This window comes from Fundulus heteroclitus, unplaced genomic scaffold (genome assembly GCF_011125445.2).
Source record: "Fundulus heteroclitus isolate FHET01 unplaced genomic scaffold, MU-UCD_Fhet_4.1 scaffold_759, whole genome shotgun sequence".
In the NCBI taxonomy this organism is placed as follows: Eukaryota; Metazoa; Chordata; class Actinopteri; order Cyprinodontiformes; family Fundulidae; genus Fundulus; species Fundulus heteroclitus.
Genome location: NW_023397207.1, coordinates 1 through 54,993, shown reverse-complemented (window position 1 = coordinate 54,993; position 54,993 = coordinate 1). Strand labels below are relative to the sequence as shown.

Below are 54,993 nucleotides of genomic sequence, written 5' to 3'. Positions count from 1 at the left end.
GGTCCAACTGCACATGTCCTGTCGGGCACAGTGGTTCTTCTTCACCCAGTTTTCTCGTTGAGAAAATTTGATCAATTGCGTTGAGAGTCCAGCTGACCAGATCCATAAGATATGGAAGATATGTAAAAAGAGGCTCCCCAAAAAGACTGATAGAAGCAAGCAGGGACACGAGAGGAAGAGAGAGAGAAAAAAAATTACTAAATTGTCAATTAGATTTAGGGTGGGGTTAAGTGTTAAGATCAGGGTTGGGCCTTAGAAAGGTTAGGGTTAGGGGGGTTGAAACTTAATGTAAGTCAAGATGGGGTCCTCAGTATATGCCTAAAACAAATGTGTGTGGGTGTGTGTGTGTGTGTGTGTTCATTCAGTTCATTCAGGCTGAGAGAGAGAGAGAGAGAGCGAGAGAGAATTTGGCAGAGCAGGGCCTGTTTTTGGCCATTTGGGAGCTATTTTAATTAACAAGAGAGGAACTCAGACACATTTTTTTTCTGCAGTGCTCACCAATAATACAGTTGCCAAAAAAATTCTGATTTTTAATTCTGTTAGATTCAAACTTTCATTTCCAGTCTCCTTCTCAAAAGAAACGGTGATGTTATGGATGGGGAGCGGTTAAATAATAAAGTAAACAAATAAAAATCCTCATGGATCACCAGGGAAAACAAAAAAGGATATTTTTGTTTATATTCTGAACAATATTATTTTATTTAATAAGCCAACATGAGAAGAACACTGCTGGAAAGGGTGAAAATACTTAACAGAGAAGAAATAATAATTAACAGCTATTTCAAAAGTAACAGAGGAATGTGAAGAAATAGGGGCAAATAAGTGATACATCCTCTCACACAGGACTGCTACCTCTTGCTTTCAGCAGGTTGTTAGGCCAGCAGAGTGTGTGTCTGCTGAATAATAAATGTTGTGGCAGACATGTCCTCTTACAGATACATCTTTACAGGCACATAGAAAGTGGCCTGCAGAAGGGTTTTAAAAAATCATGGCAGATTGCAATATGTTTTCAATTTAAAAGAGAACCTGATTAGATAAGTTGCAATAAAATATATTTGTGTCATAAAGATTATAATTTAAGTGCAACCAACATGTTAAACATTGCCTCTACTCAAATTGTCATTCATATGCTACATCCACTCTGAAAGACAAATCTTGCAGAAAATAAGGGGAAAATAAATTTAGAGCTAAATAAAACCAAACACACAACAGTAAATAGGTTTTTTTTATCCTCTGTTCTGGCTAAGGATCTGCTAGTCCACAAAAGCATTGTGGCTATTATTTATACAAAAAATAAAGTGTTTGCCCTGGAAAATAGGCTTTAAACTGGCTTGGGGTAAGGCGCTATATCTTCCTCCCCTTTCAAAAAATTAAAATATATAAATGTCTTAATCTATCCCCGCCCATTGTGAGCAGGCAGGTATCAACGGAAAATTGTTGTATTTCTCAATATTTAATCTAATACATAAGGTCAAACAACGGTAATTTGATTCATATAGCTATATTCATATACAGTGATAAAATTATGAGTTACATACCCCATTTTGAACGGGATCTCTAAGTGCCAGATGGTGTATTAACAGAGCCAACATATTTATAAATAGAATTGTAAGTAGAGATGATCTCAGTTTTCTGAGGATTTTAGCTGATAGTGATTTATATTTAAGAACTATGATATAAGTACTGTAGATATAAAAAAGCATTGAAAATATTTTTTCTAAACTTCCTGCAGTGAGCAGTCATTAATTATTTACATCAGGAGCAGAGGCAATGCACAAGGGTGTGTAAGGGATCAGTTCCTATAAAACAGGATTTTACTATATTAAAACAAGTTAAAAAAAACTTTGTGGAATTGACATTTTTTACCTTCAGCATCATTGAATGCTAAAGCTAAAAAAGTAGTTTATATATGTGTATATCATAGAGATTTTAGATTCTTACCTTAATTTGGAGATTTCCAAAAGGAGTCAAAATCAAGATCAACTTTAATTGCCAACTTTGTTGGTACAAACATGGAGTTTGATTCCAACTCTCAGATTGTGGGGGGAAAAAACAGACAAGCAAAACAGCAAGCTGCCAGGATTTCTAAATCCAAAATATTCCCTTATAGACAGAAGTCATATACTTGAAAACTTAAACTGGAACATCTTTGCTGTACTCCATTCAATCTTTTTGTTAAGTGGTGAAAATCTTGCGCTGTTTCTCTTGCTTTCTCACAGCCTGAAATACAGCTTGTCTGGGTAAAGTCTGGATACAGTTCCCTTTTAAATCTGTGTTTTGTCTGAATTTGCTTTTAAACATCTGTCTGGTTAAGAAAGTAGCTAATGTTGTCTTCTTTAATCAACAGTGTTGAATGAAGAAGACTCTGTTGCAACAGAGTGTTGTCAGCGTAACCTGGTTCCACTTGATTGGATTTTTGAGTTTTTGAACAGATGATTATGGGTCAGAGCCGATCAAAATGAAAATAATCTTATTCTAGCCACCAGCAGATCATTTTCTTTCTATCCATCTTTAGCTGCAACTTGATGTTTAGAAATTCACTTTCACACCGGGCTTGAGAGAGCAACTCTAGTTGGTCTAAATTACAGAAAGTGAACAAAAATTAAATCTTACTTCAAAACTGTAAACATAGTGATCGCATCTGTGATCATAGAAAGGCCCTCATCTGATGGCAAAAAAAAGTTCACTTCTCTGCTCCAGAAATTAAGCTCTTTCCACCAGACTGGTGCCAGTTCTTTAATGGTTCTAAAAAAACACTGTAGGCTCCATAACCAGACCCAGCTAAGTCATTATTGCACTAACAACATCTTTTTCAGCAAATATTCAATCCTCTGTTGTATTCAAATTCGTTTTTGTAAATGATAGTAGTTTAGACAGACAAATCATAATATTTAACAACACAAATCATATTAATCGCATTACTCCTACATGCAAAATACCTAATATCACCAGCCTAATTTATTAATGCTTTTTTAAACTCCATGTGGTGTTTTTAAATGCTTCAAAATCCAACTATTTTCATTTATGACACAAATAAAACTACAAATAAAATGTCCTTTTATGCGGATGATGTTTTATTATATATCACCCAGCCAGAAATAACACTTCTTGCTATATTAGACAAAATTACAATTTTGGGTCCTTCCCGGATATATGACATTGGTGAACACCCTATGTGGGTGCAATTACATCAGGATGCATGTCATCTTTACTGTATAGGAGCTACAGTGTTATCTCTCCTGCCCATCGATAAATCTTTATATATTTGCAATGTAGTGATACATAGTACCATATGTATTTTCAAGCAGATCAAATCACATTTCAAATTGAAGTCTTTTTCTTTAGGCCTTTAAACCATCTACTTTAGACACTACATATGAAATTTCGAGACAGCAGGAACTCTGTACAGTTGGTGTTCTATATGAAAATGGAGTATTTGCTTTTTTTAACCAGATACAAGAGACAAATAAATTACCAGGGAGTTATTTCTGATGTCAATAAATTTAGTGGACTCATCCTATATCAAATACAAAAGGGGAGAGGAAATTGCTACCACAATCACGGATGCTCAATGGAACAAAGGTCTGGACAATATCCACAAATGTTCTAATAATGCATGACACCCTTTGATTCAATTCCAAATTCTACATCATTTACATTTTATAGGAAAAGACTGCATAAAATCTACCCTGAAATAGCTCCCTTCTGTGTGAAATCCTCCCCAGCTGAAGACACTTTAAGCCATCATTTGTTTTTTTGTGCCAAAGTTCAAAAATACTGGTGTGAGACCTTTGATTTGATATCTCAAATTCATGTAAAGCTGAATCCTGATCCCTTAACAATTATTTTATGCACCTCTAATGAAACTGTGGTGTTGAACAGTGTAAATCGATGTTTTATATCCTATTGCATTATTATTGCAAATAAACTTCTTATTCATTGTAAAAAAGAGATACTCCCCCCATAAAACTCTGGCTTAATAAACTTGTAAATATATTACATATGGAAAGGGTAAGTTACACTGTCCTCTTTTACAAAAATGTGGGCTCCTATTGTCTGACTCTTACAGTCAAAATGGAGACGTGTGTGTGTGTGTGTTTTAATCAAGATCATTAACCTGGGGAGTGGTGTCGTAGTGGTTAGAGGATTGCGCTTGTGTCCTGAAGGTTCTCGGTTCAACTTCCACAGACTGCCACTCTGGGTCCCTTAGTGAGACCCTTGTTGCAATGACGATAGGGATGATTGTTATTATTATTATTATTATTATTATAAAACAGATCTTGATTAAAAAAGAACGGTAATAAAAGACCTGCAATGTTAAAGAATTGGGTCAGAAATAGCATTTATGATTAGAAAAAGGCAGCTTTATTGGCCTACCAATATATAAAAATTGCTAAAAGGTCATTCCTGAGCTTATCTGACTTCTTACTAATGTTAATAGTAAATGTTTTTTATTACTTTTCACCCTAAATTATGCATATTAAAAGTGAGGCTAACCTAGGAGTTTTAAACTTGACACTCGCAATAATTTGATTGGTTGTTGAGGCCTACTATTACTAGCCTGCCTCAGAACCTAGTGAAGGCAATTCTTCCTCTGGTCAAGCTAAAAGTTTGTGCGGACAGAGTAGCAGATTATAGGTGCAAAAGCCAGAAATAGAAGCAGCTGGTGATAAACCAGTATAAAGGGTTATTTAGCGGGTTTCACTTAAAATCCACTGCCTATAATGACTTTCAGGAGTCTCCCAATTAGTAAATAGAGTCCACATGTGTGAAATTTACACTCACTCAAAACACCGCATTTCATTGCAGGTATGAGAGGTTTGTTAGAGAACATTACAGCACAAACAGTATCAAGATCAAGGAACATGTACATTAGGGAAAAATCTGAGAACTTTAAAGTAGGGTTAAATTATAAACTAATAAAGTAATCTTTAATGCTCTTATATTGCACTGTTCTGTCTGTCTTTTGAAAAAGGTAGAGTGCATCTCACAATTGGAAACCTACCAAGATATGGCCGTCTAACAAAACTGAAAGGAGAGCATTAATTAAAGAAGCAGCCAATATAGGCCTATGCTAACTCTGGAGAAGCTGCAGAGATCTACTGCTCCAGTGGGATAATCTATTAGTTGTGTCCTCTACAAACCTGGCCTTTTTAAAAGAGTGGCAAAAAGGAAAAACAGGTTTAAAGAAAGCCATAAGAAATACTTAAAATGACTGACCGATAAAGCTTTTATGCCTAGGTGGTGGTGAGGAGAGCTTGTGCCATTTGAACCAATAGGAAAATACAACTGCAATAGCCGTCACTGAACCTTAAGAGGGCAGCGCTAAGACGGTTTTAAGACAAATATCAAAGAACTAAACAAGTTCACATAGGAATGTAAAAAAGTAAAGTAAAGTAGCACCCTTGGGCTCAGTTTATAAAGTTTATCAGAAAGAAAGTTGATTTTGGGGTGAGTTACAATAACTATTTTTGAAAGCAAACACTCCAGTGGTGTAAGCTAAGTAATAATTTGACAGAACTACTTTTAGTAATTTTTTACGAGTAGAATCTATACTTTGTCTCAATTACTGAAACTGAGTACTTTGTACAACCAATTCTAAGATAGAGGTTCACCTTCCAGCAGGACAAACGCATAGGCAGACGATTAGTGTCTGGTTTTGTTTAAAGTTTGTTCATGTGTACATATCAGTCATAGTCCAGCTATAAATCATATTGAGAATGTAAAGTCAAACTGTATGTTTGATATTCATATGCATTTCATCTGTGTTTATGATTATGTGCTGGTCTATCAAAGAAGTTACACCAAAGTCTATGGCTGTAATGTGACAAAATAAGCACGTTTCAGATTTTGGCCTGCCCCAAGGCACAGGGATATGTACTGATAGTCCATACATCAGTCCGTGATGAAATGCTTTTGCACAGTGCATGTTGCGATGATAAAGAGGAATATATTGTCATAATTTTTAAAGCAATACAATGTACTACTGTAACACTTATTATATGTCTGTAATCCGCTCCCTTTATAATACGTTACCCTGAACACTGTGCCAACAAAACACAATTACCCTGAATAAAGTGTTGTTTTGGCCACATTGACATGAGTGAAGTGATATGACGGCGTATGGCGCTGCTAATTTAGACACAGAGCATTCATCTACTATATTTATCATCTTTTCTCTGTTATTCCTGGGCGAATAATTTTTTTTAAAGTGACAATGAGCAACATAAAATTTCTGCCTCTCTACTTTCTTCCTCTGTCGGCTATTGCCTACAGGGCAGCAGCACTCAGTCTGACAGCCTCCTTGGTTTTGTGTGCAAAAAACATTTTACAATTTTACTCCATCGTCTTGATCATTCTTTTCTGTTGGAACATTCTGAAGAGTGAACGGAGGCTTACAACTGCATTTTTTCTTTCCGTCTTTGGGTCAACTCGGTGGAGCCTTGCAATCATGTTTTTTTTTTTTGTTTTTTTTCCCTCCACCGTTCAAGCCTATAAAGTCCATATCAGAGCAATTGAACATGGCACAAAGTGCACCGGTCACTGTACGACACATTTATTAAGGCTTAAAACCAAAGCCTGTGAGCCTTATGTTCACGTCCGCTACCTGCACTCCACACAAATTACAGTGACGGCTGGGTTTGTTTGGCAGCCAGAATTTTTCAACAGGTATGACCCCCGCATGTGAAAATGCAGTGCGCAATTTGCTTATTGTTAGAAAAGTTCAATTGGCATGAATGCTTTAGCAAGTTACTGCAGATACCCCAAGCATTCAAACAAACCCAAAGCCTGGAGTAATTTGCGATGGTTTTACTCTGTGTGTGTGTGTGTGTGTGTGTGTGTGTGTGTGTGTGTGTGTGTGTGTATGAGCATATTTTAGCTCTCGCCGCTGTGCTTCCTACATGCACAGGTGTGTACATTGCTTTTGCCAGCCACCATGTGCCATGCACTTCAGCCTTGTCTTGTTAGTGTGCACTCCCCTGACCAACCTGTCTCATCCTCTCACGTCAACCAGCCTCTTATTCCTTCGCTCGCTCCCACACATATACACAAACTCCCGCTCAGGCCGTCCTCTGGCCATAGTGTCTGTGTCAACGTTGCATCTGGTAAACACGACAATAGACACGTACTCCTGCCGCAAATAGGCAGACAAACATGCAAGGAGACAGACACACGCATCCAGACTAACAGGATAATGACTGGACAATTAGGCACATGCTTGATCTGTCTGGATGTATCCAGTCATCTTAGGCCCTCCAGCAGCCATTATTCAGGCATGGACACACACATTCATAACACACACACACACACACATATACAACACAATACACTGATGCACACTTGACTGAATGGAACACTGTGGAAAGCTATTTGTTTCATCAGTCTGACCTCTCTGAATCGATGTATTTGTGTGTTTAAGGATTCTGATTCTTGTTTACAGGTGTCATAAACCAGTTGACCATTTTCAGTAGATTTTCCTTTTATTTATAAAAACTGCTGTAGCAAAATGTAGATTGGCTTTAAAAGACTTTCTGTTTCATGGTCATCCCACTGATATACACTCGTTTTTGAAAAAATAGTTTAACAATGAGATGCCAAAATCTGTTTAGCGTTTCAATAAATTATTAGGTACATCCAAGGCGTGAAGGCTTTTCAGTTTGGTCAGATTTTTTGTAGTGACTGCTTTTTTAAGATGACTTATTTGCGTTCAATGACATCTGACAGATAATGGAGTGGTTTGATCAGTTTTGATTAGAACGGGTAGATCAAAGTTGAAGCCTTGGTCCTCAGATGAAATCAAGTCGATTACAAACTCAGGTTTGGGATGACACGTCCTACAAGAATAAGGCCACAAGTCAGATTCAGGACTCAGCCGATGCACTCTTGATGAGGCCTTAGTGCCAAAAATGTAGATCTTCAATGAGATAGACTGGGGTAGATAGATGGATGGATAACCATAAAGCACTGATAATCATAGAACGACAATAGCAAAAAAAAGCAATAAAAAAATCATACAAGATTACAAAATATATATTTAAACAACCAGGTCTTCTGCACATACCATCATAGGGAAAACTGTATATAAACTGTTTAGTGATTATGAAACTTAGACAATACACAATGTCTATGTACCGTATATGATTGATAATAAAAAGCCTAATTTCTATCTCAGATTTTAGAAAGTTTTCACCTGCTGATGTTGATTTTAGTTAATTCTGGTGTCTTTTATTAAATTCAGTATCTATGGTTCTAATAATTATTTTTATCATCTTCCCATTGTGAGCAGTTAAAGATGATGTTATTCTGAGAACTCACTTTCATCATAGAGATTCAAATTTAAACTGTCTTTGCATCTTACATTTGCGTTTTACCTTATCTTAACTGAGGTTGCCATCAGACTGCCGATGTTTCAATATTCAGAATAAACAATGACTGAGAGAGCATGAAAGCTTCAAAAGATAAAGTAGATCAACATCGCTGGACCGATTTCAGCCCTTCTTTGGGCTCCTTTAAGGGTTGTTCTCTCACAGCTGGAATTAACTGCCGATATCTATGTCTTCCCTCTAACTCCATATTTAAACATTTTCCTGATATTTGAAAAAGCTGTTTTTGTGTCTTTTTTACTATAGTAACAATTTCCACACCAAAGTGTTGCGTTTAGTGCTTACATATGGTGTGTTCACCGACCAAGAAAATTTGGATTTTAGAGTGTTGGGTAAGGCCTCTAATTTCACATGTTGAACAATGAGCGTATGTTTTTTATTTTTCTCGTTTGTTTTTTATTTTGTTTGCAGAGTGAAAGATGTAGGGTGCAATCATATGTAGGCAGGGTGTCTTTGCATGTCCCTTTGTTGCTGGTAATGTGATCCTTAACTCCAGCTGTACTCCATTTGAATGGATGATCCTCACCACCATCATAGCAAACTGCATTGTCCTGGCTCTGGAACAGCACCTTCCTGATGGAGACAAGACGCCTTTGTCCGAAAGACTGGTAAAACAACCTCGACACACGCATGCGAAATCCATACACTCCCCTTGTGCATTGTGAGCAGTTATGGGATTGTTTATTCTCTGTCATATTAACTTTTATTGATTTTGTTTTATTGTTTTATCTTCAGTTGTAAAGTGACCTTGAGTGTTTTGAAAGGCGCTTCTAAATAAAATGTATTATCATTATTATTATTATTATTATTATTAAAGGCCTGCAAACACAGAGCTATGTAATGAAGAATGGACACAGATACAATAAAAAAATTCACTAAAGCAGAAATTAATACAAAAGAGAACAATGACAACATATACATATGATAGTTAGGATTGCAACTGCAAACATTTTTTACAAGTCGATACATCAAATCATTGTTTGCAACACTGATTTCTTTGTAAAACTTTGTTTTGTTTTTTTTACTTATATTGTTAAAATATTATGTTATTATGAAGTTATGGATTATTCTCAAAGTTAAAGCCCTTTTCTGTAAAATGCAGCAATTTTACATTCCATATTGATAATTTCTTCCTAAATGTCCTGATCAAAACCGATGTGCATGCAAAAACATGACCCAAAGTCTGCTTGCCACTAACCCTGGTTTTCATCTAATCTTACTTTCTCTCAACCTTCATATACCCCATACATTCTTTTATCCTCCTTTTTTATTCTCTTACATCCTCCTTTTTCTGCCCCTCTGTTCTCTGTCTTCTCACCTTTCTGTCCTGTAGGAAGAGACCGAGCCCTACTTCATAGCCATCTTCTGTTTTGAGTCTGGAATCAAGATCCTGGCTTTGGGATTTGCGTTACATAAGGGCTCTTATCTAAGGAACGGCTGGAACGTCATGGACTTTGTGGTCGTCCTCACTGGGTAAGTGCACAGTGACAATTCACGCTACCTTGGACTTTTTGGTTTGCTGTCATCTCTTGGTTGTTCAAATAGTGCATAATGTTTCTAAAAATGAAACATGGCTACTTGTTTTGCTTATTGCAGTTTTGTTGTAACAATCTGATGCAAAAAGGCTTTACATTAATATCTCCTAAATTTCTTATTTGATTTTTTTGACCAATAAATAGTTTTATTTGTTGATGTTAGATATAATTTTTGGGTATCCGTTTGTATTTGTAAATAACACACAGAAGTAATTGCTGAATGTTGACTCAAGTGGAAAATAGGCACAACACAGACAGGTTTATTTGATTGACCAATGTGTCTTATTGTAGAAATTATTCTATCATTGTTGAATGTAAATAATGAAATATGATCAGTTTGTACATTTAATCTCAACTTTCAAATTTGTGTTTTTTGTGCGTGTGCCTCCTGTACTATGACTTCCTCCTTTCTCTGGCATCAAACGACTAATGCAGCCGCAGCAGAGGTCTTGTTTGACAAGGTGTGCATGTGTGATCAGGGCCACTCCCCCCTAAGTCGCTATCCTCTTTTAATGAGGACACAAACACACATACACACATACATGGAGAGGCTGGATCAGAGCCTCCCTGCAGGGAGCAGCAACCAGGGCAAAGTGAAATGTCACTTTTCCGAGAAAATGGGGGGCGCGTTTGTTGTTATGGCAATGACAGGCAGAGAGGAAGAAAAATGTTTCTCCATCCCCACTTTTTTCCACCTTCTTTGAGTGTTCACTTTAAATCCTGACCATCAAGATGATAATAAAATACAATAGTGTCAGTTCTGACGCTATTTGAACTGATGTAATCACTTAAATTTTTACTACTTATTCTAACTCCCAGTTTCAGTCTCAAGATCTGCAGAGCTGGTAGGGGCACCAGACTTGTAGTTGTAATTGGAACAAAAGTTTGTTCTCTGTATTGACTCTGGGGTTGAATAATAATAATTATCCAATGTTGAAGATTGTATATATATATATAAATGTACTAATGACTTTTTGAAATGCATTGCAGTACCACCCCTTGACAAAATGCATTCTTATGGTCATGAATCAGCGCTGCCCTGCCCATTCCCAACTTGGATAGCATGCATCAGATGTGGGGACTCTTATGCAGACTTGGAACCCGCTAGTCTTTTTATGTCATTGCAACATACCTTCCAATGAAATTTGTCCTCTGCGTTTAACCCATCTCGTAGAGAGCAGTGTTCTGCCACTGTGTGGCATCTGGGGAGCATTCTGGGGCTATGGGTCTTACTCAGGGACCCAGAGTGGCAGTCTGAGGGATTCAAACCCAGAACCATGCAGCCACTCCAGGACACAATCGCGCTGCTCTCTGACCACTAGGCCACCGCTTCCCCCTACAGATACAGATGCACCTCATACTTTGCAGTGTGAAATAAATCACATTATTTTCCTTCTACCTGACAACTGTTTTGTCGGCCTATCGCTTGTATCCCTATAATCTGATTTTGTGTTTGTCACATGAAAACAGATTGAAAAGTTCAAGAGGTAAGAGTAGTTTTGCAAGACACAGCAACCTTTCATCGAGAATTAGGTGCAGCCCCTTTTTTACAAGCGACCCGCGTCACTAAACGGCAGCTACACTAAACTCAGCTCTTTTTCCAGCGCCATGGGTGAATGGATGGATGGATGAATTGCTAGATACAGTAGATGTTAGATGATATGGTGGGAGAGAGAGAGGCAGAGGAAGCCCTCTGAGACCAAATGAAGCCCCTTGCCAGAGTAGCAGTAGAGTACTACTGCAGCTAAATAACAGAGGAAGGGAGAAAACCGAGGAGGAGGTAGAGGAAGGAACCACGTGACAATGTCTCTCCGTTCCCCTGGGCTCTGCATAACAGGACAGAAAGAAATAGAAAGAGAAGGGAAATACAAGATTTTCCTTATTTGCCTTCCCCCCCCCCCCCCTTATAGACAGTGTAAGGAGGACAGAGCGGTTCAAAGCTAGAGACTGCAGAAAAGGACGAGAGTGATGGCTGTGGGGACAGGGAGAGTGAGAGTGATGTATGGAGGAAGAGAAAGAGGGAGAGGTTTGGAAGAGGGATGGGTGGAGGAGGAGCAGGGAAGGCGAAGATGGAGATGGAACAAAGGAGGAGGGGAGAGAGAGGAATGAAAAATGCAGAGAGGGAATGAATGTGTGTGTAAGCGCTGCAGTAACCTGCTTTCCTCAGCCCTCTATGATCAATCACTCAGCGCAGCCTATATAACACACAGTGCTGGTTCCTCATGGTGGATATGAACACACAGAAGCACACACACACACCATCTCTTTCTTTAGTCATTTAAGTGTACATACAGGATTACTGTCCAGCGTCTAGACTGCAAGCTACATTGACATTAGAAAGCACCGCTTTCAATCATGTAGAATAACTCGCGTAAAAAAAAAAGGTGTGAATGCAGTCTAAAGAAGCTCTCGCGTTTGTAGAGCCAAAACCAAGCCATAATTCTCCCTTTGCGTGTGGGTTAGGTCAACCCTGAGTTGTGCATGTGATGCACCAGCCATTTACGATGAAATGGCTGGTGTGGTTGCTACATTTAATTTATCCAATAGCCTTTAGTCAGCTTTTGGGATTTTACCCCCACCACCATGCAGTAATGCACAGATGATTCATGTCTAGGTCATTCAGCAAAAGCTCCTTTCTCTGAATTAGATGTTTAAAAAAGATCACATGAAAGAAGGATCACGAACTGTGGTCAGTCTATGAGGATACTGTGAAAAAACAGAAAAAAATAGATTTGAACATGTAGGGTCATGTGTAAAACGTCATTAAATTGGTAATCCTTTGGGTACGCTGCCCTTCTTCATACCAAGACTTAAGACTTTTAATCTAGTTACAGATTTTAGTGTTAATAGTGTCAGTCTCTCTTTTTCTCACTTTTATATCTTCTCTCTTGGTTTCTAGAAGAATGCATGCTTGTGCAGTGTGAGTCGTGACTGTGCAGGCTTCTGACAGTGTTGTGAAGTGTCTGCACTTGTCTGTACGCACGCACGTGCGCTGACTTCATTCTTGGCAAAGGTGCTGGTGAGAGAGACACTTGATGGGAACAAGAATTAATGAGAGGATGGAATAAGAGCAGAGGGGACGCACCAGGAGAGACACAAAGGCAGACGAGGCTGAAGTATTTAGTATTCAGGAACGTCAGCGCATTGATTTTTATTTGCCATGCAGTGACATCACAATGAAATTTAATCATTTACAGTAGAGTCTGGCCAAGTCGATCAATACAAGGACACAAAAGATGTCCCTACTACTCCTCAACTGGTGTTCACCAAGAAATAGTCCAAAAATAGGCACCTGTCATCTCTCAGCCATAAAGTGTATTTTAAGTGAATTTTAAGCTATTTACACAGGAAAAAAATTATGCCTGCTATCCAAACAATACTTTGGAACATAAATATCTTTGTCTCTTTTAATTTATATTTGCAGAAATTATTAAAAATGACTAGCAAAGTCAGAGAAGTGTCATAGTTTAATTCTCTGTTCTCCAAATCAATTTATGTATTTTAAGATTTTCGGACTACAAGGCGCACCCGATATCCTTAAATTTTCTCAAACATTTACAATGTGCCTTATAATCTGGGGCATTTTAAGTATCATTCCCATACTTGTTGTGCCTACTAACCAATTTTATGAGGTACAATGCGCTAAAAAAGTTTGTTAAAATGTTTAAGTACGACTTTAGTTAGCAACGAAGCTGCTCCGTTCAATAGGTATTTGGAGCATTACGTACGCTGAGTCACTACCTGATTGGCCCCGTAACAGGACCCCTGAGCAGTCTGCAAGACTGCCTGACTATAATGTATAAACTAGTTCATCCATGCAAGGCATCCGCGCCCAGAGTACGTGCTAGCAACAATAAACCAAGTAAGGTAATTCAATATACCAGTGAAGTTTATTTTGGCCTTATGCTAGAAACAGGATAGTGTAGTCCAACTACTCGGTCTTCGAGGCAGAGACGGAAAGTTTGTTCGTCTCCCTCTCCCTCAGGTATGTGTATGCGGAGGGGCGGAATGATAACCGTGATATTACACACAGGAGAAGACTATTTAATGCACCTTATAATCCAGTGCGGTGTGCCTTATGTATGAGCATAGACACGTTAATTCACAGTACGTCCAAAAAATACGGTAATACCGAGTCTCCAATACCTTAATGTTTTAATGCACAATCTCAATAAAGTCATTAAAATCAGTGCCATGTACTGTATCTTTGACTGACAGCTCAATATTATAATCCCTGTTGTGATCTATAACTTTTTCATATTTCTTGCATCATTGCTTGGTTGGCATCACAACAAATCCTGCTTGTTTCTCCAACTTGCAAATAGAACATGCTCAACTTAGATGGTATTTCCAAAGCAAATTGAAAGCAGTATAATAAGACCCTCTATTAATAGCATCTTCAAACTCATTGATTTTAGTGGCCACAATTTTTATCTGGTGTTGAAATGTGTTGTACCTGGTTCAGACGTAAGTAGACAAGGCCAGCATGTCCACTCGCCCCTTACATTAAAATCTGTCCTCCAAATGATATACAGTTACCCCCTTTACATGCAAATAAACCCATATTATAGACTTGGCTAAGTCAAGTTTATTGGTCAGCTAAGCCAGCAAAGTGATCTGCTGGTCTTTCTTAACATCTGCAGATCATTGAAGAATAACTATGTTATTATTTAAGAAGGAATTTGGCCGAGGTTCACTGGAGTTTAATGTTTGTTGAATTATTTCAGCAAATTCCTTACAAGCTTCTCAGCTAAGTAGACGTAACTTGAGAGAGATAAAGGAAATTACTTGTATGCATCACAATCTGCACAAGCAATTAAATGTGCTAGAAAGCCATTCGATTATTTTCCCGTGGTGCTGCTAGGTTTGACCCTTTGTCTACTCATAAGAATAATACAAAAACATTTTAACAAATAGAATCATGTCCTGATGCATCTCAAAAATCCAGGCGGAAAAAAAATGCTAAAAGTATGATTCTATTAAAATAAAGTCTTGAGCAGGTCCTCTGAACGGGTTCCTCTGAGGAGTTAAAGGTGAATTCAGTCTTATAAGCAATACCTTTGCAAAGTGAATCGACAAGTTGAACGATGACAATCTTTCCATTTTTCTGTTTGATTGTCACTGTTTAACTCACTGATAGACTAGGCAAAGGTACTGCTTATGAAGCTGAGTTTACCTTTAACTCCTCCGACTCTTGAAGAAGAGATAAACCGTTTAAACCCAGAAGAACCCATCCAGTGAACCTACTCACCTTTTTTCAATAGACTCATATTTTTAGCATATTTAAGATCGCTGTTTAAGCATTTTAGAATTGCTAACAGCAGTGTTGATTTTGAGAACACAATTTTGAGTCTTCTTCTTCTTCTTCTTTTTTTCTTGAGTCGTTCTGCACAACCAGTAGGAGTTTCTGTTACAAGCAGCCCATGTTTAGGGACCCTGTATCATCTACAGCTTATTTTGTATGTCTTGCATTAATACATACAGTGATGCCAATATGCACCATTTTAATTTCCATTCTGTTTAGCATCTCCTTCTGCTGTATGAGATTCATGAAACTGCTGGACATGGAGCTCGGCATGTTTGTGATTGTTAAGGATTTCCATCCAATCGGTTGTGAGGCTAAACAGTGACACAGGGCAAACTTCCTAACTCTAAAAATGCAATAAAAAAATAAAGACATTGGTACTCACATTAGTTGCCACACCCCTTAGGTGATGGTAAGTATTTATCCTGCATCACATCACTTGCTGCAAAAAATGATAAAAGTTTATATTTGGATACATTTAACTTTTTGTCCATGCAAAAAATGCTTAGTCACAAATGAAGAGATGCATTTACAGGTGATATATGTTCATATCACAGAATATGATTTACGTTTAACTCGTGTTTAAAATACTCTTTGGTTGTAATGAAAGTCATCATAGCAGCATTTAAGACCACACATGTTTGACTTCTATGGTGTTCAATGGTAATGCTATTCAAAGCACAACAGCATAATAGTGAAAAGAATGAGATCAACTAATTTATCTGACACTATGGGGAGGGGGGTGGGGGTGGGGTGTGGGGTCCTGCGTCAGTACTGCATCAGGCTGGGACACTGAATGACATCAGAACCCAGAACAGGTGGGAACAGGAACCTCTGACTCACAGGAGGAGCAAATCATACCTTAGATTTGCGTCAGCACAAGCCCAGATTGTTTCATCTGGTCTTCATTAATGCTGCTTTTGAGCTGCATTGTCCCAAGCCATCGGGTTTAATGAACAGATGAACACAAGAGACTTTAACAATGGAAAGCTTCCAATCGTCCAACAACCAGGAGTTGTACTTTTCTGTTTGTTATCTCTTTTTTTATTGGCTGTCAAGAAGTAGTCATCCATTTAAAATGGTCAAACAGGCATGGTATCATTAAAAAATAAATAAATTAAAATATGTCCAATATGTAAAGGGAATTAGGGTCACAGAGCCAGAGAGATGGAGAGGGAGAAACGTGCTCACTGAAAGTTGTCCTTTTGCCATCACTTCCATTATCATTATTGCTCTGCAGTCATTTACAGGCTTGTGACTCTGCCATACATTCTCCTATACCCTGCAACTTAATGCACTGTAGGGTATCTGCTGCATTCAAACTCCCAGTTTTTTTAACATTGTTAGGCTGGATAAGCATTGTACCGTAGGTATGCTTGATGGCATTCAAAGATATGAATTTGCAGTGTGTCATTCCATCTGTGCATTAATTGCTTTGTGTTAAAACATCCAAGTGTAGCATATAATTTACACAATGGCTGTAATGAAAAGAAATGTAGGTTGGAATTAGTTTGAAGGAGAATGAGGTCAGTGTAAGTATTACAAAAAAAAAACATGAACTTAACGTTTCTTCTACATAGACTTTCTGCTTCCCTGCGCACTTTAAATGCCTTTTATCATTGAATGCTTATTTCAGGCAAGAGAAAGCATCTTTCTCAAGACATTGAGCGAGTCTCTCATGATGATGTTTTTCTGACAATTCAGAAACTGTTGGTGTATTCTTCACTTTTTATGAAAGCCAACTGATGCTACTTTGAATTGAATCATAATAGACAAAATCCAAGATCATGACGCTTAATTGCATTTCATCCTTGTAATTCAAGGGAAGTTTAATACTGAATTTGCATTATGGAATGTTGAATGTGAAACTGGTTCTGTTCTGTAAAATTAGTCAATATTTTAGAGTATAATGTCACACAGCTCTCACATTGCCTAAAAATCTGGTTCTGATTGGCTGACCTGTCATGTAGTTCTGTTTAATGAGAAAGTTAGGAATCTGAACTCAACAGAATCACCGGGACCTGGCCAGATTGGAGCTGCGGTATCAATAAATAATTGTTTTCCATCTTTCGTCTAACTTTTGGATAAACTTTCTGCAAAGAGTTTTGTTTACCCTGTGTGTCTCTGCTGAGCTCAGCAGCATTCAGTGTCTTTCAACTTAGCAAATTAACTTGTTCCAAATCCAAACTCAGGGACCTCCAGAAATCCAAACTCAGAGCAAAAGAGCTCACTTTCCCTTTTTAAAAGAGACGCATTAATAAGTCATAGAAGGGGAAACAGCAGCACAGGTTGGACACCAACTTATTTTCCCTCAAAATCATTTTTTGTTCATGAAACTCTTAATTAGACCATCAAATATATTTTTCCTCTTGGCATCAGAGAACTTTAAGACGCTGAATCTGCTAAGTTCTAATTAAAAAGATATCTGATGTTAACATCTATTCATCAACAAACTGTGTAGCTTAATATTTATCCTGTAGACAGCAATTTATATAGGTTCCAAATTCTGTAGCGTATTTCATCGATAGCAATTTCACATTGAATAGTGTTTTGGTACTTGTTTTAGTAGTTGTATTTTTTAAGGTGTGACTTAAAAGTCACACCTATGCAGATGACTGTTTGCTTTAGAAGCGTACTTAAGCATTTGTTAATATGCCTTTCCCCAAAAGAAACTGTGTTTGATATTATTGGGCAGAAGTAGCTGGATGGATTTTATAGTTAACAAAGGTATTTTCACCTTATTTAACTTTTTAATATATATTTATTTTAGTTTTTGCTTTTACTTGAATTAGCTTAGTTGGACATTTAATTTGGTAAGTTTGATATATAATCTCCTACCTATAAAGGGGATTTGTGGGATGATACTGGTGAGCAAAGTCCCTGGCAATTCCAAGAAATCACAAAATGCATGCCACTTTGAAAGACCAACACATTTTCGTTAAAAGGCTGCTTCAGCATTTGGTGCTTTGTGCTCACCCACACACCCTTGTCAACAGAAATAGTCACAGACAGAAACAGACACCTACAGACAAATAATGTTATGCCAGCTGGGTGGTTAAGGTAAAAAGCATTTGCTATTTACCACGCCCTCAACATTAATGGGTAAAAAAATAAATATTTTGAAAGGCTGAATTCTGACCTCTCTTGAGTATTTGAACATACCATATTATGGCATTATGAGATTCTTACAGTTTGAACATATAACATACATCTGTTGCTTTTATATGAACTAGAAAAGAAGTGATTATTTCTACTCATACCATAATAATATAACACATTGATTATTATTGACCTCAAATATCATCTATAATGTTCATATACATTACAGATGGGGGGGGGGCTGCAATTATACATCTTTCATATATTCCTTGAATATTAAGTAATAAACTATGAAATGCTGGTATTACCCGATTAATTAGTTTGGCTGTCTGCTCAGGTAGCACACAGCAGTCAGCTGCTCAACAGTTTCAGGTAGTTGCCTTAAAAAGTACATAACATCAAGAAGGTTTATTAAAGCAGGAATGTGTAAATTTTGACATGGCACATATGGATCCTCTGTGTGGGCTGCCGTTCTCAAAAACCCACCTATGTAATTTGAGAGGGTCAGATCCGTTGCTGAATGAGCACTGCTCTGGGTCACATGACCCATTCTAAGTTACAGCAGTCTGAGTAACAACAAAACAAAACAGATGGGACACTTACCTGATCAGACATTTTTTGGTTCTCCAATGTAGGATTTAATCTATAGGGGTAAATGTTGCCTTATCTTTACAAGTAACTTAATGACTTCTTTTCTGCTGGTCCAAAGTGGTCTGCAATCACATTCCAAAACATGGATGGAGGCTGTTTAATTTTGCGACAGTGCAGTGTTGCTAGTGGCCTTTCGGGCAGTAAACCTTGAAGTTACAGGTATAGCACCCCTAGTGGCTAAAAGTTACACAGTGCTGTTTTAAGATCAGACCTAAAATTTCAATAAAATAATTGTCTTTGCTTAATCTATCTGTAACCCTGTAATTCCACATCCTCCGCTTCTGTATGTGTCCATTCCAGTCCAGACTACCTGTGTGAGTTCATGAAAAGCAAAGCCTACCGCGTCCACGGTTACTCCGTCTAGCTCCGCTCCAAAATTCCTTGGAGCACAAGTAGAACATGTGCGATTAGAGTCATTACAAGCAGAATGCAAATCTATTCGGAGAAGATTGCCATGTTTAAAAATGAAATATTGAAATGACAAATCTCCTTCCTTATTTGGTGCAAAAAGAGTGGTTTTCATCCGATGTTTGAATAAAACATTTCATTTTACTGTGAATATTAAAAGAAAATAGTGGTGAAAGATTTCTATTTACACCATTTACAATTTAGGTTGTTGACGTTCTTTCTCTTGTTTGCTATGATTGCACATGTGGAGCTTGACCTGGCCAGAGCCTCACGGAACGAAACGGAACAGAAAATTGGAGTTGTTCCATCTTTTTCCTTCCATCCATCCATTGTTTGTATCCACTTGTCCATGCGGGGTCACGTGAGAGGTCCCCGCAAGTCCAGCAGTGATTGGGCGAGAGGCAGGGTACACTCTGGACTAGTCACCAGTCCATCATAGCAGTATTCATCTTTTTGTGTGACTTATTCACCCTAAGTTACTTGCTAACATTCAACTCTTAAAAAAAATCAGTTTACTTGGTTGTGCTAAAAGAACACAACTTCAAGTCAATGCCCTAATATTCTAGTAGCATCATGGCAAACAAGCCTCACTGGAGTTTATGTCAAGCTGTTGACACAACTGATTCATAGATAATACAATATTAACATAAAAAAATGTCTGTCTGCCAACAGTCCTCTTATATTACAGCTCTAAAGTAATAATTTATAAAGAATGGTAACAAGGTTGGACTAGTCCTTGGACTCTTTGACACATGGCCATTCCATCACAACAATACAGAGACACACAGGAAAAACAACCATGCACACACGTACACTCTTACCTAAAGGCAATTTTAGAGACAAGTTAACCTGACATCCATGTTTTGGGACTATGGGAGGACGTCAAAAAATTGGTGGATAAATGGAAGTGGGTGGGGGCCCAGTCACTTATTGGCCTTACTGGTTCTGCGGTCCAAGTTTTGAACTGCATGTGATCTCTTAAAGTCAGTGATATTTCTGCTTCGGCATAAATGTAATTAATGCAAGTCACAGAATAATCATCACTGGGCATCAAAATGTTCTGAAAAGTCAATCGAAAACTACTGCAAATAGTAGCAAACACACGCTGTACACAGTTTTGAACATTTGGAATGACATACAAAACAAGGCAATTTTGATAGAAGAGGCATGTGATAAGACAGAGGAATCCGGACTTTTGTGCCCTTGTAAATTCCCTGCGCCATACAAATCAAAAAGGATTAAAACATATCTGTTGCACTTTTAACCACAGGTGAAAACACACATCAAGGTTTCTGTACCAGCAGTTAACAGAGGAATGATTGCGCTGTCCAAGAAGAAATATTGATCAGCTTCTGTGTCTGTTGATGTAAATATTGGTCGGACGTTCTACCAGTATTAACCAATAGCAGACCAATTAACCTGTATACCAAAATACAGTAATGTGGCAAAATCAACCGTAAGAAACTGTTTCTTCTCAAGACCACCTTTAAATCGCCTCACCCTCGAGTTCTCCACAACATCAAAGTCAAAGTAGAAACGGGAGGGGGAGAAATAAATAAAGGGAGGGAAAATTGTGAAACTTTGTGTTCAGTTGTGGTGGAGGGAGTGAAAGAGTCCATCAGCTGAGTGTTTGCACTCTGCTGAGATCAGCAATAATGTGCGGCCAAGAAAATGAACTGAGGGAAAAGAAGAGGAAGGGAGGGTGGAGAATATGTTCAAATGAGTGAGTGCTTCTGTCTTTCTTCTGCCAAGGTTCGACAACCAGGAAACAAAGAGGGGGAAAAATGTGGGGGTAAAAAAAAAAAAAAAAACGAGGAGTAAAACTATGTTTAAATGGACTGAGAAAAGAAAGCTGAGGCTTGATGGCAGAAAGTGCACAAGCCTCGTATTCCTGCAGTTCCCCTGTTTCCTCTGCCATCCTCCCCCTTGCTCCTAATAGATGGACTCTTCCATAGAGCAATGGTTTGGACTTGCTAGCTGAGGCCCGGGAGAACTCGAGTGTAACAGTTGCAAAAATGCAGCTAAATGTCCTTATCGACCACAAGGTTATTGTGAGATACCATGGGCCAGCAGTTTTGTACACATTTCACTTTATGATAACTAAATAGAGCTGATGCAAATATTATCACATCAGATTCAATTTATATAATCATAGTAGCTGGGAATCCACATTTAGAAGCTGAGACAAAGGGAGACTTCAAAGATTTTATGTACTGCAGACTTGAAGAAAATACCCTGCGTTTAGATTTACTGTCCACACACACACGCACTAACACGCGTACGGCCTTGTTTAATTTTCATAGTGAGGAGCATGGCTTGACTTTTAATGGACTTCCATTCCCTTTTAAGCCTTTCTATGGCCTAACACTGACCCTAGCAGTGAACAGATGAACACTTTTTATCATCTGTAAATTGCGAGGTTGGAGCCTTCAAGGTTTGGACTGTTTTTTTTTATATAGCACCACACAAAGATTGAATCTAGAGACCAATAGAAGACCTCAAAAATCATTGTGCTCTGCAAACTTTTCCAGAACTGTGTTTGCTTTCTGACAAAGGACCTGCTAAAAGAGGCAAAAAAATGATAGGAGTACCATAGTCTGCTGCTATTCATCAGTCTTGACCTTCCTTTGCTCCTACTGGTTCACTACTGTTTTGTACCTCAGACTGATAAATTCACCACTGCCTACTGGAAATGCACCACAAGAGGTGGAGTTTTGGTGATTCTCTGACCCAGTCATCAAACAACCCTTATTTGGCCATTGTAAAATATGCTCTAATCCTTACTGTTCAGGGCATAGTGTTCATTTGGTGCCCAATATACTGTATCTCACTCAGGTGACATGTTACAGAGATTGCTGTTTTTAACCTTAACTGTTAGGGTCATAATGACTAATCGCTGTATATAAAAATTATTTTATAAAGTGTTCATCAATAACATTTTTAAATTAATTTATTGTAATGTATCTACAGTGTATTACATAATTTGATGGAAAACCTACTAGAAATCCTTTAACGTGTACGTGTTTTATTTTCATCTGTGGTCCAATTATTACTTGTGCATGACTGTGAGTGTAAGAGTGTGTGAGCAGGGGGGTTAAATATTGAGCACACAGTGGGAGACGGTGACTGGACAGGAGCTCACACTGCGGTGACACATGGCTCTCCCACACAACTTCCACATTATACACACGCAGCCTATGTGCACAACCACATGCAGCCCATGGACTCGTTACTGGCACAAACCTGCCCCAGTATATTGCATGTTGCCAGTGTGTGTGCTATTTTTTTGCCAATTGTGCTGACAGTGAAAAGATGGACACACATGTACGACCACTCAGAGCAACAAAACACACCACATGTACTTTTAATATATGTAGTATTGTTAAGTGATGATTCATGCAGCTATGCTAGGACATTCCTACCCAGTGAGAACTACCATTTCTGTCATCTGACCGAACAAAAATAAATGTGGAGATTTTGAGTTTTAAGTTAAATAACAGACATGTGTTTGAAGCTAGACATTTACATCCGCTGAATAAAAACATGCAAAACCATGATTTGGGATTGCCAAAGTAATTGCTTGTTACAAATAATAATAATAATAATAATAATAATAATAATAATAAATATTCTTTAAATTCAAGAATTAACTTAGATTTCTTTTGAATTTGGAATACTTATATATTTTTTGTTCTTGGATCAATTGTTTTGGGTACCCCTTCAACAATCTTTTCTTAAAACCCGTTTTGGCCCCTCCCTCCTGACACAACTGGTGGACACTAGGAGTTAGCTTTGGAAGGCTGCCTTGCTTGCATATGGACCACAAATTTCAGACCCTGCAGAACATTAACCTCGTTGTCCTTCAGCCACTTTGTAACAAATTTGATGGTATGCTCCGGGTCATTCTCCATTTAAAAGTCTACTTTGTGCCTGACGTTCCCTTCCTGGCTGATGTCTTGACATGAAATGATGGTATTTCCACCTAAGGCCCTTTCCTCGTGACACCATCCATTGTGTGCAGTTGAATAGTCCATCTTGCAGTAAAACACCCCAATAACATGATGCTGCCACTCCTATACACTTCCTAATTGGCAAGATGTTCTCAGGCTTGCAAGCTTCCCCATTCTCACCTAATTACCTAAAAAATGGAAATTGGACTAATTTTATAAGGTGCCTTTCTAGTCACTCCAACCACTCAAAGGGCTTTACACTAGAGCAACATTCACCCAATTGCACTCATATTCATACTCCCATATGCAGATCTGTAGACAATTTAGGGTTAAGTGGCTTGCCCAGGGGCACACTGTCATGTGACAAGATGAAGCTGCAATTGAACCCACAACTTTGTAAATGCAAAACAATTACTATTCCCTCTGAGCAACTGTCACCGTTTTGTCAGTGGTATTTTAGTCTCGGGGACAATCGTCTCTAAATATGTAACACATAGACACAGGAAAACACATCGTCAGCTATGCAATTTCAGTTGGCAAAAAATGACCTGCTCACAAAAACGTTGATTTCATTAGTGATGCACATTATGTTGTAATACAGTCTGGAAAATGTGGGTTAATCATATCAGAATTAGATATTTACCTTGATATGTTGCTGCCCTAAAGTTCATTTATCACGACTATTATTTCCCTGCAGTTTTCTCTTTAACCCTGACCGCGTTGACAGGAAGGGAAGAGGTAATGAAAAAAAAGGAGGGGGGGGGGGGGATTTGACAGTCAGTGTTTGGCATAACATTGCTCTTAAGCAGCTTGGCTGGTGTCTGCAAGCAGGATAACTTGTGCTTATGTGCGCAAAAGGTATGCTTGCCAGAATGCACCAGAGCTCCTGTTAGATCAGGGTGTGAGAAGGCTACGTAGGGGAAGTGCGGCGGGGTGGGGGCGATACGCAGGGGGTTGTGACGGGTTAAAAAGAAGCAATTGCCAGGAGACCCACTTCCTATCCCCATTGCTGCGGCATTGCCGAGATTCCATCAATGAGCAGGGGTTGCGTTTCCCAGGCAACGCTTGTGAATGAGAGCAGATCGGTATCCGTGGAGACTCTGCGAAGAGAGGAATCGCCGGTTACCATGGTAACGCCGTGAACAAGGAAAGACTGACCAAAACGAAGGTAGCAGGTGACCTCTGTGATCTTCATCAGGGTTCTCAATAATCATCATCAGCATCATCATCTTCATCTTCAAATCTTTGCTCCTCATCGTGTTTGCCACAGAAGGAATGGAGATATTGTGAAGACAAACAATGTTATAATTCTTTGAACAAGTAGCATCAGGAAGGCCTAATCAGTAGTTTATATATGTACCACCCATCAGCTACTTTAAATGACTTACATGGCTATAGCTCAACTATCTTATCAAAATCAAATCTGTGTCCTAGCACCAATAACATGTATTTCATCTAAAGAATGAATTAGGACATCCCATTGAGCTCTCAACAAGTTAACTCACACAGAAGAATGCTTTCATTAAATGTTTATGGTTAATGTCAATTTAAATATTAAAGAATTTTACAGGAAAGAAGATCACATCGAATAGTACTACTGATCAACTAAACTATAAAATAAAATAAGGACATTCAAAATACACATTACTTGTTAAAAGTTATAAAAAGACTGTTCATTTTAATGGTCTAATTAGGAGATTAAAGAGTTATTTCTAGTAAGAGAGAGGTTTAGAGTAAGAAATGGAAAAAGGTGTTGAACCCTCTGTGTATCCGGTCGATGTTAATATCAGCGACCACTCACGACAAAATACAAAGTGTCCTTTTGAGTCTGATACGTGTTGCCGTCTCACATTCTGGTACTGGTTCTGTCAGATATAAGAATCTCTCATGATTGTTTCTCTAGCTTAGAGACCCACCTGGACACAAGGGCCCACAGCACTCTGTTGGCCCTTGAGGTTATGTTAAGTAGTATGGCCCGCGCCGCACTCTGGGTTTGGATGTCTGGAGGTTATTTTCCCTTTTTGAAAAGGAAGTTGTTAATGCAACAAGCACATGTTCAAAAAAGAAGTTACACAAGGCTTAAACACACATACAAAACTTGAAACTCAGCAAAGTGTGTGATGAAAGCCAATCAAACATTGCCCAAGTCGTGGTGATTAGGTTGGGTCTGGTTTCTTTCTGGGTTGAAAGCTTTGTTCAGAGTCTGATTCTTCTCATGTGAAATGGACCCACGTGTGGGTGGGGGTGGGGGAGCAATACAAACAGAAGCAGGCTTTTTACTTCTGCTTGGACAGCCGAGAGCTTCCCCAGTTGTGTGATTTTTAATCACAACATTTCATCTTAGCAAAAACAAATCAGAGATGGATAACCTTCACAATCTCTGTTTTGTCATGTACACACAGTTGTGTAGACTAGTGCTCGCATTCTTATCTTGTATTTTGAGTTAGAGTATCCATCCATCCAACCATCTACCCATTTTCTTTACCTGGTTAATTCTTAGAGGGTTACAGTGGAGAGCACAGTTATACCCAGGGGCAATTTGGAGTCATTACAATATCCATCTATTAAAAATTATAAGATTCCTAATTTTCTCAGTGTGGTACGCCTGAAGATATATTTGTAGCTTGATGTAGAAAATGGCTGACTTAAGGAAATCAGACTTTCACCTCCCGATGAAACATCCCTTATCTCCACCTTTTTAATTAGTACTATACCATCTATAATGTAACAAATGTTTATGTATACAACAAAAGCAGATTGTTCTAGGACCTAATAAGGAAATAGTTAAACTGTGAGCCATGGCATCTCTTAAATGCATATTTTACACATCCAGAAAAGTCATACAGCACCTGGGTGGTCAGCCTGCTGTTAGCGTGTTGCAGTACAGTTTAAATAGTGTTTGTGTTGCTTTACATGGTTAATAGTTTGGTGTTTCCCTGCAGCATGGGCCTCTGTCATCACCATCCAAACACCTTTTCCCACTGCAGAGAAAACACTTCCTTATTTCATCTCTAGAGTATCTCTGTTTCTCTTCTTCTGCTTCTCTTATGAGTTTTACCGTCTCTCTGTCTCAGCAGTTGGATCTAACACTTTTGACACACAGGACTATCACTCGCTTTCAATCTGCTCACTCTTTTTCACGCTCTCTGTCTCTTAAGGGGATGTTGCCTTTCTTTCTTCACAGTTGGTATTTCATTAAGGACTCTCCGGCGCAGTCTTCTAGGGGCAGGGCTCTGTGATTTTTCATGTTTGTACAATCTCTGTTATTAACAAGGATTAAAAGAATTATTCAGATGCGTTTTTAAAGCAAGAAGAAGCATGCAACCTTCTGATTCCACGGCATGTTTGCTGTAGCTTAGCGATGATTCAAAACCACATTTTATAAACTGAGAAATGTGGGCCAGTCTTTAGTGGGCTAAAGACTGGCAGGATTATGCAGACGTTGTAAAGGATGTAGTTACAATTTTCCAGTAATGTGTCTGTGCGGTCTGTTTGTATAATTACAAATATAAAATTTCTGACCGTAGGGTCGAGCTAAGGGCTAATCAGAATGGGATTGGTTCCAAAACAGATATATATCATCTTAAATTAACTCCAGTTTTAAAAATGTCACAAAAGACTGTGCTCATGGCTTTTCAGAGTAAGGCACTAATGCAAACCGGAATAATCCAAATGTTGCATTGAGGTACAAGCTACCAATATTGGATTAATTCCCAAAATGTCTCACTTTTTGCTTTTCAGCATTATGTATTTCACATTAACCTTAACATTGCAGATTTCTAATAACAAAACCTTTCTAAGAACAAATTTCTGAACATTTAAATCTAAGTGCTTTTGATAGAAATAGAAAGCAGCTACTCTCAGATTGCCAGTAAGCTTGATTTTCTGCTAAGACTGATTTCCATCTCTCCAAAGTAAGACCATCAGAAAATGAGTTTAAAATACAGTTTGTTAGCTGTTACAAACCTATGGAGTGAAAATTGACTCAAAATATCTCTATGTGTGTAACACTGGGTTTGTAACTTGTGTAAAGCTGTTTGTGTGTTGCTTTGGGTAATTGAATGGGTAATTTGTAAACCATAAAAGACATGTTGTGTATAATCTCGAGTACTTGCAAATGTATTCTCAAATCCACACACAGATGCAAAAGAAATTATGAATGCAAAATAAATGTACATATGCACAATCACAAATTACCCACGCAGTGTAAATATGTATGCACAAATCTTCTGATACAAATGGACAAATCTACATTCACGCACAAATCACTACAAAAGCATGAGCAGTTTTGAGACTCATTTCATGCTTCAGATTCTTGCGTACGAACTTGTGATCCTTATAACTGATGCACGGAGTTAGCACAACATATTTGTTGATTTTATAAATGATTACCTTTACAACTACAAACAGGATTCAATCAGAGACAACTGTACTTTTGCTCACTTTTTCTGAAGAAAAAGTGCAAGCCTCCAGGATTGACAAACACTCCTGGATAGGTGTTGAAACGTCTTCAGAAAAGCTAAGCCAAAGTTTGGTTGCCTCTGATTTAGGCCTGCTTTTAATTGCCATGACCCGGATGGCTGAGAATTTACACAGTTATTTGATTTAGTCTTTTTTTAGTATTAAGCAAGAGGTGGCTGTTTTTAAAGATATATACCCATTTTATATGCTTTAAAAAACAACCAAAATTGTTCGATCATGATAAAATAAGGTTATATGCACCAATTGTCCATCCCGATAGTGTTTTGATGGTCCCTTTTGCGGCTGAATAGAACAAATTACTAACAAATTGAGGGGGGGAAAAAACTAAATAAAAAACACCAAAATAACAGCTAATATGCCAGCATGATGTGATCATTTTCCATAAAAATTTTGTATGCAACCAGAGTGAGCTAGTGACTTATAAATTAAAGAGTCAAAAAACATGACTATGCACCTTTAAGGAAGATCATGATAAAATGGAGGGGAACTAAAACTACAGTCCTTATTTGAGAAACTTTGGTTTATAGCCTTTTGAAAAAATATCAGTTTTTATGAGAATGATCAAATTATTTTGCATTTTACAGCACTTTTGCATATGTTTTACTTTTAATGCTGGGTGAATGTTCTTACTAGAAATGCACCAATTAACATCATGTGACTGACTTCCAATCTCCAGATTTTTGTAAGACCTGCTGATGCTGATTTTGGTTTATTCTGGTTTTATGTTTGTTTTAAAACTATAGCAAAATGCTATATTGGCCTTCAAAATAATTATTATAATCTTCCTGCTGTGTGCAGTTATTGATTTTTTTTTAATTCAGCTCAGTTTATTTATATTGGACATTCAAAAGTCTTTCACAAAGTAAGAAACAAAAATAAAATCGTCCCAATAGAACTATTACAATTCAGAAAAGTGAAACCACAGTCTATAGTAACTAATGAAGAAATAACTTAAAAAATTAGGAGAAAAGGCTACAGAACGTCTTGTGCTAAATTAGTCACTACCAGACAAGTTTTTTAAAAATATATTAAGGCAAAAACAAACAATTTGCAAAGTTTGATGTGTCACATTTTTAATTAGTATTGCTAGCATTCACTATCAATCTCCAAATTCACTATGTTTTCATGACAGACAGGCTGGAAGCTCAGAGAGATTAACCAGAGTCACTTCTATGTGCTGCATTCAGCCTTTCTGTTGTCATATTTCTCTACCCCTCCTTATTGATTCTTCTAAAAAAAAAACAATTGAATGTGGAAGAAAGCAATTAATGCTTTGTAGACAAACTGGGCAGTATGAAGAAAGTTTTCCTGAGTTACACTAAAAATACATAATTCTTGGAAGAGAGGTTGTGAGTGGGCTAAGTAAGTTTAATGACAAATAATCCGTACATTTTTGAAGGAGATAGATAGAGTTAAACTTGGTAGGATGAGTTCTTGCCCAGATACTATTGCAATAATTAACATAAGGGTAGATTAAAGAGTAATAAAGCATCAAGGTAGATTTTCTATCCAGACAATAACAGATTTTCTCAAAATACCAATGTTTTTATCAATTTTAGATAAAATATCACTAATATGAGGTTTCCAGGACAATATATTGTCAATTAATATGCCTAAAAATATAATTATTCATGCTAATTTGTTAACTTAAACCACCTGGAAAGTTTATACAGCTCGCTGTTGATTATTGAAACCAGAAATTCAAGATTACAATGTGAATAGAAAATGCTTGTGTCATCTACAAACAAAATTGTTGACAAAGTATTTGAGACTTTATATAAATCAATAACATTAATCAAAAGTAAAAGTGGTCCAAGGATAAATCCTTGTGGAACTCCACATTTAATGTCCAATTGAGGGGAGTTAGTGCCCTTAAAAGAAACATTGTTTTATGTTTGTGAGATAATTGGAATACCTGTGGGATGTTTGAAACGCCAATCGATTTCAATTTCAGAGTATCTCTAGCTTAAACTTTGGTACATTGCCACCTATGCACCTGGCATGTTTAAAACAACGGTGCAGAGTGGTGAATTTACACGGGTTTGTGTGGATGAAGAGTTTTCTAAAAGGATCCTGTGTGTACGATGATATTTTTAAATATGATGTGGGGGAGATATTCAATTTTATAAATATCCGGCTAAGTGTTTACAAGGCCTCCATCTCAATAAACCAGAGACGTGTCTCAGCATGTTCTAGAAATTGCACTTTCCTCGAGCGTCCTATATCTCTGTGCTTCACCTGACATCATTTTAAACACCTTTCTTATACTGAATATACATGCTTCCTCTTGTCTCAAAGAAGAAGAAAGTTCCACACTGAATATGGAAGAGTTTTGGTATGCAAGCAGTTGCTCTTACACCTTTCACAATCTATATCACTTTCTAAACTGTCATAACAACCAGTTTATTTATTCCATTGTTATCGATGTGAAAATTCAATAGTCCCCATCATACATCTGTTTGTGAGTGGAGTGGTTTTGATTAATGACGTTGCTTTGCCTGTTCAATCGTTGCACCTCAAAGCTGTTGGCAGCTTCAAGCAGAAAAGATCATGCTAATAAATCAAACAAGTCATGATAGTCATAGCTACAATCAGAAGTTATTACTTTCCATTACCTATCCTTTGTATCCTCTCAACTATACTTCAGAATAAATTGTATTAGTCTTCCATCCATTCATTTTCTTTCACACTTCCTCCCTATTAATTTATTTTCCTCTGTTATTTTTTTTGTAGCAACTCTCTTTCCACATTCCCCTTTCTGGTTTTCCCCACAAACGCCAACATACTCTCTGCTTCCATCTACTGGCCACCAGCATGCACTGTGGACTGGTTCAGCTGTTGCTAGGGACAACTGCTTCTTGAAGATTTGAGTTGTCTAGCAGTGGGGCACGGCTGCTAAATATGTGCACTTTTGAATGTTCCCTAATTTGGGAATTACGTGATAAATATGTGCTGAAATGTGACAAAAAAAAGAACAGTAACGTGTTCAAAAACAATGATTCCAACGCAAGCTATGTAGCGTGATCAAAGTTGCATTTGAATGACGGTCCAAGATCACAGAAATACAGAAGCTACTTCAGAAAATATGAATCACTCCAAGATCATGTCAGACTGATGCATTTTGGTCATTTTGCTGAGGTCTAGTCTGTTGAGGCTTGCAGCAAGGCCTTTAACTGCGGCTGTTAGAAATCCATTGAGGAAATGAGTGGCTTGGCTGCCGATGCTGTGTCTCTAAATAAATGACCTCTTACTGGAATTAGCAACAAACCTGAAGAGAGATTTAGAAAGGGTTGGGGTGGAAATAAAAGGGAAGTGTAACTAAATGAGTAAGAGACAGGAGAAGACATTATTAAATTAAGCCAGGTTTCTTTCAGTGCTTGAAATCTCATTGACTTTGATTTTATAAAATTCTCTTCTGTTCAATGTATTGCATTTCCATGTACTGACTTATTAGAAATACTTAGACATCAAGCTCAGCAAAGTAGCAGTGAGCATGGTAGACAATGTGGACATGTCCACAGTTTCCAGTCAAATGATATTTTATTCATTCATGAAAAATAGTTACTTTGGAACTATATTTGATAATGCACTAATTTAGTCTTTTTTCTTGGCCTATAACAGGAAGTTTCTTACTCATTTGGGCTTTTATATGTGAAACATGCATAAACCCCAACATCCATCCATTTATCCATTTTCCGTCACGCTTGGGGTCGCGAGGGGTGCTGGTGCCTATCTCCAGCAGTCAATGGGCGAGAGGCGGGATACACCCTGGACAGGTCGCCATTCAATCGCAGGGCAACACAGAGACAAACAGGACAAACAATCATTCTCACACACACTCACCCCTGAGGAGAATTGAGAGAGGTCAATTAACCTAACAGTCATGTTTTTGGACTGTGGGAGGAAGCCGGAGTTCCCGGAGAGAACCCACGCATGCACAGGGAGAACATGCAAACTCAATGCAGAAAGACCCAGGGTCGGACTGGAACCCAGGACCTTCTTGCTGCAAGGCAACAGTGCTACCCACTGTATAGTTGTGAAGTGGAAGGAAAAGGGTAGATGGTTTTCAAAATATTTAACTAATATAAACACAAAAGGTGAGGTGTAAATTTGCATTGACTGTCAGATCTGATGGAAACTGTCTGTGGACAGCACGTTAAAGCGACAGCAGACTGAAGCTGCACTTACACCATATCGTTGCACCAGGGCTTAGACCATACTGTTGATCCTCCTCCAGAGTTACTACAGGCTTCCGTGCTGCTTCTCTAGTTAATGCTCTCCTTGCCAGCTTGTCACTTCACGTGTAGGGCCATGCCTTTGCAGGTTCGCCATTGTAGAACAATGCAATTCCCATAGAATATATTGAACTGTTGGGGGACCAAAGTCCCGGGACAGTAATGTGCGGGTAAATTAAATTAGTCGGGTAAATGTGTATGGAAACGGCCCAGGCTTTTGAGTGGCAATAAAAAATTTGCTGTTGTTGCCGCTTGCTTCCTCGCTGCGAGCCGCCCTTTTATTGTCTGAATCCAAACAGTCGCTTCTCTGATAAGTCACATCTACAAAAATCCCGCCCAGCGATCCTGATCGCCTCGTCCATTTTATGTGGTATTGAAATGCCTCACATGCGAGCGAGTCCAGATGGATGTGTGAAGCCACGTGGAGCTCGGCGGAACTACATCCATCTGGCGAGAGTGAGGTTAGGTTAATTTACCCTGTCAACATTTCTTATTTTTGCTTAATTCATTTCTAGTCTTGAAAAGGAGATGTCTGCCACAGAATATTTCCTCCTGACACACATTCTTACCTGTCTTGGGGACGTTTGGTTCCACCTTGACCACTGATGACTTAGCGTACTTCCCTGTAGTCTCCTCTAAAAATATTTGTTTCTATAAGATTAGTATAGATATCCAGCAGTTGATTGAGGAGGTTGATCTTAGTTAATTTAGTTTGATCACGGGTGATAACCAATCAAGATGGGGTTTATGACTACAATCAATGGAAAAAGGGGATGCCATGTAGAATAAAGCACAATGCAAACAATGCAAAAAAGGTGTTTGTTGGGTTAAATTAATTTTTTTTCTTATACCAACGACCTGGTTCCCTTTTTTACATGTTTTTTGAAAACTAAGGGTAAATTCATGCTTTTAGTTAGCTTTGGAATTAGGGCTGTGACGCCAAAACTGAAAAAAAAAAAAAAAACATCCATTCCAGGAACAGCTAAGATGCTGTTTAAAGACGACACATTTGTCTTTCAGAGAACCTGAGCTTTCCTGAAATGTCTGAACAGGATGCGTACATTTTAAAACAGTAGAGTAAATTAGAGTCTTCACATAATGGACTTGGTATTGCATTGAAAATCTTAGCGAGTTTTTTTTTTTATTTGTCTTCATTAAAGGAGAGAAATGTTGGTATTGTATGAAAAATAAAAACTTTGGTTTCAGTCAGTCGTGCCGAATGAACCAACAGAATCTATCAAGTCTGATTCACTGACAAAGTAGCACATCCTTTTTTTGTCTGTGTGCAGGATTCTGTCATCTGTGGGGTCAGAACTTGATCTGAGGACGCTTCGAGCTGTGAGAGTGCTGCGGCCACTGAAACTGGTGTCTGGGATTCCCAGTGAGTTGTGATTTATTTAATTTGTCATTTATTTCTTATATAAAATATCTATTCAGCCCTTAGTTTGCTTAACTAAAGAGGACATTTTTATTATCCTTTACAAGAATATGTATAAATTGCTATAATTTAGCTCAACTATTACTTTTATAACTGAGAAAGTGTTTATATTCATTTGGGCACTTTGGTAAATTTGTCTTGGTTTATTCAGTTTTATCCTCATCTGTAGTAAAATGTCAATGAATGGAGGCAGACATTTTAAAATGTCTCAAGATACATAAGAATCTAAGGAATCTGGGGGATTTATTAGGTAAGGCAATTTGTTTAGCACCTTTCGGCAAAAAGACAATTTAAAGTGCTTTACATGATAGAAACATATAAAACACATACAAAGTACAATACAGCACATATCAGATGGTATTTAGCAATAAAAAGCAGCATAATCCAGCCTGCCTCACTAAAAGGATTTGCTTTTATTTCCACTTCCTCTTGTTTTTTGGTTGTTTTTCTTTTGTTTTGTTTTTGAGGATTTTTTTTCTGAGTATGTTGCATTGTCATCCAGGCCTACAGGTGGTCCTCAAGTCCATAATGAAGGCCATGATCCCCCTGCTTCAGATTGGCCTGCTGTTGTTCGTGGCGATCCTCATGTTCGCCATCATCGGCTTGGAGTTCTACATGGGGAAATTTCATGCAACCTGCTACGACACTACTACAAGTAAGCATAAAAGGAAAATCGATGAGCAGCTGTATCCATGTATCCATCTGCTACAATAGGCTTAAACAGATGGTCACATCAACTGTATATTTGGTCAAATGTAAAGAAAACTAAAGACCGGTTGGCTGAAGTCCATTGCACTTCTTGACTTAACTTGTCATCATAAGGTAATTATTCATACCTTTAAATCACAGGCTTCAGTGTATTATAGTGGATTTTTTTATATTAGTCTATCACATAAAACATTGTGTTATAGAAGCACTTGTTAGGAAGCTGGAGGAAGCCTTTTACCATCACACAGGTCACATTCTGCTCCTCCTGAATCATCCTGAGCTGCTGGCCAGGGGATGTTCAGCTTTGAAGCAGGCCATCTGCACACCTTGTACCGGTCGCCGTCCCCTGGGGAGGCAACTTCCGTTCCACTAGGTGGCTTGGAGTGTTGAGCTGGGAAGGCGGCGTCATCTTCATCTTCCTCCATGTCCTCCAATTGGAGGAGGCCAGAGTTTGTATGGCCCTTCGTTTCCTCAATGCCCGATTTGAGTTTCCCACTCTCCATAAGGCTCTGTAACAGCAGAGGCATGGACGGGGACTCTTTCTCCCTTATACCCACCCAGCTCATGGACGCTCACAGCTAATGGCTTTAACCTGCCGCAATGGTTGAAGGTGACGAGAGCCTGAGCATGTTTAGCATCCATGAAAGAAATGCACATCAGATGAGGGTCCCTAGCCTGAGACAGATGCTCCATTAGACACAGACGGGATACAGCCTCTTTAAGCTTTGGTTCTGACCCTTTGGCGGGGGTGGGGACTGCAGTCACGACAATACTCCGGGCCAGTCCTGATACTGCGTTCAGCGACATCTTCCTTTATTGAACGCCTAAGAAGAGTTAAGCAGAGCCAAGCTAGCCGGAGTTTACTGTAGCTTTGCTGTAGTTTACATACGGGAAAGAAGCGAGAATTACTTGATGTAGGGTAGGTTGGCCATGATGTTGAATAGTGGTTGGAGCTATGGGCACAGCTCAACCTGTCCTGTAGTCCATAGGTGGTCACACTGAGACGATTCTAATAGTAACACACCGAGCGATGTTCGAAAATGAACCACAATGAAATGCATTGAGGTTTGTGTTTTTAATGCGACAAAATGTAAAAGAAGTGTATTAAGGATACTTTTGATGGTGGCGTACCACATTGTAGGTTTTTATGTGTCCTGTCATGTTGTGAGGCAGTGTTAGGCTTTTATATTGCTGTTGAGTAATTTAAACAACTCTTCTTTACAGAATGGGTTTAATTCAGCTACATTTTGAGCATGAACCATCTGCTTAAGGTCATAGCACACCATCTCGATGAGATTTCAGTTCAGATTTTGAATACTCCAATATAGATAGATAGATAGATAGATAGATAGATAGATAGATAGATAGATAGATAGATAGATAGATAGATAGATAGATAGATAGAAACTTTTTTCAGTGTAATATTTCAACAGATTTGAATTTAACTCACAAACTTATAAAAGGATCTTCACATTTAGGATTTTTCAGCAAAAAACAGAATACATGTTTCTATCAGTTGGGACAAATCACCCTGATCTCCAAGGCCCCTGACTATCTTACTACCATCAAGAGTTTGGACTGTTGGTATGTTCTTTCTTGGATGCAAGCTATATCGGGACACAACTTACACAAAGTTTTGTCTTATTAGTCCAAATAACATTTTACCAAAAGGGTTGAGGATCATTACCAAGGATTTGGGGAAATATATGGTAACACAGGCAGCTGTGTTCCTTTTGATCAGCAGGGATTTCAGCTGTGGAACTCGCTCTTGAAGGCCATTTTTGCCCAGTTTTTCTTATTGTTGACGCCTGAACACAGACCTTAACTCAATCAAGTGAGGCCCAGACTGCTTTGAAAATGTTCTGAGTTGTTTTATGACCTCCTGTTTAAGTCAGTATTGTACTTTGGAATACATTTTATAAGACATTGTGATGTTTCATTTTGAATTGCTCTTAAACCCTCTTTTTGTCTTGTTCTCTCTGTAATTAGAAGAGATAGTGGAAGAACGTCCATGTGGTAACTACTCACCTGCCCGATTGTGCCCCGATGGGTCAAACTGCAGTACTGGCTGGATTGGACCAAACTATGGCATCACCCAGTTTGACAACATCCTGTTCGCCGTTCTCACAGTCTTCCAGTGCATCACTATGGAAGGATGGACGGACATGCTCTACTACGTACGTCCCATGAAAGCAAAGCTACACCATTCTTTGAACAAAAAAATGAAAAAGTAAAAAACTTAGCTGGTACTTATTTAACTTTAAACACACTATGAGGTTTTAATTTCAGACCAGTCACACAGCTGAGATTGCATTTGAACAGATTCCATGTTTCTGCATTCGTCGTTGTGACTCTTGTATGAATTAAACAGGTCAGCAAAGTGTTATTCTGAAACTTTTAATCACCGGTTAGCAACAGGATCTTTTTTTTCAGGTTTTTTGTTGTCGTATTTTTTCACTTTTTAACCCAATACCAAAGTATTACTGAACCTTGAACATTTTGTACTTTTGCACTTCTACTACACAGCATTTGTGGTTTATTAAACAGCTTACTTTGTAAAGTAATTAAAAAACAAAAACAAAGTCCAAGTTTCAGTAACAATGACAGGTCACATATTATGTCCTCCGTGGAAGACAACTGTGATTTGTTTTGGACAATTTAGATAAGTTATATGCACCGACTCTTCAAAGATTCCAAAGAAAAAGGAAACGCCCTACACATAACCGGTTGTCATAAAGTTGCCACTTGTAAAGTGAGCTTTAGTTTCACTCTGTTTCCTAAAAAAATATCTCAAATGTTCCAAACATATTTACAGTAGTTTTCAGCCATTGGTACTTGTAATGATAGCATAATCGTATTCATCATCAAAGTAGAAGCAGGAGATTTTTTGTCGCAGAAAATGACATAACATACAATCTTAAACCATTTATTAGCAGACCTACAGACTCGCAAAGATGTGTAAAGTAGTTTTGATTAAAATCAGATTTATACACGTTATCCTAAATGTCCAATCTCTGCTCCTTTTTCATCAGTTTGACCTCCACTCATTTGCCCTTTTCTTCCTTTTCGAGAACCCTCTAGCCTCCCCCCTTTAAAGGTCTCTATTCTGGTCTGTCTATATTTAACATCTCTTCTGATGGATGAAGCCGGACTTCCACACTCACACATCCAGTCAGGAGGAAACCAATGAAAGTTTAATAGCCATGTGGCAGCTTGTATTGTGCCATCTGGATATGTGCCTCTTTTGCTCATAGAGGCACGTTTAAGACATTTTGTCTACGTTCTCGATAAGCATCGCAATACAACAAATACACGTGAACATAAAATTAGCTCCAATTCAGAGCAAATATTCTGGTTCATACTTTTTTTTTCTGAATGCAAACAGGTGGCACATGTTAACCTTTCTGGACAAAGAAGGTACTTTCTAATTTATTATCAAATACATTCTAAAAGCAGGATCAAAACGCCCCCTGGTGTGCAGAAAATGATGCATCGTTGGCTCAAAATGTTCGGTGCCATATGGTACCCAAAAAGGTGCGACACAAAATGTCCAGAATTATGAATATTGAAAATATGTGATGGTTTTTGACACCCATGAAATTATATGTTCCATGGGAAACCTAATAGAAAAGATTTCCCATCTGAAGCCCATGACATTACAGATCCCATATGAAAGCTACTAGATTACACAATGCATGGGAAACCCATTGAATTACATGTCCTATGTGAAACCTATTGAATTCTACTTCTCATGTGAAACAAAAGAAACAACATGGCACACTATATATCCAGGAGCACAAAAGCTACACTCTGGACATCCTTGCCCTAATGTCACTTATATCTTGCAGAGCAATGACGTGGATGGCAGCATGTGGAACTGGATGTATTACATCCCCCTCATCATCATCGGCTCCTTCTTCATGCTCAACCTGGTGCTGGGTGTGCTTTCAGGGTATCGTCTGCACTCTTAACTCTGAGTCTCTCTGTTAACTACTTTCACATCTGACTTTGCCTCTGTACACTGGATAATAAATATATATTGGCAATGGAGAACATAAAGTAAATGTTCCCACAGTGAATTTGCCAAAGAGAGGGAACGGGTGGAAAACAGGAGTGAGTTCCTCAAGCTGAGGCGACAGCAGCAGATTGAGAGAGAGCTCAACGGATATTTGGAGTGGATCTGCAAAGCAGGTCAGTTCATGCGGATCAACACATTCGCTCTGATCCACGCGGCCAGGCTGCTACATTTACATCTATTACCCATTTACTTTTACAGAGGAGGTAATTCTGGCAGAGGAAGACACCATGGGGAACTTTGATGGTAAATGAGTGTATTTTTCTACATATGTGGGGGTTATACTTCCACAGGTATATACGAGTGTACTGATTTAGAAAAAGCTAACCATGATAGCAAAACGTATCAAAAGAATAGAACCTATTTCTTCACTTAAATAAAGAGATGGTGTATAAATAAATGTATTGTTTTCAATGGAATTATGATAAGTCATTCAAATGTGGAAATGCATAAGTAGATGTACTTGTGATGGACAACGGGAGAGCTCAGAGACCTTTTAGAAGAGACATTTTTGAAATAAATATATGATTTCTTTTTTTTTTTTTTCTTGCTAGGTACGAGACGAAGGCCAACAATCAAAACCAGAAATAACAAAACAGAGCTGCTAAATCAAGAGGAAGGAGAGGACAACATAGGAGATGCAGTAGGTAAGAAAAATGGTTATGCACAGTTCACAACTTTGCCATCAATAATTTCAGTTCTGACGTTGTAACAGAATTCTAAAAACATGTAAGCAAAGAATAGCCCTGAAAAGTGTAAAACAACATTTCTGCAATTTTATTCTCTTTTTTTGTGACTGATGCTCCTGATATTTAAAAAAAACTGTGGAGGATGACTTGCCCTTCTTGCCCATAGGATTTGCCCGCTCCAGTCTAAAGAACGGAATGGATGGCTCCAATTACAGTAAAAAAGAGCGACGAATGCGATTCTTCATCCGGAAGATAGTGAAGACGCAGGCCTTCTATTGGACCGTGCTCTGCCTGGTGGGCCTCAACACCATGTGTGTGGCTGCGGTGCATTACGACCAGCCGGAGCTCCTTTCTGACTTTCTCTGTGAGTAAATACAATTCAACATCTTCGCTTGGGCAAATCCACAAATGAAGTCACAATGTACCAAACTAAATCAAAATGAATCACTCAATCATTCAATGAAACAATTAATCAAACGGCACGTACTGCCTGAGGCATTCTTTATACTGATAAGTGTTGGCTGTCGTGTCTTTTTTATTGTTTTATGTTTTTTATATTTTTATGTTTTAATCTAGATTAGATTAGATTTTTTAGATTAGATTCAACTTTATTGTCATTACACAGGTACAGGTACAGGACAACAAAATGCAGTTTAGGTCTAACCAGGAGTGCAATAGCAGCAAGTGCAGGATAAACAATGGTTCCATAAGTACAGGACATGGGTTTTTACTGAATAAATATAGAGATGGATACTATTATAAACAGAATTTTACTGATAGATTTGTCCTATGAGTATAATATATAGATAACTAGTATTGTGAACTACATTTACAGCTGGATATGTATCTAACTCCGAACAATGAATTGTTTGCAATTAGTTTATTGTCTTGGCTAAGATCAAAAACATTTTGTTGCGTCCTGGTGTTGGTTGGCATGAAGCAATTTCTGCCTCTGTTTTTTATTTTTTTTTTAGGTCAACTCAGATTATTTACTCTTTAGTTCAGTAACAGATATGTTGGTACGGACATGAAAAGACACATTCAGCAGAATCACCTTGTTGTCTCTGGCTGCTGCCCAACATCATTAGCATAGGAAGCTGTAGTTCCTCGTGGAGTCCATTCATCACCACACTGTCATACACGCTTCGACTCACACCACAATTGACTTCTACTCATCTTAGTTTCTGTCTTCACACACGCACGCACTGCTTTCTGACTGTACTCGTCGCTACCGCAGCATTTATTCTCGCTTTCTTTCATTATTCCTTCCATTCACAGTATGACTCTCTGCTGCTATTTCCACTCCCCTCCTTATGCAACCCCTGTTACTCGCCTCTCTGCAAAATCACACCTTTCTTTCCTCCTTGCTCACCTTACTTCTACGGTTCTTCCTCCCTCCTCCAGTCTATGCAGAGTTCATCTTCCTCGGTTTGTTCATGTCTGAGATGCTGATCAAGATGTATGGTCTGGGCATCCAGCCCTACTTCCACTCCTCGTTTAACTGCTTCGACTGTGTGGTGAGTACCCCGACACACACGCGAGCCGACACACACACACAGTCACTCAGTGAAAAGGCTCATATTTTCAAATTGATTGGACTAAAATTTTTCTTCCTACCAGTGTCACAAAACATGTTCACCATGACCCGTGTCGCCAGTGTGCTTTCAGTTAAATGTATCCCATTCTGCCTGATTTGTTTCTGTGTTTCGGATTTAAAATTCTAAGGGAAATTAAGTGAGTGCCCTTTTTCTACTTGAGCTGTTACCTTGAGTAAGACTATTTTAAAAGACCAAAGGAGTACCGAGATGGAAAACGATCCCGCTTACGCTCTGTCTGCAGTGCTAAAGACTAACTCACCACAGGATGCTAAATACTGAATCCATGCTTTCTGATCAATTCGGTAAAAAATATGTGACCATTCTTGAGCCAGTTATGGAGCACTGAACTTTCAACATTAGATGGTCTGTTGATTGTTAAACATGTTATAAAAAATTAAACATCGCTGCAGAGTTAATGCATCCTGTCTGGATTTTGTTTTCTATCGTTACATATTTAAGGCTCAACTGACTCCATTTTCTGATCGATTCAACTAATGAACATTTTGCCACTTGGGGGCCACTTAAAGAATATTAACCCTTTATCAGAACTGACATATACTGCCTTGCTTTCCTTATTTTATTATTTAATTAAGTGTCAACTGACTGTACTTTGTACTTAATTCAGCTTTGAAACATTTGGATCGTCAGTGGCCATCCATATATTGGATTTTCGCCCCTAAATGATTAGTTGATCCTCAAATATAGACATGAGATGTCAACATCATGAGAAAGGTAGGTATTAGGATAGCAGCTAATGTCATTCCTCCTTTCCCTCAAGCAAAACCAAAACATCATAAAGTAATTGAGGAACAAACTTGGGGTGACAGCAGAAGGTCAACCCTGTTCGGTAAATAAATGCTGATGGATTGTCGCACAAACTCTGGCACCAGCTTTGACTTGTGCTCTGGACAGCGATGCACCAAAGAAGACATCGGCAACAGGAAGACCACCTTAAAGTTTCAATGTCTTGACCTCCGTTTGCCAATTAGTCCTCATACATTACAGTTACAAAGCCTCCCTCAACCTGCGGTGATGAAGGGGGTGAAAAATCCTCCACCTCAAAAGACCGATCTGTCACAAAACACCTAGTGTCTGCCCTGGTTACTCTTCATGTTTAAACATGTCACTTTTTGGTCATCCTGACCACAGCCCCGCTTAATCCCACACTTAGCCTTGCCCCTCAGGGTGTCTTGGTACTGCCAACTTTAGCGGCATTTTACAAAATTAGTCTGGGGTGGGGCTATGCTTTACATCAGGGTGACTTATATTGCTTGCACTCCTAACAGCTAAAAACAACACAGGATATTTTGATTTAAAATAAACAGAAAAAAACACACTTACTTACTCAGTTACCAGTTTGTTGAGTTTGCTGTGAGAATAAAATATTAATTCAGCGTCCTAAACTATTATTCTGTAGTTGTTTTACTGTAGTTATATTTTTGGTATGTTTGAATCACCCATGACCACTTCTAAAAGTAGGCACCACTCATAAACAGAGAGGGACTTTGGGGTTTTCACAGTTGATACACGGCTGATTTTTTATTTATTTATTTTTTTTGCTCCACTGGCTGCTCTGTAGCCACCACAACAGTCTCCACTCAAACAGGCAGAGATGATTTACTCTTCAACACAGTTACATTCCCAAAATTACCAAAGTGAGGATGTACTGAGTGTATTTTCTGTGTGTGTGTGTGTGTGTGTGTGTGTTTGCAGGTAATTGTTGGCAGCATCTTTGAGGTTGTGTGGGCCACCATAAAACCAGGCACATCATTCGGCATCAGTGTGTTACGAGCTCTCAGGCTGCTGCGCATCTTCAAAGTTACCAAGTAAGCTCTAGCTCCCTTCTCTGCACTTCATTTGTTCAAACAAAACACCAGGATGATGCTGGAGATACTTCTGAGAGCGGCTGTAATCTGGATATCATTTTCATCCTTTGGTCATTTTAACGCTTGTTCAATCATATCTTTTTGAGAATTTTTAAATGCACAATCTCCCACTAACATATGCCTAAAATCTTAATGGTGGCACCAGCTTGCCTAATAAATATGTTTTCTGAGGCAACAAGGCTGGGGTTTATTAGATTGCTGCCAGTGTGGTCATTTCAGGGCAATATGTAAACAATGTTTTTAATTAGAAATCCCACGTCTTCTAATCCAAAGCTTTCAAATCTTGATGAGACGTCAGGAGACATTTTTGTGTCCTAGTTCTATGAATGGGGACAGAAATGCAGACCTTGAGTTTACCAACCTGGAAAGTTTAACTATTACTGCCCTCAAGTAATGACAGATGCCAGAAAGTAGTCCCAAAATCAAAATGATCCCACATAAAAATCCCATGCAGAGAGCGAGAATAGAGGACATTTGACAGGTAGAAATAAAAACTTAATTATATTTAAAATACCAAATGTATAATAGGTTTCTCCCAGGACAAAGAGAAACCTAAAAAGAAGGGAAGGTGAAGAGAAAGAGAACACAGGTTGGAAAGGTAGGTTGCAGAAACTTCTGGGGAGGCAATGTGATTAAGGCCAGAATATCATGGGAATATATTTACAGGGCAGGTCGTTCCTTAATAGAACACTGCTTTTTCACTGAAATACTGTGTAAATTCCCACATTGCAAGACTTTTTTTTTCTCCACAGCAATTTAATTAATCTTTACTTCAACTTTTAATTGATGCTTGATCTGTTTTTCTTACTAAATTAGCTGAACATCTCTTATATGCCTCTGCCTCCTCCACAGGTACTGGGCGCCACTTAGAAACCTGGTGGTTTCTCTGTTAAACTCCATGAAGTCCATCGTGAGCTTGCTCTTCCTCCTTTTCCTCTTCATTGTGGTCTTTGCTTTGTTGGGGATGCAGCTTTTTGGAGGACAGTCAGTATCAATGGAAACCTGCCTCATTTTAGATGCCATTATTGTATGTCTACTTATTCTGTTTGCCCTAACTTATATGTTCTTTCTCTGCTCAGATTCAACTTTGAAAATGGAACTCCACCTACCAATTTTGATACTTTTGCAGCAGCCATCATGACAGTGTTTCAGGTAAGAAAGCGAAAGTCGTATCATTTTCTTATATGTAATAGGAAACATTTATGTCCTCATAATTTTGGTAGTGATGTAAATCAGCTATAGATCACCCCTTCAAAATTAAAACGTAAGGAAAATACAATGCCTGTCTTCCTAGAGTCACTGTTTTCTCACAACAGCATTGTCATACAAAGTCTTGAAAATATATTTATACTCATTGAGCTTGTTCACACTTCGTCATACTATAACCACAAAGCCTAATATATTTTAGTAAGATTTTATGTGAAAGACCGACGCAAAGTAGCTCTGAAGTGGAAGGCAAATTATACATAACAGGAGTGTGAGGTGAGTTGAAGAATCACTCTGGAATATACAAATCAAGAATCATAGCTTTCTCATAAAAGTTGTCTTATGGAACATAAATCTGCCCATAAGTGCAAGAAATCCATAAGCAGACTATCTTGTATTTTGCAACAAGTCATGCTGAGAACACAACAAACGTGTGGACGAAGGGGATCTGGTCAGACCAAAATGCGCTCTTTCTGCTGAACACAAAACATGTGTTTAGCGGAAACTTCATGCCACACATAATCCAGGATACACCATCTCCTTAAAGAAGCATGGTGCGAGCAGCATCATGCTCTGAGGATAGATGGAGCTATTTACAGGGTGGATGAGGGTGGAAAAATGAAACCTTAAGCCTGATAATATGTCCGACGGTATGAAAGTTGTTATGTAAACCTTTCTACGAGGTACTCAAATATCTGGTTTCTACTGTAGCTGTTATTGGGTATATTTAGGGATTTTTAGGGATAGAATTAACGTGTTCAATCAACACAATTTCCTGTAATAAAAAGCTTGATTCTTGTATTTATGATTTAAAACAAAAAAATCACCTACTACATTACGTAGGGCGATTGAACAATCCGCATTTTGGCAGATTCGTCTTGATGATTGTAATTCTTGTAATTTTTTCTCTCTCTTTAGATCCTGACAGGAGAGGACTGGAATATGGTGATGTATGATGGCATTGCATCACAGGGAGGGGTAAACGACAAAGGAATGGTCTTCTCCATCTTCTTCATCGTCCTCACACTCTTTGGCAACTGTATCCTGCCTTCCCACTTGCATATGCTAACACTTATCTGTACACTGAGTAATGTTTAACATGCTCCCTGTGTTTGAACATAAAACTAAACATGTGGAGCACATCGTACACTTTTCCTGCAGCCTTAGCAAAGCTGATAATTTTAGCTAAATTACTTTTTAGAAATGTTTTTTTATTCTCAATTTTGTTCTTTTATTTCTAGTCAAATGTTTTTAATATTTTTGCGTGTTTTATATATAATGGATAAAACATATATACCGTAGATTATGTTCAGCTTTTAATTTAAGTTAGATTTTTTTAAGCTTAGTCTTTGTTTGGCATAGTTACCATAAAAATCCACGGATGGAACGTGTCCTTATGATTCCACATGTTACACTTGTTCTATCTTTTTTATCTAAAACTTTTTCAAATTATGCATCAATGTTTCCCTAACTTCTCCCACCATAGACACACTGCTGAATGTCTTCTTGGCTATCGCTGTTGACAATCTGGCCAATGCCCAGGAACTTACCAAGGTCCAGTATCTCTCATATAAACTATATTACTTTATTTATGTTTTTCCCAGTTTAATTAAAAATCTATTTTCCACCTTTACAAATAATCGCTTCATATTGTAACACACGTATATCCAATTCAACACATCTACTGAGAATTGGCAAAACACGTGTCATTATAATGGTTTCACGGACCTCAATTTGGGGTCAATGTAAAATTTAAGGAGTTACACAGTACCGGTAAGCGGGGAGAGTGGCTGCCAGATATAAAGCAATCATTCAGAACCAGTCACGGCTGCACGTTGCATCAGGAAATTGATCCGCTAACCATATGCAGTCTGACACCACTTAATTTGTTTATAGGTTTCTTATTTATTCATTCCGAATTGTTTTTTAACTATGTGTACTGTGTTTCCTACTGCTCCTCCCCTTACAGTGGCTCTTATCAGCCTTCAAATATGCACCACTATGTTTAAAGTCCTTCCGCCCGTAGCAAAATTTTTCAATTAAGATCAATAGGAGAGGTAGTAGTTGTGTTTCATGCTATTTTGTTCAATCTTAACAACATAGAACGAGCGATGCTTCGGTAAATCGCTGCCTCGCCTTGCATTTGAATTCAGGTGCGCACTTTTAAGGGGCATTTTAAGGAACCTGTAACATTGGGGGCTTCCACTCAGACCCCTCATCCATCCTGTTCCCTCTACAGGAGCCCTTTGAAGTCTTTATTTATGCATTGTTTCCCACTGTTTATCCCTCACGCGCAGCTCACCAATGGGGGGTGGGGGGTGGGTGTCCGCCCACCTCATCACCTTCATTGAGAGAAAATTATGCCAAATGTAATCATTCCACCCGCTTTGACCACAAACAAAACATGTGCTCAGAGAACCACTTCAAACTAATTTTAATTAGTAGTACTATTAATTAATACTATTAATTAATAGTACCAGCAAGAACAATTTAAAACTCCTCTCACCCCTGTGTTTGTATGTATGTACGTTGCAATTTTTCTCTGACAGGACGAAGAAGAACAGGAAGAGGCAGCTAATCAAAAGACAGCATTGCAGAAGGCTAAGGAAGTGGCAGAGGTCAGCCCGATATCTGCTGCAAACCTGTCAATTGCTGCGTGAGTACACATAAATAATTGAACACACGTTGCCATAAAATGCAGAGACTATGCAGGTGCATCTGCACCTGCATAGTCAATGAAGAATATCATTGAAAAGTTCATTTATTTCAGTAAATTAACTGAAAATGAAACTATGAATGAATTACACCCAGATTGATACATTTTAGCCTTTTTTTCTGTTAATTAGGTGATTAAGGATTAGAGCTGTTATAACTGAAAAATTCAGTTTCTCAGGCAATTCAAATATTACATAAGACTAATATAACTTTTTTTATCATTACATAAATGTCATACACAATTATGCAAGAGATTGCTAACTTGACAATTGTCCAGCAGAACTGAATTGACTGCCTCAAAAAGGAAGGTCAGCCACAAAAGATTCACAAGGCATGGAATACAGCAGCAGAGAAGTCAGACCTCGGTCCAGTGTGTTTTCTGAAGTCCAAAGTCAGCTCGTTTTCTACCAGGCACTTTAGGAGCACTTCATGACTCCCCCCCACTGATAAGCTCTATAAAGATACTGATTTCATTTTTCAGCAGGCACCTTGGTACCTGCAAACTCTGCCAAAAATGCCAGTCCCTGGTTTATTGACCAAGCTGTCGCTGTGAATAGAACAGAAAATGAATAGAAACGAGAAATAGAAAATCTAGGGGATATTAGCGAGAGGAAGACGAGCAACACCAGAACCAGAAATGCAGGCTGATCCCCTTACATGCAGTAATGTCCAAGAATTGGGCAGTTTGGGGATTTTGATATTTGTTTATTAGAAATATTTTCAATTTATCTTATTTATTCAAGCTTTCTGATTAACTGAATTTTGGGCTTTCATCAGCTTTAAACCATCATCCTCAAAATTCTGAATTATAAAGTCTTGAAAAATAACCCTCTTTATGTTCTGCAATCTACATAATACACAGGTTTAGCTTTCTGAACTGAATTACCCTAAATTAACTTTTCAATGACATTATCTGGATGTACCTATGTGCAAACGCGCGACTAGATGTAAATCTCTGATGAGCGGTCTTACCAACATCCTCATGTTTTCATCTGCCTCCATCTGTACACATTCACAAACAAAAGTCCTTTTTACTCTTCTCCACAATATTGTGCACATGCACAGAAGGACATAAACCATGTGTACTGTTTGTCTTTTGCAGCTGCTTCCCATCATTAGTGATTGGCAGGCATTCATGGACACACAACACACTCCCTCATACACACAAAGTGACACACCGTCCCATAAAATATGATTAGGCAATTGTTTGCAGGATGAAAAGAAGAGATTCAGGGCTTTGTGGAGCATAGAAAAGCGAGAGGCGGACAGTCTAAACTCTGTTCCTTGCAGAAGAGAAATGCTGACAATAGGACACATCAAAACAGAGCTCAAATAAACCTGCTGCCTCTTTCAAAGTCACTTTGAAGGCTCCTTCGGGCTCTGTAGTTAGCTAAGGCTTTGACTGCAAGATTTGAAGGAGCTTCTTATCCGCGTTCATTTCTTAAACATTCACAATTTGTTGCTGTGAAAGTGGAAACAATTAACACATTTTTACCTTGGGAAATTATTTTTTTATATTGAGAATAAAGGTCACGTATTGTACAGTACCTCAAACTAACGGGAAGATTAAAACCTTTGAGATTTCCTGTCCATTTTCGGCCATTTATAATTAAGTTCCTGTCTTTCATATTTCCTTCATCTTCATTTTTTTTTACCCACAGTTTCATTCCATTTTAAACACTCATTTGTCACAACATTCCTAATTTCCTTTTGATTTACCATCCTCCATCGATTACTTAACTCGCAACTGTATCTCCTGGAACATTTTTTTTTAGCTTGTCTGTATAGTATTTTATCCCCACCTCCCTTTTCCCCAACAGGAAGGAGCAGCAGAAGAACCACAACAAGATCAATAAGTCTGTGTGGGAGCAGAGAACCAGTGAGATTCGGCGACAGAACCTGATGACAAGCCGGGAGGTGCTCTACAATGAGCTGGAACAGGAGGACTGGAAGGTGGGAGAGGGAGAGGAGGTGAGTAGCCCCCCCCCCCCCACCCACCACCACCACTATACAAAATATCCATATACATTTATATGCAGTCTTCCCCCGATAAATATAAAGTGGAAGATGATGTAATGTGTTTGTGATACTTTGACAGCTTAAAGGGATATACAGCGTATTACAAAAGTTTTAAATGTATGTTAGTTATGAATTAGATGGGTCACGAACGGGACAGGTGGGCCGAGTATGACTTAAAGATATTTATTTGTAGACAGGCTGGTGTGTGATAGTAACAGGGCAAAACGGAGCTCGTGGTCAAAAACAGTCCAGAACGATACACTGGCAGGCAAGTAAAACAGACGGGGATCATGCAAACTCAGATATCCAAAAACAGGCTAGTTCTGGTACACGGGTTAACAGGCAGGAACAGGCGGGAAAAACAGGTTTAGGGATCAGGCTGGCTCAGAATCTAACGGGAAATACGGGTCTGAATCAACAGGTCAGTCAGAGAAGAGAAACGCTGGATAGAAGTCATCGAACGGTTTGTAAATGATCTGGCACTGAGCAGGTAACAGAAGCAGGACTAAATAGTGAGGTGAGCAGGTGAACAGGAGTGAAGATTAATTAAAGGCTGGTGACAGAGGAGATCTGAGCAGGCCGAAAGAACTGATAACATAAAACAAACAAATGAAACCAAAACAAAACCCAAACTATGCCATAAACCAAAACTAAGACAGAACCTAAACTAAGACAAAACTCAGCTATGACAAGATGCTGTTGCAGCTCATACTATGAAGCGGAAATAAAATAGTCTTTTATAATTTTAAAAAATAAAACTCCCAAGATGCTTTTCAGACCCAGCTTTTGCTTTTTACAGCTACAAACTCCTTGGTGTGCCACTTCCAGCGTTGTATATCTAGAAACGGTAATCGTTGCCCTTTCTTCTTTGCAAACCAGCACACACAATCAGAATGGATGGAGAGCTTCTGTGAACAACCATTTTCAAGTGTTGCCTTGAATCCTAAATTGGATTTAGGTCTGTACTTTGACCAGGTCATTCAGTTATATCTTAAGCTTTAGGTTTAGTGGTCGTTTCTCTGACGAAAGCAAGAGCTGACGAGCCCACAGCTGAACCAAAACAAACATGGCAGCGCAGGAGGAATCACACGTAGCTGCTTCTATCACATCTGTTTTGTAAGACTCTACAATTTCATCTTTGATGGTAGAACAGAAAGAAGTGCCTTGATTAGCTTACCTTGTGGTTTCTCGTGATGTCTGCTGCTTCCGTTTTGATTTAAGACTGTGATTGGCTAAAACCAACCTTTAGTAGGCGGGTGCCAGGTGTTCCTTCGTCCAATCAGCTTGGAGAGTTCTGCTGAATGTCTCTCCTTTTCCCAAACAGATTCAGTAGGAGCAGTTTGATAATGTGCAGAACGTAGAGTGCTACACGTTATCAATCTGGCTGGCCAGGTTACTTATGCATAGTGCTCAATTAATATTAGTGTTGTCAACAAATTCCCTCTTCTGGGCTGTAGATGTCTGCAGTTCCTCTGGAGTTACCTTCTTAGCTGCTTTGTTATTTTTCTCTCTCCAAACTTGGCTTCTCATTTAAGGTGAATAGTCATGTCTTGGTATGTTTGCATTTCAGTCAGACTTTTTCCATTGATGGGAAGAATATTGTGTTTTATGTTTAAAGATTCCTAACTTCTCTGTGATTTTAAACAACACCTATCTGGTATTTCATGGACTTAGGTATGCGGTTTGTTTGCCAATGTTCTGTAACAAGACTTAGACTTAGACAACTTTATTTGTCATTTTTATTTGTCAGAGTGCATACAGAACAAAATTTTGTTGCATACAGCTTGTAAATTACAGCATAAAGTGCAGCAGTGATTAAAAAATAAACAATTGAAATGTAAATGTAAACAATGCAGGAGAAAGAAACACTGTGCAGGAGAATATTTAAACCATTTGTATGTGTAGAAATGATGGTGCAAAAAGGCATTTAGAAACTAAAAGTTCGGCAGCATTTGTAATGCTAGATAAAGATGCAGTGATGCGAATGTGCAAGTGAGCAGATGTGGAAATGTGGTGCAGTGTCCAGTTTACAGTTCAGCAAACCTTTGAGGACATCAATAGTCTCCTCACAGGTTGACTCTATTTACTAAAGTGACCTCTAAAGAGTAAAGAGTAAAGAGGTTTAAAAGGGGTTAATACAAATGCAGCCCATACATTCAGAGAAATCAAATAACATATCTAGTTATCTTTCATTTTACAGCTATGCACTACTTTGTGTTGCTTTGTCACATAAAATTCCAATAAAATGTATATGCATCAAAAGCAAAGGCAACTCCTATAAGTATATTCGATATTACATTGTAATAGTCTAGTTTTTGAACAGCTTGTCCTGATGCTGTGTTTCAGAAAGGAACTACACAGGTTTCAAGACATGGGTTCAGTTCTGGGTGTGGTTCGGATACAATGGAAAACTCAGACCATGCTTAGCTACATCCATGATGGAGACTTTGAGTTTACCCCAGCACGAGCAGTGACTGCAATATGTCAACTGAATAAGGCTGTCCTTCTAGATTCTAGTACCTCTTTTATTATATTTTTGCGCAGTGGAATATTTTGCCATTCACTGGACACACACCGCCAACACAGGGTTCTGACCTGGTTTTTAACCACCGTTCATTCTGGGTCACGCTGTATCCACAGATGTTTTGAATCCAGGGTGCAATATCCCTTTAAGCTGGTGAAAAATTGTTGCCATTTTGCTGCTATAAGGGACGGCTTGAAGCTGCGTGCTTGGGAGCAATGCATTATTAAAGTGGGCCATGCTGAGAAACCCAGAGCTGCACTCAAAGAAGGCAGACAACTCCAAACTGGAGCGGGTCAGAAACGAACCCAAGGAAAGGCGATCGGGTGTCAGCAAACTACTTTCAAAAACATGACAGTTTAAATTTAAACTGTTTATGTGGAATATAAAAAACGGTGGACTGTTTGCAGGATAAAACTGCTGTATGTACCCTACTGACAGGGGACCACTGGTGTGTTCGTACTGCCCACTCTGTTATCCATTACTTTGATATTGTAACCATTGCAATCCAGTCACATGACTTGTTTGTCAGCAACACCACTCTGACTGAAAGATCTGAAACTTGTTTAAAATACACACATACATATATGTGTATGTGTGTGCATATATATATATATATATATATATATATATATATATATATATATATATATATATATATATATATATATATATATATATATATATATAGATAGATAGATAGATAGATAGATAGATAGATAGATAGATAGATAGATAGATAGATAGATAGATAGATAGATATAGAGATAGATTAGATTCAACTTTATTGTCATTACACAGGTACAGGTACAAGGCAACGAAATGCAGTTTAAGTCTAACCAGAAGTGCAATAGCAGCAAGTGCAGGATAAGCAATGGTTCCATAAGTACAGGACATGGGTTTTTACTGAATAAATATAGAGATGAATACTATTATAAACAAAATTTTATTGATAGATTTGTCCTATGAGTATAATATATAGATAACTAGTATTGTGAACTAAATTTACAGCTGGATATGTACCGAATATAATATACAGCTGGATATTACTATAAATAGAGTTTTACAGATATGTACAATAGCATGATATACAGATGATTATTATAACATAGTTTACATGTACTATGAATATATGTACAGATGGCTATTACTATAGGCAGAATTGTGAGCATGATATACAGGTAGCTATTACTATAAAATGAATAAATAGAGTTTGGACAGAAGCTATTTAAATTAAAGTGCAGTGGAAGGTAATTGCATATTACAGTTAAAGTATGGTATTGCAAATGTATATGTAAACAATTGGTACTGTGAATAAACAGTCAGCAGTGCAAATATATATATATATATATATATATATATATATATATATATATATATATATATATATATATATATATATATATATATATATATGTGTGTATATGTATATATATATATATATATATATGTGTGTGTGTGTGTGTGTGTGTGAGATGCATGAACTGAGTTGAAAACCCTGCACTTTTAACATTAGCAGTGTTTCAAAATCTGTTCTGTTTAATTCCACTCAGGTTCCCTACCCACGAAAAGGACGTGGCGATGTGAAAACACACCTGGATAGACCTTTGGTGGTAAACCCACAGGACAATCGCAACAACAACACCAACAAGACCCAACCTGGTGAGGTGCCGCTGGAGCAACAGTATCGACGCCAGGACATTGATCACCGCCGTCGTGCCGCTCACCACTGCCACTACCACCACCATCACTATCAGAAACCCACTAACCCAGACGGTGTGGATACAAGCCAGCTTATGGAAACCAACATGGGGCATGGTTTCAGCTATGCATCGCTGGGTCACATAGAAGGAAACCTGGAGCGCCACCAGGAGGAGGAGAAGCACAGCCACCGGAGTCATCGGGGCCATCGGCACAGGAACAGAGAGTGTAGGGAGGCTCACAGCACTTCTCCACATCATAGTGAAAGCGCAGACGGCAACGGTGACACGAGGAGGTGCAGGCAGCACCGAAGGGCAGCCAGGGAGGGGGATGAGGACAGAAGACATCAATGTAGGGCAACAGAGGGAGATGGGGAGAAGAGTGAGGAAGATGGTGGAAAGAAGACAAGACGGCACCGGCACTGCAACCAGGAAAGATGCAGAGGACACCGTGTTAGAAAGTAAGTGAAAAGAAGGATGTATTTTTTCATGCATCAGTCTGAGGGTACAATGCAGCAGGTAGTAAAACTTGACTTTGTCAAAGTTGGAGGTTTAAAATTTTAATTCTTAAAGGTCTTTGTCTTATATGCTACTAACCCTTTAATGTCTCAGGCCTTTTGGGGCAAATTTCCACCTGGACTTTTTTTTTATTTAATTGTGGTGCAACAACACCATCTTAAAAATTTCAGTCAAGTGGTATACATCCTTTTTTCTAGTATAAGCTGAAGTTTCACAATATAAAAACTGTGAAGTGCTCTTTACAATGTAAAAAAAGATATAGAACCAGAAATACTCAGAAATATTTTAGGCATACTTTATCCTTATATTGTTTTATTGATAAACACACAGCAAACACCAATGAACATGCTAAAAAAACAGCTAAAGTATGATCTACATGATCTACTTGAACAATGTGCAATGTTTTTTGTTAGCAGCATATCCACAAATATGCTTATTCTTCAAAAGAAAAAAGACACTTGTTTTTATGCAAGTCTCTTCCTAATGCCGATGGTAGTAAAAACAAACAAACAAAAAAGTTCTCATCAGCTATCAGGCATAGGGGGACATCACAAAAATGTTTTTCCAGGGTGTGGACTGCTGCTTCTGGTGCTCACGTCCTCCTCCCATGGGATGCACGCTTGCTGGGATCATCTCGTGTAGTACAGGACACCCATAAATGTTCCCCCGATGCTCTGGGCATAACTCTTGCACATCAATATTACAATTGAGGGGGGAAAAGTTATCTTGTGCAACTTGCAGTACTTTACATATAGCAACTTCACATGTACAGTTCATACATTATTTTACACAGGCCAGTCAAACTAACTGAAGCAAAACTGATTGACTTATAATGATATTATAGGCACCATTTATTTTTTAGGCCAAAGGTGTGGAAGAGAAAGGAACAAAGAAACTCCCAGTAAAATTTCAAGAAAAATCTTATCCAAAGAGAAACTACTCCTAGAAATTTGAGTTTTGCATATTCTATCCACATACCATTGTATTTATATGCACAATGTTTGGATAAACTCTGTCAGAGGAAAACAAAAGTTTTCTTATAGATAAAAATGAAACACAAGAGCATAATGCCTCACTGTTTAATCCAGATTTACAGTGAATTTCTATTTTTACTTTGTTATTTATTGTATATAACAATTAGGTTACTTACTCTTTAACTGGATCCAGACTCCCAAGGTAATCCAGCTCCTCATCTCTCTTGGATCGGTGATTTTCACCCGCTCTCTACACGTGTTAGGGAGAGCAAACAACTATGTCGATGATATATCACCAAGCCTATGCAAAACGACCTGGTATTGTGTAGAAATAATGCTGCCATTTGAACGAGCGGGTGCAGAAACACGTATGATGCAGGACACATGTCCTTCAGAACTGGAGTTGGACCATTGGTCTTGGTGAAACTCTTAAGCTTTTTAAGAGTTTCAATATTTTCGACAAAAAAAAAAGTCAAAACGTAATGTTTTGAAAAGAAACAGGAGTACATATCTCAATGACTGTATTTAACAAAATCTTACTTTTATCACATTTTATTGCTTCTTCTCTTGAATGATTTTATCTTTCCTTTTTTCTCCACTTGTGTTTCTGTCATGTCCATTCCATCGCCAATGTCAGGGAGCACCACAGCACCTGTCCCAGCCTCTCAACTACACGACCCATACAGCAGTATAACGAGGACCTTGACAACTTCCGCAACAACAGCAAGCTGGCCAGCGCCCATGAGCACCCTTATGATCTCCCACCCGATCACCCAGATCACCCGGACCACCTCAACAACCTGCTGAACTGCCATGATGCTGACACCCACACCCTGCTTCATAGCATGGACAGCCTGATCTTGACCAGCATGGCAAAACCTGACTACACAGCGATA

General features: G+C 38.4%; 1 protein-coding gene across 1 annotated transcript; it reads left to right on the top strand.

Annotated features, from left to right (window-relative positions):
- Positions 1–8,885: 8,885 nt before the first annotated feature.
- On the top strand, positions 8,886–54,987 carry cacna1ab (calcium channel, voltage-dependent, P/Q type, alpha 1A subunit, b; the record flags this gene model as incomplete). Its single annotated transcript, XM_036134166.1, is given in 20 exon segments — positions 8,886–8,992; positions 9,718–9,857; positions 33,339–33,430; positions 33,990–34,142; positions 36,185–36,372; positions 38,044–38,147; positions 38,271–38,386; positions 38,472–38,516; positions 38,825–38,917; positions 39,126–39,323; positions 40,364–40,476; positions 42,271–42,383; positions 43,296–43,427; positions 43,523–43,595; positions 44,568–44,688; positions 45,136–45,203; positions 46,199–46,305; positions 48,185–48,335; positions 52,458–53,065; positions 54,735–54,987. Coding segments are annotated over 20 exon segments (2,975 nt in total), but the record flags the coding sequence as incomplete, so codon positions are not given.
- Between the last annotated feature and the right edge of the window lie 6 nt (positions 54,988–54,993).